At 44.4% G+C, this 71,828-nt stretch overlaps 5 protein-coding genes, 1 long non-coding RNA gene and 1 pseudogene across 7 annotated transcripts; all 7 read right to left on the reverse strand.

Moving 5' to 3' along the window:
• Window positions 1-18,306: 18,306 nt before the first annotated feature.
• Window positions 18,307-19,774, reverse strand: LOC133890546 (transcription repressor OFP8-like). Its single transcript, XM_062330963.1, has one exon. The coding sequence runs from the start codon at window positions 19,607-19,609 to the stop codon at window positions 18,947-18,949; it is 663 nt and encodes a 220-aa protein (XP_062186947.1). The 5' UTR covers window positions 19,610-19,774; the 3' UTR covers window positions 18,307-18,946.
• A 5,554-nt stretch (window positions 19,775-25,328) lies between these two features.
• LOC133885819 (NDR1/HIN1-like protein 3) lies at window positions 25,329-25,911 on the reverse strand. Its single transcript, XM_062325570.1, has 2 exons — window positions 25,900-25,911; window positions 25,329-25,667 (listed from the first exon to the last, which is right to left on the reverse strand). Exons 1-2 carry the CDS (start codon window positions 25,909-25,911, stop codon window positions 25,329-25,331), a joined length of 351 nt encoding a protein of 116 aa, XP_062181554.1.
• A 7,290-nt stretch (window positions 25,912-33,201) lies between these two features.
• On the reverse strand, window positions 33,202-33,962 carry LOC133890551 (NDR1/HIN1-like protein 10; annotated as a pseudogene).
• Window positions 33,963-35,295: 1,333 nt separating this feature from the next.
• LOC133885826 (NDR1/HIN1-like protein 10) lies at window positions 35,296-35,991 on the reverse strand. Its single transcript, XM_062325583.1, has one exon. It carries the CDS (start codon window positions 35,989-35,991, stop codon window positions 35,296-35,298), a length of 696 nt encoding a protein of 231 aa, XP_062181567.1.
• Window positions 35,992-36,737: 746 nt separating this feature from the next.
• On the reverse strand, window positions 36,738-43,039 carry LOC133925083 (serine/threonine-protein kinase Nek5-like). Of its 2 annotated transcripts, none has more exons than XM_062370925.1 (15): window positions 42,764-43,039; window positions 42,215-42,450; window positions 42,061-42,127; window positions 41,901-41,966; window positions 41,773-41,819; window positions 41,643-41,688; window positions 41,477-41,557; window positions 41,359-41,401; window positions 41,199-41,248; window positions 40,938-41,019; window positions 40,812-40,861; window positions 39,620-39,693; window positions 39,253-39,304; window positions 38,508-39,155; window positions 36,738-38,427 (listed from the first exon to the last, which is right to left on the reverse strand). In XM_062370925.1, exons 2-15 carry the CDS (start codon window positions 42,310-42,312, stop codon window positions 36,985-36,987), a joined length of 2,847 nt encoding a protein of 948 aa, XP_062226909.1. In that variant the 5' UTR covers window positions 42,313-42,450; window positions 42,764-43,039; the 3' UTR covers window positions 36,738-36,984. The 2 variants fall into 2 exon arrangements, with proteins under 2 accessions (XP_062226909.1, XP_062226900.1); XM_062370916.1 differs by lacking the exon at window positions 42,764-43,039 and adding an exon at window positions 42,576-42,753.
• A 7,294-nt stretch (window positions 43,040-50,333) lies between these two features.
• On the reverse strand, window positions 50,334-50,989 carry LOC133890558 (uncharacterized). The gene is made up of 3 exons (XR_009904072.1): window positions 50,768-50,989; window positions 50,601-50,693; window positions 50,334-50,462 (listed from the first exon to the last, which is right to left on the reverse strand). It is a non-coding gene; the product is annotated as an uncharacterized LOC133890558 (long non-coding RNA).
• Window positions 50,990-51,847: 858 nt separating this feature from the next.
• LOC133890562 (E3 ubiquitin-protein ligase PUB23-like) lies at window positions 51,848-53,374 on the reverse strand. The gene has a single exon (XM_062330992.1). The coding sequence runs from the start codon at window positions 53,320-53,322 to the stop codon at window positions 52,096-52,098; it is 1,227 nt and encodes a 408-aa protein (XP_062186976.1). The 5' UTR covers window positions 53,323-53,374; the 3' UTR covers window positions 51,848-52,095.
• Between the last annotated feature and the right edge of the window lie 18,454 nt (window positions 53,375-71,828).

Raw genomic sequence — 71,828 nt, forward strand, 5'->3', positions numbered from 1 at the left:
CCCATGTCACCATGCCACGTCAGCCAGAGCTACCCAGTCAATATTTCAAACCTTTTTCAGTATAAAAATAAATCTATTAATTCCTTTAATTGGTAATTTTGCAATTTAGCCCCTGAACTTTTTTGAAATAACAAAAAGAGCCCTGTCTTTTTACAATTAGGTCCCTACACTTTTTCATAATTACATTTTGGTCCCTCTATTTTTACAAAAAGGTCCCTGGACTTTCTGATAATTCAATTTAAGTCCTTTTCTTTTTCCAGATTTAACCCTAGACTTGTTTTAACCCTAACTTTCCCATCGTAACTCCGATTTAAGCGATTCTTGCGTCGATGGATTCGTTTTTCAGTGCTCTTTCTTTTTAGCAAGTTTTTATCTCATTGTTCTTTTGTTTTGTGCTCTGTTCTTAGTGTATCTTGTTTGTTTGTTTGCCAGTAATTGTGCGATTAGCCGATAACGTTTCGAATCAATTTGAAGAACATCAAGACTAGGAGCAAGAATACACTGAGCAGCAGCAAGGAGAAGGCAAGTGTCCTTGATCATATTGAACCTATGTTTTTAAATGTTTTGTTTTACAAAACTGCATGCAATGTCTGTCAATATGATGGGTAGTCACCTATGTTAGGGTTTTTCCTAGATTTTTCCTTATCATCCCTTGGAACCTAGATGGTTTATGGTTAGGTGTCTTTTGTGGGTAGATTGCTTAGCCATGCTTTTGGGATGTTAAGAAGTGTCATAATCTTGACTAATGAACATATGCAATAATGATGGTTAATATGATAATGATCTAGCAACATGGAACCTTAGGCCTTGAGCAAACTGGTTTTGATGGCTGTCATGGTTATGATGTTGGTTTAGTGTTTGCTCAAGTAACCTAAGTAAGGACCGGTTCGTGGAGCGACAACCCAAGAAGTAACGTACCAACCACGAGGCTGATATGGGTAAAGTGTGACATACTGATTAGAGTCTGTCCAGTGTGCGTTGGGTCAGCACAAAAGGGGGCTTCTGGGTAGGAGCTTTGCTTGCGTAAAGCCTGACAGTGAAACCTAGTGGGCAGACATGCACTGGATTAGTCTCTGGTTAGTGGAAAGTGTCATACAGTGATTCTTGGCGGCACACCACTGGCGTGTGTTAAGTGTCTTGCAAACACGGCAACATGGAATTCACTGACTCGTGGGTAAAGTTGGACAACCTCTGCAGAGTGTAAAACTGTTATAACAACCGTGCTCACGGATATGAGAGACTTGGATCCTCACATGATTAGATGGTGGTTTGATTTTGATTCTGGTACAGGGAGTACTAGATGTTGTGGTTTGGTCGTAGTACGGGGAGTACTAGACGTTTGTGGTATGCAGGGTTGAGAACTTTGTATGCTAGTTGATAGATTGTTGGGTTACATTCATTTAATATATGTCTAATGCTTTTGAATCCAAATATGTTTTCATTACTCGCTTTTACGCAAATAATACCTTGTGTCAGCCTACTCTTAATATAAGCCTGCATGTCATTATTTTCCCACACTTGCTGAGTACATTATGTGCTCACCCTTGCTTTCTCCTACCAAAAACATATGCTGCTCAGTGGAAGACTTTGATGATTTCCAAGACGACGACCTGGTGTTCTAAGGAGCGTATCTTCCAGTCGGTGCCTGTGGAGTCTTGGTCACCAATGCTTTCGTTCCGCTGCCGTCATTTAGATGATGTCGTTTAGGTTAAATTTTGAGATTTGCTTAGGTAAAGTCTTTTATTGTAAGAGGTGAACGTTTAAATAAATAAAGTATTACTTTTTTTACTTCACCTATGACGTCCTTATGTGTGTTAAACTTTCTGGGCACACATAAGCCGCACTTGGTTTTGGCCGTTAAAACCGGGTGTGACAGTAGTCACAAGCAACACAGATAGAGCAAAGTGATTGCATTAGAAAATAAAAGTAGAAAAGATGGGATAATAGTATAGCGTGAGCTTTTTGGACTATTTATGTATCCTCGGTCTGGCTCTCGAGCTGAATGAACTCGACACCATCATCATCAGCTAAACAACCTCAGAATAGTATGTAATTGTGGTGAGCTAGGAGCACGGCACGACGCATAGCTACAACCGGTGCAGCAGTGAGGCCGCTACCAGGAGCTCAACGTCGTGCTTAGCTCACTAACTTCCTCGGGCCTCGGACTTAACCTCATCAGCCAACTCCGAAAGGCAACAAAGGGGCAAGCTACAAAGGCTATCGGCCACACAGTCGGGGTAATAATAACGAAGCCACAAAGGCTTTGAGCAAGCAGTGGCAACCGACAACATGACCTCTCCATTGCTTACTCAAACATCACAACGTAACCTGTAAGCAGACAACATTAGCAGTGATACAAGCAACCATCATCATAGCTAGGGCACGAGCATTATAAGCATCGAGCCACCGAGACAACATAGACTGACATCAGCATCTCAAGCCAACAAGTAGGCAACATGGATGACAAAAGAAGGATACAGCAGCACTAAATAGCCTCCACAACACAGAAAGAGATAGAGACTTAACCATCCATTCATCATCCATCATTAGTAAAGAGAATAACAATCAAAATATAGTAGATCAAATAGCCACCACAACTCAAAGAGAATTACTCAACAGGCAGCAGGACAGCATACAGCAACAGCACCCCACATGGCCAGATCAAAGAATATGGAATGTAGCAACAGCTAAGGTGGCACACACAATAACAATGACAGATCGGGCATATACACAGTGGCACTCAAATTACCAAGCCAATAATGAATGTCGACGGTACTGACTCCCGACCGGCGGCATCATGCCTTACGGCTGCTTGAACCCCCATTAGTTTCCATACAAAAGTAATGGCATAACCCAACAAGGATATCAAGCCCAGGCACAGGCGCTAAGACATAGCAACATCAGCTCTTCACCAAGTGACAGCACAGGCACAGGGTCATCACCAACAGAAAAGAGTATCACCAGCATATCATAATACGACACGACACCTCGACGGTGCATGCGCTGACTAGGTTTTGAGCACTCCAGTACGTCGCACGGGCACAAGGAGGTCACACTGGCATGGCCGAGCTAGCAGCCACACACACGCACAAAGGCGGCATCACACATGCTCATGCATAGATATGCCCACATAGAAGAAACGACGGCAAATACACATGCCAATGCATAGGTTAAACCACATGACCGCAACACACCAGCGGCAAGCCCACCCAGCCATTCAGCGGCACGACTCACCTGACTGGCGGTAGGAACTCAACAGCGTCCAACCAAAGACAAACGCACAGGCACGAACTCGGCGTCAACAACATAAGGTCGGCCAGAGATAACACCCACGGGGCAGCGCGACGAAAACACCTCATCGGCAAGCGCTAGGCCCACATGCTTCCACGACCATGGCATAAACACCAGCGAGAGCCCATCACAGATCAATAAAACTAAAGATGACCACCACATCTCGACAACAGTGACAAAAGGCTGGCTAGATCACACCTACACCCATACGGCCATAGCGCAAGCGCCAACTGGATCTCATCGCAATCAAAAGAACTTTCGACCACCAAATCAAACAAAACACCTCTCGATGGCCGCGACAACAAGGCCAGCCGGAGCTCATCATAGATCAAAAGAACCTCCGATCACCAAATCAAACAAAGCACCTCTGAACGGTCACGGCAACAAGGCCAGCCGGAGCTCATCATAGATCAAAAGAACCATCGGCCACCAAATCAAACAAAGCACCTCTCGACGGTCGCAACAACCAGGCCGACCGGAGCTCATCACAGATCAAAAGAACTGTGTCGGTGTATCGGGAACCGGGGGTCCCTGAGTCCCGAGACCAGGCCAGCCGTCCACCACGTGCCACCATCCCGCGAGATCCCTCCTGTAGGATGAGGAAAATCTAAGTTCAGGGAGAAGGTGCTCGGGGCCACAGCCTCTAGTCCCCGAGCACCCCAGTACCCCGATGACCCGCAGAGTTCAAGTACCAGGAAAAAAGTGCTCGGGGAGGTGGCCGCTCGCCCCCGAGTACCCTAGTCCCCCGATGGGCCGAAGAGCCAAGTGCTCGGGAGAGAGTGCTCGGGGCTGCACGTGGCAGCCCCTGAGCACTCGGTTCCCCGAAGGTTCTACAGAAGTACTCGAGAGAGAGTGCTCGGGGCTGCACGTGGCAGCCCCCGAGTACTCAGTTCCCCGAAGGTTCTACAGAAGTGCTCGGGAGAGAGTGCTCGGGGCTGCACGTGGCAGCCCCCGAGCACTCGGTTCCCCAAAGGTTCGCGCGAGAACACCCGATGCCCTGACGACCCAGAAGGGCCCGCTGACGAGGTGTCAACCAGTCAGAGGTCCAAGGCCGCATTTAATGGGCATGCGCGGCCTGACACCCTGACATCCTGATATCCCCAACTGCTCCCGCCGCAGTGTCAGTCCCTGCCATGCTTTGGTAGAGGGGCGTGGGGGTATTAATTGCACGGGTCCCGTCCCGTATCATCCGGGGTATCTCGGGATAACGTTGCCAGGATCAAAGCGTTCCGCCTGCCACCCTGCCCTGGCAGAGGAACAAGACAGGGTGGGTGCACCGGGTGCCTCTGTGGCTGCCCGGTAGGCCCTCTCAATGGCGCCAGGGCGTCCACAGTGACGGGTGGTCGGACGCGCGCCGCGTTTTTCCACCACCCCTGTCACTTCGCCCAGAGAAAATGATGATGCCTTTCTCAGTCGCGGTGTCTTGGAACATGCGCCCCTTCTTTCCCATTTGGGGTATGTCGTGGCCGGCGAGTGCATAAAAGGATGAGCATACAGAAAGAAAGAAATAGAGAACACAGACCAAGGCAACCCGAACACACGAGAAAACATCCGAAGACAGATCGAGACGATCGAAGACATCATCCGAAGAACACCACAAGCAAGCTTGAGCAGAGCTAGAACAAGGGAGCCTCAAGCTCTCAGTTAGACAATATATTCTTGTAACCAGACATATCCCTGAGGGATCCCCTTTGGGGAAGGATATTGCATCCACACAGGAGTAGGGTATTACGCCCCCGTGCGACCCGAACCTGTCTAAACTCCGGTGCATTTATTTCTCTTTGCACTAGGTCGACCATCCCCCACCACCGGCCGCTGCATTTATTTCCAGTTCCATTTATTCCTCCGATGAACTCATTCAGGATCATCCCCCCGGCCGAATCTCTAAAAAGGGGTCTCTCGAGATCCCTGCGACAGGAGTTCATCGTCCGACAAACTGCAGGCCACCAAATCAAACAAAGCACCTCCCGACGATCGTGGCAACAAGGCCAGGCGGAACTCATCACAGAGCAAAAGAACCGCCAGCCACCAAATCAAACAAAGCACCTCTCGACCGTCGTGGCAACAAGGCCGACCAAAGCAACGCCTGTACACCTCACGGCCATGACACGAAGGCTGGCCGGAGCACACTTGTAGCAGAGAGGAAGAGGATGAAGAGGTGATCACAATGGGAACCCACCACAACGGGCATCAACAACGACAGCCATTGGCGACGGCGAGAGTACATGTGCGGCGAGGATGGCTTTCTCTCTCTTCTCTTCTCTCTAGATCTCCTCTCTCTTTGCTAGCCTCTATCCCCCTCTCTCTCTGGCTTTCTCTCACATGCACCCCTTCTCGGCCCTTTATAGCGGCGACTAGGGCTTCCTCATGGAGGAATTGGATCGAGGCATTTGGATTTGGGGAGGGGATAGAGATGGGGGAGGAGATAAGCACGGTCGAGCGGCCCGACGGATAGGGATGTGAGCGGGCAGCTCGGCATGGGCTAGGAGCAACGCGGGGAGAGTAGGTGGAGTGGCTCAGGCATGTGTGGGTGGCTCGGTCCAGAGCGGCACGACGCGGGGAGCAGGTGGCAGCGCGGGAGCGTGGGAGAGGCGACACGCTCGGGGAGGAGAAGAAGCACATGACCGGCCATGTAGATAAGAGAGAATGGAAGAGAAAAGAAAGGGGCAACAGGGCCAACTCGGGCCAAAAAGAGGAGAAAAGAAAAGGCCAAGAGGCCAGCTTGGGCTTGGGCCGACGCAAAGAGAAAGAAAAAGAAAAGCACGGGCCAGTTTAGGCTGAAAAGTGAAGAGAGAGGAGAAGGAATAGAAGCCCAGACTCTCTGTCACACCCGGTTTTAAGACCAAAACCAGATGCAAACTATATATATGCCAGGATTAGTTATTCATACATATAGCGACTTCATTAGTGTAACAGATACAGTGCTTTTTATTACAACGCTAAATTATTACAAAATGACCACACACGGGTCTAAAGAACAGAACACCACAGCGGAAAAAGGAACAGCGTAGCTCCAAGCCAACAGGCAGCCGACCGAGAGTTCCACAAGCCTAGAACTCGGCATCATCCTCGAGGAAGTCGTCCTCAGGAAATTCTTCAAAGGTTTCACCTTCTGAAACAGCAAGCGCGAGTATTTCCAATCCTCAACAAGTGGGGGAAAACATTTAATTTGATATGGTGGCTTGAAACAAGGCTTCCTATTCTCTAGGGTTTCATTTGCATAAAAACCGATTTTTAGCCCTGAACTATGGAAAACAAATTTTTATTTTAACCGAGAAAAGATGTACCAAAGATTTTCTTTAACCTCTGGGAATTCAACCCAATTCCCAAAGATCTTCTTTAAACTCCGGGAATTCAACCCAATTCCCAAACCAAGAGAAACACCCACCTGACTAATCATGTGAGGGTCCATGCTGCTCATAACCGTGAAACGGCGGCATTAATTGGGCAGGCGGGAGAACGAAGGTGGGAGAAGGGGAGCCGATCAGGCAGCGGCTCGGCTCGCGGCTCGGTGGGTCCCACACGACAACGAGAGCGAGGACGACGGGCCGGCTGGAGTGGTCGCCTCGGCGGGCGCTCGGCGGACTTGGGCTGGCGCTCGGCGGACTTGGGCTGGCGCGGGGAGAGAGGTCGGCCCACGCGGGAGGGGAAAGGAGGGAGGGGAGGGAGGGGAGGAAGGTGAAATGGGCCGAAAGAAAGAAATCGGTCCAAGCGCAATTTCTTAATTTCCAAAACTTTTTCCATTAGAATTTTCAACATAATTTCAAATGAGGTTTTAAAGTAGCTAAATCTAGCGAAATTTTGCAAACTTTTTCCACCCAATAAAACCTTATTGCATCTACAATGGCATGAATGCATTCAAACAATTATCCTAGGCCAAATTAATTTTAGAAATTAATTTCCTATTGAGCTAAGTTGCAACACTAGATTAAATTTCTAGAAAAAATTTAAATTATTGCAAAAATTTGAATTTTGGGTGTTACACTCTCTCTCTCTTCTTATTTTATATGTATTTCTATATATACGCTGTGCAAATATATGACAAAATGACATCGTACAGTGGGGTTTGTGGAGGCTAGTGTGTCCTCTGACTCGGTTGAGGAAGGGCAAAAATGGAAAAATAGACGACATACGTCGGCGTATTTACGAAATTAGAAAACATGTCGGCGTATTTGCAAATCTAGCACCTGTATTCGGCACCTCAAAATCCGAAAACCCATTTTCAATACCTCAAACACCGAAAAAGCATCGCCCCCACCAATTTTAGCACCTGAGGTGCCAAATACGGCACTGTGCACCATATTCGGCACCTTAGGTTCCGAAAATAGGTATGTGTCGAATAGGAGTGTATCTTTTAGGCTCATATTGCTATTAGAGGTATAGAGAGACCAACTTATAAAGAATTATCTTATCTACTCACTTAGCATATGTAGATGAGAGGATTAGGAAAACACGCGCGCTCGCTCGTCTCGCCGTGGTAGGGGGCGAAAGGGATTAGGCGCACGACACCTACGTGAATGGTCCTTCAAAATCGAATCCAGTAGATTGCATGGGTGTAGCCTCCTTTTGTAGTTTTATTCCTTTGCTACGTTGATAAACACACACAAATACATACATACGTGTGTATATATATATATCGTTTCGTTTAAGAATACGATTGCTCAACTGCACATTTTTTTCTATATATATCTATCAGCCGCCGCCACAAAGCATATATGCAACTAGGGTTTTGCCTATTTTCTCTTTATTTGCGCCGACACTTGTAGTCTACATCTTCCCACTGAGTCGACGTGCACTGTGAACGGGAGAGTGGGTTTCTGAAACCCGTCGCTCTTGTGATCCTGTACCGAGAGAGGACGAATGAATGAATAAGGTTTTTAGAAAGTGCTTAACGCGACTGCTCACGATATGCTTCATCTACATCATCATGACCTCCTTTCTCTGCATCCTCTTCATCATCTTCGTTGTATCGCTATTATGGAGGCATTTGCATCTCACATCGAACTTAAGAGACCTTATCGAGATTTGTCGGAGCTTATTGGAATGCTTCTCATAAAGCTAGTCGAAGCTAATTATTTGTATATGTCGCAGGGTTAACTCCTGTCGCAGGGATCCTGAGGGACCCCTTTTTAGAGATTTGCCCGGGGGGATGATTCTAAATATGTTTGTCGGAGAAATAAATAGATATGAATGCGATGGCTGGTGGGGTGGAATGATCTAGTGCGGAATGAAGTAAATGCACTGGGGGTTTAGACAGGTTCAGGCCGCACGGAGGCGTAACACCCTACTCTTGTGTGGATGCTATAAATGTCCTGAGAATGTCTTTCAGGAATGTGCTAGTTACAAGAATGTTTATCTATCCTAGAGCATGGGGCTCCTTGTTCTTCGGTCTGTGTGTATCTGTTGGCTTTGGGTGCTCTTGGACTTCTCGATCTTCTCTACTTCCTTAACTTCTTTAACCATGCAGAGCTTGCCGGGCTTTTTCTCAGCTTGTGAGAACTTCAACTTGTCTTTGTCCGTGCTGTCGGCCGCTTTAAATACCCGCCGACAGTAGTGTGCCCCGAATGAGAGGGCACGAGTTCCAAGGCACCACAAATGGAAAGGGAGTCATCATAGCCTCTGTGCGAAGTGACGGGAGTTGAAAACGCGCCCCGTGCCCGGTCATCAGTCATCATGATAGCGTTGGCAACGGGCGCCGTGGAGAGGGCCCACCGGGCAGCCACAGAACGGCCCGGCGTGCCCGCCCTGTCTTGTTCGCCTGCCACAGCAGCGCAGCAGATGGAAAGTCTCGGGCCTTGCGACGTTATCTCGAGGCACACCGGATGGCACGGGATGGGACCCGTGCATTTAATGTCCCCACGCTCTTCTGCCAGAATATGACAGGAACTGACACCGAGCGTGGCGGGAGCAGTTGGAGGTGACAGGCCACGCGCGCTCTTAAATGCGGCCTCTGGCCTTTCACCGGCTGACACCTCATCGCTGGACCCCTGTGGGGACCACTGACGGAGGGGCTTCCTGGGTCGTCGGGGAACCGAGTGCTCGGGGGTCACTGTTCACCTCCCCGAGCACTCTCTCCCGAGAACGACCTTCCTTGGTCCTTGGGGAACCGAGTGCTCGGGGGCCGCGGCTCGCAACCCCGAGCACTCTCTCCCGAAACTTCCTTCAGTGGGTCCTCGGGGTACTCGGGTGCCAGGGGGCTACTGCTCGCAACCCTGGGCACACCCCTCCCGGTACTTGGTTCTCCTGGTCGTCGGGGGACTTGGGTGCTCGTGGGTCACTGTTTACCTCCCCGGGCACTTTCTTCCCGTCACTTAGTCTTCGCAGATCATCGGGGAACCCGGGTACTCGGGGACCACTGACTGTGGCCCCGAGCGCCCTCTCCCGGGACTTAGTCTTTTTTACCTTAAGGAGGTGACCCCGCGGGATGGCGCCACGTGGCGGATTGCTGGCCTGGCCTCGGGATTCGGGGACCCCTGGTTCCTGATTCACCGACAGTATATATTTATATTCATATTATAATTAAAAATTAAATTAAATTAAATTTGAAAGTGCGATTTTTCTAACTCAATTTATGTTTTACGAAACTCGGTCGCTCCGACTTCTTCGTCACACACAAAACCCTGAATAAACCCCAATTTCCTATACATTCGGCCCACCCCGTTGAAGATCGAGATAACCGGGCCTGGTAGTGATGCTAGTGGTGGTGTACGGGGACGACGCTAGAGGGATTGACGCAGAGAACACCATTGCGCTGCAGGTAGGTAAAGTGATCTAACATTTAGAAAAGTAGATAAATAGATGTAACGGTTAGATATGTCAATGCAATTCGTACCAGGTGAAGTCCTGCCGTCACATGCCATCCGTGAAGTGAGCAGACCAGCGAATGAGCGAGACTTTGTCCGATACATTTCAACCTCATTAAGTGCTTCCACAGTAGTACTAACATCAGTCATCCTCTTGAATGCCTCTTTGAGATCTTCTAACAAGGTTGGACCCATGCCATACGTGTAGTGCGTCCGGTGATTCAATGCAGCCGTTGCAAGTTGATGATCAAATCATTAGTACCATAAGCATTAATACAATAAGAACGCAATTGGAAAGAGTGTATCACCGACATTCAAGTAGGTCTCATTCATTAGATCATACATTCTACGATCGACAACTGCCATGCACTTTTCAAAGATATCCCTATCACTGTGATACAACGAATTATACTCCTGCTTGACAATGTTGTATCTCAGGAGTACCTCACTCGATGTTGGCACCTTGTCTTGATCAACAAATCGGAGGAAGGCATACAATGGCTGAACAGAATCGACAACCATTTTAGGGTTGTCCCACCATGTTAAACTGGATAGGAAACCATGTGTGTATCTTCCAATGTCAGAAACCATGTAGCAAGATTGCTGCAGGTCACTAGATGCCATCCATTGCATGAACCTATCCTTTCGGCATAGAAAGCTTTCCAGAAATAGATAGTTTGTACCAAATCTTGTGGCATTCTACCTCACCAACTCTTGACCAATCGCAGTCTTCATCATTTCATGGAGCTATGAATGATTGTACAACCATCGCGATATAGACCTTGCACTTTGAATGACAATGTTGTGACCTCTAAATTCACCAATTGATTTCAACATTAAATTTATCGTATGCGCCACACAGGCTACCACGCGATAGCAGGATACTCCCTTCTGAGAACCTGACATGCCTTCTTATAGTTGGACCCGTTATCAGTCACGATCTGCACAATTTTGTGGCCCCACATCATTGACCACTGATCTTATCTCCTGCATAAACTAATCAACCAAATAAATATGCAACAATTGCAATACTAAGTTAATAACACAGCACAACAATGTGCCTTGCTCAAATACTTGGTATCTTGGCTGTAGCTAGTCACAACTACGGACTTGTGAAAAAAACATACTACCATTGCAATATAAAAGGAAATTAATAATACTCATGTGCGTCGGTCCAGTCCAAGAATCACACATGATGGTCACACCATACTCTGGTCATTCTAGCTTCCACTTGTCAAATATCTTCTTCAATACACTCTCGTTCTCATCCAGGTACTTACCATCTATATCCTGACCAGTTGTAGATGGGACACCCTCTCTTGTTAGACAATAGATGGTCATAAGTTAAAAAGAAAGAAATATCACAACAATAAATTTCATTACAAACTTTGTCACTCACCCAATTTATGTGGTTCTTTCACTGTAGCCACAAAGAATGCTTTATCCACCCTTCTACCGGGAATACCTGAAAGTGTGCAAAAATTTGGATCATGACAAACCAATAGCTGCCTTTGCTTTCTTTCCCTTCGCACTCTATGACCCGGTGTCAATCCTCTGCTGCACAAGGGCTTTTGCTACAGCAACATTGTAATCTCTAACACTTGGTGGTGGCTCCCTGGTTGAACATTCCCTCCTAAGCATCTTCTTCAACACATTACCTCCTCTAACACTTTCACTACCACCTTCATACTCGTAGGACTCACCTGCCCTCCTCCTGAACTCTTCCTCCTCCATAGACTGAGCCATGGCACGCTGCACCTGTTTCTCTTCCGTCTCCTCATTATCGCTTGTCAAATCTACCTGAACTCTTGCTGACTCTTGCCTTCGAAGCCTCTCCTGAGACATTCCCTTCCTCTTATCTCTTGCCATATCCAGCTCACGCCTGAAGCAATCACATACATCTGGAGGTACCCTATCACAATGTATAGCATTCGATCCGCGCTCTACCAAATGTTCTTTCAACCTTATGACATCACCACCTTTCTTTTCCTTACCGCAGTAATTGCACCTAAACCTCAGGACCAAATTGTCCCTGTGCTACCACACCACATCTCTATCCGCCATCGATTATTGCGCACCAACATATATCATCCTATTAGCACTTCACAAATTCCAACATCGAGTAAACATTGAGCCAAACTAAGTACTAGACGCTAACCAACACTATCGAACACTAACCAACCCTAACAACCTAAAAATGAACCCTAACCTACACTAACCACTTTGAACTAACCCTAACCGAGCATAACACATACCAACTGAGCACACATCATTTAAAACCGATCGCATCTGGCCAATAACCGAGTGAATCGCATAATAAATCGACCGCATCGACGCCAAACCGCACTGTCTAACTCCTACTAGCGGTAACCGACCTATTTAAGCAAGAAATCGATTGGATTTAGCGACTTACTGCCAGCACAACCTCGGTTACCATTGTGATGCGCTCGGTCGTCAGGCGCGCAAACTTCCCCATGATGCGCTCGATTACTACTCCAATGCGCTTGATTACCGCCTTCTCCCGACCAATTTCTGACCTTTCTCCTCTGGATTGCCTCGGCTACACGATAGATCTAGCGAAGCTCGCGGCGGAGGTGATGTTTTTGTTGTGACCGAAGTGATGAACACGAGTTTTTTTGTTGTGGCTGAAGGGGATAAGTCAGGAAGTCTTATCCCATTGAGTTGGGTTGAAACGAGCCATTTGCACTGTACATTCGGCCCGTTTCAGACTTTTTTTCGGCCTTTTTCCAATGTTACAATACTTGAGCATATATTTCTTGATGTAAATATCATTTTTTGAAATTTGTTTTCACATAAAGTCTTAGAATTGCCTCTAATTTTTTATAGAATTTTTATGATATATTTTTTATTTTTTCAAATCCGATTTAAATTTTTAAATTTAAATTCAATAACCGTTCCTATTTTAAAATCGGTTCAGAGCAATAAGATCAGTTACCGCAAATTTCATATTGTAACCGTCAAATTTTAAGACCCTGATCGCGAGCCGCAAGGCGATGACCAACGACGTACCAGTGTTGGTGTTTTGGACGTGTGTGGTGTAAAGCTCGGCGGCACGCGCAGCGCAGCTTCAACGGCTCGCAAGTCACAGTGTAGGGCGGATCGGGATCAGTGACCCAATAATAAACGTATTCGACGACACGGGCTACTACTCCATAATCACCCGGCGCGCGCGCTTGGGCGGCCGGCGTGCGGCTCGCCGTTTGCATTGGCCCTTTCGCGGTTTGTATGGAATTGCGCACGCGATTTGGAGCGTACGGGCGCCGGCCAAAGGCGCCGGCCTGTGGACTCCCTTTTAAGACCGTGTCAGCATTAATGGACGTGTTGCCTTGCCTCGCCGCGCGGGCTCGCAAGCCGCGCCTCCGGGCTGGGGGCGCATGCGGCTAGTGGCACTGACTGGGGGCTGGGCCGCCGATCGCAGGTAACTAGCGCCCAAAGCACTGACCGTGTCAGGGTCACGAACTCCCGAGCCAGCGCCCACCTGCCGAAAGCCAGGCGCGCTTAGCTAGCTAATGCGGACAACTTGGCATTCATTTGCGGCAGCCTCTGTGTGCTGCTGCGCTGCGCGCCGTCTGCACCTTTCGGGGTAGAGACGATCTTGGCAATTGTTGGCCGCGTTTCACTTTTGACTCTCCGGATGTGCAGATTTTACCGTGCGGGGCCGACTGACAATCCACGGGAGACGACGACGTTGACTGTTCCGAAGTTGAGGAGGAGACGGGCATGCATGGAAAATTCTCGTGGGTAGTTCGTCCTGGCGGGGTCGGCTTCACCGCTGTACCATTGTAGTGACGTCGTTCGTACTGTTAGGAGGCAACGAGGAGTAAATCGGGGTGCAAGCGCTACTACTGCGACGCCTTTCAAGTTTCACTATTTATAATTGATGTTTCCCTTGCTTGAATTCGAAGCATGCACGAGAGCGTTTGGCGGCACGATCCGTGAGTGCAGGGCCACGTCCATGAATATGATTACATCTTCATGATGGAGGACGGCAACTAAAGGGTGAATAGAAGTCCCATTAAATTTTTAAATAATATTTTTTATTTTCTCATTAAACATAATTTAAAACAAAGAGTGAAAGCAAACACTCAAGATAAATACGATATAAAAAAAATCCTTTAAGAAAGTATGGCTATTATGAATAGAATTGAACACTAGATTTCATTAAAAACCAATCCATACATTATCGCATATAAAAACTTTCAATATGAGAAAGAAGCACTGAAATCTAAGGAGATAGTCATCGGGTAAAGAAATTCTTCAATTTGATGATTCGGAGGCAAGAGAATTCAAGACCAATTCTAAATGTAAATTTTATACCTCTAGCAACAAGATAAATCACTTCAACATAATGAAAATTTCAGCTCTCAAACCAAAACAAAAATCGCAATAAAAATTAAAAAAACTCACAACAAAATAAGAAAGCCAATAGAAAAAAACTAAAATAAGATGAACACAAGCATAAGATGCAACATAAGCTCCGTTACTTACAAAGGACAACTTTATTTTTGGCATATTACAAAATATTTTATATACAAAAAGCTCTCACATGATACATAGACTAAGCACTCATCTCTCTCCTAAAATCCTACCATATAACTCTCAAATTGTTGGCTTAAAGGGCTCAACCAGTCGTCCCCTCTATTTATAGCCTAGGTTTTTTGACTTTTAAGTTTTCTAGATTGTTTCTAAAATGCTCCTCTCTTTCAATACATTCCTACCTACCATCGAGGATATTTTTATTCATTATTTTCCTCATTGAATGTACGTGATGTCGCCTAGAGTGAGGGTGAATTGTCGTTTCCTAAAAATTAAAAATTTGTAGCTGATTATATAATCCGGATACTCCGGGTCAAACCGGAGACTCCGGGGTCTGGAGGTTCCAGGCTCAACCTGGATAGTCTGGCTGGAACAGGAAAAGCAAAATTATAAAAAACCTAAGCAAGGCTAGTTGAATCTAGGGTTACCACTTGTTCCTAAGGATATATGGAAGCTTTTCAACATATCACATGCAGCTAGAAACACACAATCACGTAGAACAACAAAGTAAGCAAAAGAATACACGAATTTGTTTTTCGAAGTTCGGATCCAACGATGTTACATCTCCATTGAGGTGATCACAAAGAGCCAGATCTCTTTCAACCCTTATTCTCACTGAGCCATCACGAAGATCGAGCTCGAGGCTTACTCGACTTTCCTCTTTCTTTCCAGAGGCGATGATGATCTTCACAAATTTTTCGGGACACCCCACAAGCTTAGATGCTCTCCAGGTGATGCCTAACTATCTAGGATCTCGGAGCTTCAAGAGTAATGAACATGAATCAACGGCTTGATGATGAACTTAAGTGCTCAAATGATGAATTTATGCTCAATAGCACTCGATCTCACTTTTCCAACCTAATTCTCAAATCCACGAGCAACAAGTACCCACGGGTAACGGGTTTGGCGCCGGCCCTTCGTCCACGAGTGTTCGCGGGTATACCGCGGGCAGGTAAAAAACTGATAGGTACGAGTATATGTGAGTACTATCAGTATCTGTCGTACCCGATTAACATCTCTAATCTTACGTATAAACTAAGACATATCTTTAACTCGGTCGCTCAATATCAATTGCAAATGCATGTGCATCCGTGCATGCTTGTCAGTGCAACTTCAAGTTTCAGTGTGGCACCAAAAATCGGAGCCCGGCCCATGTTATTGACTCCACTGAACCATCGATGGCTCCGCTACCATGCAATTCACGCTCGGTTGCTCTGAATCTTAACGGGGACGCAACAGAAACAGCACCCAGTTGCACATTTACTGTCTACTGCACCTTCTCCCTCGCCGTACATGTATACGTTTAAGACAGGACCAGTAAAAAATTATGCCAATTAATTCGCGTAAACGAGTAACGACTTAAGGCAATCAAGCTCACACAGTGCTGGCACTGTGGCCAGATCAAGCCGTTGCCGTTGAATGGCATGAACGATGTTGAATCGCATGAGCGATGCGCTCTCTACCCATCTCATCCGTCGCAACCGAGCTGGTACAATTGCTGCGTCAGTTCGTCACGCCAGGGCACATCAAGCCGACGAACCCCACAGTGAAAAAGGCAGCACGTCGCAGCTTTTGCACGCCAGGCCACAGCCACAGGCAGCCCACGCCATCACGTACGCTAAGGGCACCACTGGAGTGTGAAAACACCGGCCTTACGCATGAGGTGGCTTCGTTGAGGGCGATCTCAAACAATACGGCGGTCGGTCTCAAGGCAAAAAAGCTTAGTCGTTTTGCCGCGAGAGTCGACGCCGGGGTAAGGTAGAAGCGTCGCGCCGCATCACCGCCGGAACCGGTCACAGGTAGCTCAAGGCTGGAGCCCAGGAAGAAGCCCGTATCGCCAGGACAGATAACCGAAGGCTCGTCGTGGCCGGATCCGGCGGTGGTGGGCCTCGGGAGCGTCGGATATGGCGGTGGTGTTCTCGTCAAGATCCACCACGCCGCTGCTCGGAGAGATTTGAGCGGTGGGAGTGAGTTCGGGTGGAGGGGAGGAGATGGTGTATCACTGCAGTTTATATTAAGGATCGATACTAAAAAGTCATTCGAAAAGAACCAGCAGTGAAACTTGATTATCGCTATCGGTTCTAGCCACGAACCGACAATAAGCTTATGGCTGTAGCCGACAGTAAAACCTTGACTATCACTGTCGGTTAGTGGCTAGAGCCGGCAGTGATAGTCGTCAAGCATCACTGTTGGTTGGTGGCTAGAGCCAGCTAGAGTCGGCAGTGACAGTTGATGATAGTTTATTTTAAAAAATTCACAATTTTTTCATACGAAATCGAATGGAAACAAACTTTATATCAAAATTGTAGCCCTCGACGAGATCTACAACTTTGCAGTTAAAAACCTTTTCATTTGATATCATTTAGATATCCAAATAATCATTTGAAAGTTTCAGACAGAAGATGTCAAAAAGATTGCATATGTTAATGATATCACTATTACTTCTATGCTGGGGATGGTAAGAACGCATCGCGCGAGCTGAGAAATTCTGGATTCAAGTGCCACGAATCGCACACACGCGAAAAATCACGTGACTTGCGACGGCGCGGGCGTGGGGTTCCTCAGGTGCAATTTTTTTTTCAATTTTTCCTACCAAAAATATCGATTTGACGTCTGATTATCACTGCCGGCTGAAGCCTTCAACCGGTAGTGCTCGTTGCCCACTACGGACTCTAAAATCGGTAGGAAAACCCTTTTATGAGTCGGCAGTGAAGGAGTTATTTGTAGTAATGCATCTTAGAGAAGAACAAACGAAAAAGGTGGTGTGCGACATCACCGGATGCATAAAAGGGGAGAAGAAAGTTTTTTTAATTTACAAATGGGTTCTATCTTAGATAGTGTTTGGTTTACATGGTGGTAATGTAAATATAAATGTAATCAGATTGCACATGACTAATAGTGTAATGGACGATTGCATCTTTTATTTGGTTCCCCAATATATTGCTACACGATACTAGGAAAGAAACACATGCATCGTCAATATCGATCAAGAAGAAGTGACCACATCGGAGAGAAATCTACCAGGTTGCAGGAGGAATCAACACTAGTTGATTGGATCTCGCCATCACCCACGAAAGGTTGTGCGCTAGTCGTCGGATAATCGCTCACGCGGGGAAGGAGGCGGTGCACCGGTCATCGGGCAAGGCCGTCGTGTAGTCGGTCACGTGGGGGCAAGGAGTCTGCGCGCCGGTCACTAGGGAGCTCCCTCGTGCGGCCAGTGCGGAGGTGGCGCACCGGTGGCCAGAGTCGGTCGCATGGGGGCAGAGGCACGGTCATGTCGCGCCCTTCAACCAGTGGTGTTCTTTTGCGTTTCCGGTAAGGAGCGAAATTAGACTTGTATAGCGCCGGTATCCGTATAATCCTATTACTTGTTTGTGTAATGCTATCAATTACCCTTCATAAGATCATTTCCTTCATTTAGTTTCTTTTCTGATTCTTCTCTACATTCTTATTATTTTTATTTTCTCTCATCATCAATAATTTATTTTTGAAAAAATTCGTGAAGAAAAAAAAGAGAAAATCTCATCTAAAAAATATCCTTAAAAATACTTTCGTGGTAAAAATCGTAAAAGAAAACTGTTAAACCGCTGAAGAGAAGGATTCTCATTCGTGAAAAGACTCTTAAAAATGATGTAATTACGTTACAAAACCCTATCTTAGTCCAAGTACATAATAACAACTCGTCCCTGGCCACATCACCGTTTCTTACGGCCCAGGTCTTATTCACAGTGATGCCCTGACACACAGCTTTGCTCCACATGAAACGAAACGGAAAGCTGGAGCACCATGCAAAGCTTCACGGCAAGGGCAGCACGTACATGCAGGCCGAGGGGCAGGATCACAGGACAGCGAGCAAACGAATCGCAACAAAAGCAGTAAAGCTCCAGTGTCAGTACAGCACAGTAGTATCACACTCGACCAACACAAGTGTATCATTGCACCACGACCGCCACACGCACACATCATTAACACGTACGTACGCACGTACTACATTACATTATCTGACATGACATGACATGAATTGCACATCACAACAAATAGCAGCGGTTAATCATGCATAGTCTTTTTTGCTCAGCTTAAGCTAAAGACCTCCGCATGCATGCAAGATGCAGCTCGCCGGCCGGGACCTCCGTTAATAGCCTCCCGGTCAGGGATGATGAGCTGCGTACTCCGTTAATGGCAGAATGATTGAGTACTGGTAGTAAGACAAAGATTGGCTAGTGGTTAACAGGTATGCAAGCGTACGTGGATGGCGTGGCGCTGTGTTGGAGATTGGAGGGTGGATGACGCATGAGCTAGAACTGGCAAGGGGAGGGCGGGGAGAAGAGGCCGTTGCGGGTCCAGAGGTCGGCGAAGGCGTGGAGTATGAGCGGGTGGTGGCGCGGCGAGTTGAGGGAGAGGAATTGGTGGAGGAGGTCGTTGAGGTCGTCCCACGCGTAGATCTCCTTCTCCACCACCATCTGCACCATCGACTCGCGGAAGTCCTCGTACGGCTCCGCCGAGTCCACCGCCACCGGTACGCTCTCCCGCGCCACCCGCCCGTACTGCTCCTCCTCGTCGTGGCGCGCGGTGGCCGGTCTCCGGCGCCGGCGCTGCCTCCGCCGCCGCCTCGTCTCCTGCGGCTCCCGCTCCTGCAGCGGCACCGCCACCGCCACCGCTATCGGCTCCTCGTACAGGGAGTTGGTGGTGATGAAAGACGCGGGACCCCACGAGGAGGAGTCGGTGGAGGTGGCCGTGGTGCCGCTGCGCCCGCCCGCGGCGGTGGCCGTGAACGCCGTGGTGGTGGACGTGGAAGAGGCGTTGGGGGACTTGGGCTTGCCCCCGCCGCGGAACAAGGAGGACGACGACGAGGTGAAGATGGAGAACAACTTCGGCCGGCGGCAGTTGCAGCCGATGTCCACCACCGGCGGGTGCCGCAGCGTGAAGCTGCTGCCTCTCCTGGATGCCCTGCTCGACATGCTGGATGCAACAAGAGTGTACGTGACAGCGCGCGCGCACACAGAGAAGCTAGTTAGCCGAGGCTACAAGCTCGGGGTAGCGAGTTGTTGCTGCGTCCTTGGAGTTTGGAGCGGGAGGAAGGGGTGGAGCTATATATTAATGGAGCAACATGTGTGACATCGTGGAGGAACAATTGAACGGCGAGTAACACTATTTTCGAGAGACTTCTTAAATCTCGCTAGCGGTACCTTTACAGGAAGCCCCTCTATATTTTCTCTACATATTTCAACCAATTATTTAACTCACTTTTTAAATTTTACACACATATATTTTACTACTATTTTCAATACACCGTCATCCTATCCGCGCCTTGTCTTTCGCCGCCGTCGCCACCTCCCCTCCTCAACTCACGTCCCACTAGTGGTGAGTGTGATCTTATCTATGAGGAGGACCAAGAGGTTTATAATTTGGTGTGCTCGTTTAGATTTCTCAATTTGCCAAGCGATACGAATAGGATAACGAACTGACGAAAATGATGAGAGGGAGAGAGAGCCGACTAGAATCTATTTTTAGACACGAATCGCTACATCTAGTGATGCCGAGCAAGACAGCAGCTGGGCTTGAGATGCTCTAAAGAGAGCATCGTGAACAGTGAGGTAAGGGACTGGGGGAGGAACATGTGAAGGGGATAATTAGAGGTGTGAGGCCAATCAGAGTGGATGCTGGTAAAATAAGCTGAGACAGTGTAAAAGGAGGAAAGAGACTGGAGAGAGAGGTACACCGTACACATACATGTATTTGATCATCGTGTATGTATGTTTGTATGTGATCATGTGTGCAACATGTCTAGATTGGATCCTGGAGGATCGTGTCAGAGGAGGTCGCAGATGTCTGCATGCATATATGGCTGGTGTGACCGGACAGAGAGGTTAAATTCTGGGCAGGAGCGTATGGGAAATAGGATAGCTGGGGAGTAAACAATTTCTGGTGAAGGGGGAATAGGACGAAAATATGCTGTTGGAGTTGACTAACTGTTCATGTGAGCTGGCCCTGCTTCCATATTTTGCGTTGAACAGACTTGCTACTGGTTACTACCTCCATTTCCGTTTACTAATCACCGATTATTTTTACTGTAGCAATTTTGATATTACGTTTTTCTCCCAAAAAGTTACAAATATTTAAATGTATATAATACTAAAAATACATTTCATGACGAATCTAATAATACAAAAGTTTTAAATATCTATAAAATTTCTAAAAAAACATAAGATCAAAATTACTATAAAAAAAACTAGTGACAATAAACAAAAACAGAGGTAGTATTACTCCTAGTTGTACTGTATGCTGCTAGGTGTAGTACTCAAGTTCTTTTTTAAAAAAAATGGTCTATAGTGATGATAGTTCTTAGTAATGTGGATCGTATCTACACTAATTTAGTGTTATATGTACTATGCATTTCGTTGTTGTAATCAGGCTTTCACTAGTACTAGTACTAGATTGTCACAGATATGGTACGATCAGTAAATACTGGAGCAAGAACGTGAAAGCAAAACTAGACTTTATACTAAGTATAGATCGGTAATTAGCAGCAGAAGAGAAACTCACGGAGCGCCATTGCTGTGTTCTCAACGTAGCCTTGCGTGGAGTCATAGGTCCTTGTCGTCGGCCAGCGGAAGAACGCCGCTATCAAGTAGCACGGGCGAAGTCCGTGGCGTCTTCTTGGTCTTTCGCTCCTCTCTCGATACGTATGTGTGGATAGTGTCACGAATAACTGACGTACCAATGAAGAGAGGGACCGGACCCTTATATACAATCCGAATCCATCAAGTCACCAGAACATTTTAATTAATGGGATAACTTGATCATCAAGAAGGAGCATCACCAACTTAAAATAGAATTGGCTTATCTCTCACAAACAAAATCTTGGTATGGTGCACCACAAATAATATACGCTTACATTCTCTCACTTGGTGCATCCAAAATAACATAGCTTCATGTTTGTTGAATATTGTATGTATATAAAATTAAAGGCTTTACTTACATCTCGATCCTTCACTTGACTGAATTACCCAACTGCAAGAATTATGGCAGAATCCCTCCAATGCTTAGAGGTATCGTTCTATAATCACACTACAATTGTCTTAATTTAGCCCAACACTTTATGTTGATATATAAACAATAGGAATGAGTACGGGATTACAAAAATTCTTATTCAAGATAGGCAAAAAAAAGCTTATGCTGGTCCTTTTAACTCTTACAACCAAAAGAATTTAATACAAATCTTTATTAAAAGAGACAAAGTTCTACTACAAATCAAAAGAACCAGATAAAGTCATATCACCAACATGCATATTTCCTTCCAAAGATGAAGACCCATGCGTTTCATCTGCAGGCTGAAGCAAAACAATCACAGGCCGGTGCTGCAGTCATGGACTTCCTCGTCCTCATGCAGGCACTGTACCACTACTTCAGTACTTACTCTTTTTGTAGTTCTGTAGCTTTCTACCTCTCTTTCGCTCGCTCTCACTTTCCCCTGCTTGCGAGGGTATCTTCAGAGAAAGCTGAAACAGTGCTCATCTGCCTTCGAAGTTCGAACTACACGCTTTAGCTTCTGTGGAGTGCGCGCTGCATGCCTGGCTCGCTACTCTTCTAGGCTTGCCGGAAAAACGTATGCGCGCGCCATGCTGCGGCTGCTAGCGGTGAGACCACCTTTGTTTGCTCCTTTCCGTGGCTCCCTGGCCTGAAGAATCTGCAGGGGAGGGATCTCGGATACGGCTCGTAAATTTCACCAGCACAGCATGGATGCAATCCATCTTGGGCTGTTCACTCGTGCACTTTCACTGTGCAGCTCTAGTTCCTTTTCATGTGAGGTTTGGTCAGTGCAAAATTAAATACACTAAACACACGCGTACCAATAAGCTAATCATGATCACATGGGCTGAGATGCGGCCGCTGCTGCTGCTGAAGAATCACTAATCATTCCCAGATAAGAAGAATTTGCCAGCTACAAAAACCAGTTATTTTTAATCCATGTGCTAGTACTACTAAGTACTAGTAGTATCAAAATCAAGTCATGACAATGCGCATGTGCTAGTACTACTAAGTACTAGTAGTATCAAAATCAAGTCATGACAATGCGCATGTGCTAGTACTACTAAGTACTAGTAGTATCAAAATCAAGTCGATCGATAGAGGCTAGGCCACTGGGCGCTCTTAGGCCCTATTTGTTTCGGATTATAAAATCTGGATTGTGATCAAAATCTAAAAGCTGAAATAAACAGCTGAATTATAAAAGTTGGATTCTGATCACAATCTAAAAGTTGAAACAAACAGCTGATTGAAAAAGCTGGATTGTTACAATCCAACACACAGATTGTAACAATCTAGCAATCTGCTTTCCACCAGATTCTAACAATCCATAATTTAGCTTTTTACAATCCAGATTTTACAATCCAGCTTTTTACAATCCACAATTTATAAACTGCTTTTCACAATCTACAGCTGAAACAAACAGGGCCTTAATCTCGAGCAAGTGGATTATTTAAGGAGGGTTCGGTTGCGGAGCTCGATGCGTTGCTCTTCAAGACTCGGCGGTCCGGCCGGGGAGCACGGCGGGTTTCGCCCATGCATGCGAATCCCTGCACTGCCCTCCTCAGGTTTTAAGACCGGTCTAATCGATCCCAATGGCACAGAGAGTTCAATTACTCCGTTGCTGCCATCGAGGATTTAAAAAGCAATCTTGACAGCACTATAGTTAATCCATGGAGTATGGGAGTGATCTTTCGAAGCTGAATCGTGCAGCTAGCTGTAGTTTTGAAGTGACTAGTGTGCGTGCCTGTAGTCTTTAGAGGGAGCTCTCAGTCTCAGCTCGGCCGTGCACTCCAATCTGGTCGCATTCAAGCTGTGTCTATCTGTACTTGTGTGGACTGGCTCACTTCAAGAGGTTTTATTCATAGAAATCTGCAAGCCTAGGTAGCCAATCCGTAGGCAAGTCAAATGGTAAACCATAATTAAGGCTGTAGTAATTACCGTCCTCCTCTCTTAACGCGCTGCTCACTTAGTAAACGATCTTTCACGCACCGACGTCATATTAGGATGGAGCACTTCTTTTGAAGGCCAGCACTGGAACTCAAATAAGGTGCAGGAAAAGATCAAACTGTTGAGATAACCCTAGATCCTAGACTTGACTTGTACTCCACCCAACCGAATGTTTAGTATGTTGAGATTGTATCCCTGTAATCACGCTACGGAGATCATGTACCATGTATTATTGCCAGTCGGCATCTATATATATGCATACCGGCCACCCATGGAGGTGAGTCATTCAAATCCAATATACTTGTATCTCTATACAAACAACCTCTTGTACTTCTATAGATGGAAGCAAGAATTCGTCGCCACAAACTAATCATCCTTTCCCTCTAAATCCCGTTTGGAGCGTTCAATTTCTAAAAGCTTTTGTACTGATTCGTGTAAAATTATTGCACTCCAAATGCAGTCTAAAATGGCATCCCCTTTCATTTTGCCTTTGTGCCGTCCGTACGAGTATCCGTGTCTGATCTGCCGTATGATTATCTTAAGTTTCATTGGGCAGTTCAATTTTCCATATATGATGGGCCTTGATCATCAAAAGTAATGAAATGTGGCCCTTGCCTTCCAAAATTTAGGAGTACCGGGCCATGACGCTTAACTTGGGCTTCTAGGCTTAAGCAAGGTGACACTGTTCCTTTCGCTCCCTCACAATCTGCTTGATCTCAATCGTAGAGCTAGAAGTAGGGGTGACAACAGGTCAAGTCATAGTCAGGTGGAGCAAAAACACACATGACTTAAAACCCAAATCATCAAACCCGATCTGGTTCGAAAATTAATACCGAGTGCAAAACCATCTTGGCCCCTGCAGGGATCCAAGATCCGATGGAGGACGCGAAACCCGACCTGACAACATTCAACATTTCAGCTTGCTTGCTGAATTGTTGATCCCTTCAATAAAACAAACAAGCAGATGCTAATATCAAAACAATGGAACAATGGAACAAACAAGCATTAGAACTAGTAATAGTGATAGTAGTACATCACAAAATAACATCAATATATCATATGCAGTCCATTAAAAGAACAAACAAGGAAACAAGTCACCAACCAACAATCACATACACATCATCTAACATTCTGGCATATGCTATTCTGCTGCTAGCATAAAGTAATACAAGCAACTTCCAAACAATGAAAAAAGTAACAAACAAGCACATGCAGTCCATTGAATTGAGCAACAAGCAGCAACTAGCTAGCATTTGCAGGATGCAGTGATTATCAAATAGGAATCCATTTTCTAACTGGCTTTCGTGCTTCGATGAGTCGTCCTTAAATCCTTTCGATGTTGTTCATTCAGGATCTAGATTCCAGCAGCAAGCATCAATGATCAATCAACAATGTTGAATTAGGTTTCTCCTAAAAACAGAGAGCACAAATGCAGAAATTAGTACTTAAGTGTTAAGTATGAACCACAATTTACAAGAATGATTAGATAATATTACCCCATCCTCAAGACAAATTGTCAATGAGTTAACAAAGGTGGACTCCAAGCCTATTAACACAATTCTAACAAATCAAGAGTCAGTGCACAAGACCATATAAAATATATTAGTAGGATTGGAATTGTATGTAAACTACTTACTTAACATGTCGGCTCGAGATCAAGCTTGTATATAGATAAGTGCTTCTACTATAGTTGGTGCAAGTCTACTCAAGATCAAGCTTGTATACAGATAAGTGCTTCTCACCGCCGTAGAGTGCCACGGCCTCCAGCCGCTGGTACAACACGGCTTGCTTCCGGTTTGTCTTCTGGATGATCACGCCAATGGCGAGATCATACCGCAGCGTCGTGCCGTTGTCGACGAGGTCCAAGCAGGTGAGCTTGGCGGAGTCGACGTAGAGCTTGAGGCTGTTGGGCTGGTAGACGAACCAGAGGACCAGCGTCGCGATGCCGAGGGCGATAAGCACAAGAGTGAGCACACGGAAGGCCCGGTAGAAGAGCGAGTACGGGTCGTGGTGCGTAGGGTGGATAGACGGGAAATAATGCTATGAAACCTAGCTATTCTTATGTATTTAACAAATAAACCTAATTTATAATGTGACATGCATCATAGGTTACTATAAAACATATTTATGTGTCTAAGAAAATCATAAAAAGAAATAAAATATCATGTGTCATAATATAAATTGAGTTCAACTCTTAAATACATGAGATCAAAATTTATATGATTATTTTCCGACCGTACTAGAATTTGTCGAGGTGGTCGACCTTGTGTACGTGGCTAACCATGGCCACCTCCAGATTGTGATTGATTGATGGACAAGTGTTCGTGATCGGTGAGGTGTATATGTATAGCTATTTTGAGGAAATTGATAAATTTGTGGTGATTTGTGTGGATCTTGATTAGTAATTTGGGATGCTATAGTGTTTGGGCAAGTGGCGCGGGTGTTTTTGGACTGACAAAGTTAAGTATTGATCTGTTCACTACGTAAGAAACTAGCAAAGGAGATACTACATTAGTGACGGCTGCTCAACACACGTCACTAATGTCCTATTAGTGACGGGTCCAATAAGGACGCGTCACTAATGTCACTTCTGATCGGAATCAGATATAGACCCGTCACTAATGATAATAGTGACGGGTCAAGTTGTGACCCGTCACTAATGATTAGGTCATAAGTGACGAGTCAATTTTTGACCCTTCACTAATGATAAGGTTATCAGTGACGGGTCATCCTACGCCAGTCATTAGTGACAGATCATAACTTGAGCCGTCACTAATGATTCACTCATTAGTAACGGGTCAACTTGTAACCCGTCACTAATGACCAACTCCAGTCACTAATGACAGTATTCACAAATATTTTTATTTTTATTTTATTTCTCTTATTTTTTCTCACCTCAGCAGCACTAGAATAGGAACAATTGTATATTTTTGCTCAAGTTTCATGTAAGGTGTGGCGGCTATGGATACAAGCACGTGTTCTGAAAACGGTGTAGAAACTTTCGAGGGCGAGAACTCAATCTTCCAAGTCATTTTTGGCCTCGAAAAATTCTTCAAACCTGACAAAGTTGAATTAGGTACGGATGTAACTTTTTCGTAGATGCTCATAGAGTCAAAGAACGTCGAAATCGGAGTCTGCATGCAAAAGTTATACCTGTTTTACCGAATGCACTCCGGGTTACCTATCAAATTATAACCCTCGATGAAATTTGGCAAAATTATGGTTATGATGTGTCACTAATGACCTTTGACAAAGAAGGTTAAAAGGATAAAATATCCGATTTCTATCACAACTACGTGATAACAGATGTGGTAAGGTGGCTACACGCACGAGTAGGAGATAATGGGTTCGATTTCTATAGAACGCAAACTTAAAAATAATGTGAAAAATGCGTGGCTTATGAGGCATATGGGATGAGCCTGCGTTGGGATGGCTCTGGTGAAAAAATATTTTTTTAACATTTTTTAATCAAAAAATACGAAAAATGTTCATCGGTCATTAGTGACGGATCAAGATTACAACCCGTCACTAATGTTCACTTAATAGTTTAATTATAATTGAATTAATTTTTGGAACTGAGTATTTCGTTGCTAACATTTACTTCACAAAAATTTATGAGATTAGAACAAATATCAGTAATGTTTGAACTGTGACAATCCATTAGTAGAAGGCATGTTAGCTAATATGGTAGCCAAATTTGATAAGTATTGATTTTACATAAAAAGGACTAATAGGCATCACAAGTGTTCTTGATCCTCGATTCAAAACTTTAATGTTGCTTTTGTATTTTGAGTGGTTACTCGACATGACCAGTAAAATTTGTGAGTATACAGTTGCTGCAATCAAAGATTTGCTAAGTGATTTGATGCCTGAGTATCATGTGGAAGAACTTCAAAGTTTTACATTGGTGAGAAATGGCTGGAGCATGTTATCTTATTTGGAGGAGGATAGCAAATGACATTTTTGCAACTCCTATTATCACAATTACTTTAGAATCAGCTTTCATCACCGGTAAGAGAGTTCTTAGGGAGCACCGCAACATGCACACTTATCAGATGTTGAAGGCTCTAATGTTCTCACGTGATTGGATTACAAATATATATGTGTTATGCAATTCATAGTTTCTTTATTATGGATGCAAAATTATTTTCCATTTTATTTTGTAATTGATGAGAAAGAAAAACAACATGCTAGCTGTAGAATGCTGTTTTAACACTCAAAACATATAAAAAAAACGGAGAGAAAAGCAAATGGGCCCGATCGTTTGCAATTTCAGCTCCTATGCATCTCCCTTCTCCACTCCAGCTTGAGTAGGCCAGGCCAGGCCTCCTTGCTTTTCTCCCAGCCGAGCAGACCCAAAGCTGGGACCTGGCTTCCTTCCTCTTTTCTCCCTGGCCCAAGGCCGAGCAGGCCGGCCCTCTCTTTCTTTTTCCCACGTTGGCCCGGCCAGCTGCATCTTCTTCTTCCCAGGGCAAAAATCTAAAATTAAACAACATACACAAACGTATTTACCAAAATAGATAATATATTATCGTATTTATAATTTTAGTATTCGTATTCGGCACATTATTTACCGAAAATAAAATTTCGGTACACCGTACGCCGAAAAACCGCGGGTCCGGTCATATTCGGCACACGGTGTGCCGAATATGGGCTTTGCATGCCATCGGAGACCGCACGGCAGTCAAAGACCATATTCTGCACACGGTGTGCTGAATATGGTACTGTAGTATATATTCGGCACATCGTGTGCAAAATACGGGCTACAGTACCGTATTCGGCACACGGTGTGTCGAATATGGGTTTTTCGGCGTATAGTGTACCGAAAATCCATTTTCGGTAAATGATACACCGAATACGGATGCTAAATTTATAAATACAATAACATGTTATCTATTTCGGCAAATACGCTCACGTATGTTGTCTAATTTTGGTTTTTTCCCTCTTCCCAGAGTCGAGCACAGAAGCAGCTGCCTCCTCTATCTCCTTGAACCGAACCAAGCAACACAAAAATCCCCCCAAATCCGGATCAAGCACGATGGGAAGATGATCTAGAAGCTATCAAATGGGATCGGTATCGAGTTCCAAACCGAATCCCCTTCTTACCCCAACCAACCTCGAATCAAATCCCAATGGATTTGGAGCTTTATCTCATCGTTGCCGCTGCCTATAAAGAGGACTTTGATATCTACAGAAAGGGGGGCGGGGCGCAGAGGTGAGTTGGGGTGAAGCCCTAGCCGCCTTCCTTGATGATGTAGCTGCCCACAATCTGATGCCGACCGAGCCCCACTGCCGCCACGCCATCCATGTCGCTCGCCGCACCGCACGGTCCTGCTGGCCGCTGCCCCAGGCCAGCCTTGGTGCCATCTACCGCCTTGCTTCAACGCCCAGGCCGGAGGCTATGCGGCGCCAAGGCCCGGCCGCACGCGGCCAAATACCACGTCGCCCTGTTGCCACCATGGTTTACAAAATCGTTCGCAGCTCGAAAACTGCTTGCTAGCAATAACCAAAAAATTGCGTTAACCGCTCAAAATTTGGCGAGAATTCGCTCAAAATTTGCTCGGTAAAATTTGAAATTCGGCGAGAATTTAGACTGAATGTAACCACTCGGTTTTCTCGATTTATCGAGAGGTTTTTTCAAATTTCCTCATTATCGGTAACCACTCGATTTTGTCAGTAACCGCTCAGTTTTCTCAATTATCGAGCAATTTTCTCGATTTTTAGTGAAGTTTAACAAAAAAAAAACCCAAAAATTGGCTTAATCTTGTAAAATCAATAACTAATTTATCTGAGCTTCAAATCAAGTGAAACAATTTTTTTTGTTTCCCTGTAACATGATCTACATGATAAAAGTATATATACTCGTAAAAAAGTTAAAAAAATTTCTGTGATAAAATGTATTTGTTAAACCAAGTTAAATGCATAGTTTACTCTTTGCTAATTCAAAAATCATGAAACTAATTTTTTTAGTATTCTTACATGATCTTATGTCTTTTAAAAATACATGAAATCATGAATTAGTTATTGTAACATGCAGGATTGTGTAAATGTGTTGCGACTAGATTTAATTCATAACTGACCCATCACACCTCCAAAATTAGTGAAACCATTTTTATTAGTTTATTTATAATATTAGTTATTGTAGACATGAAAATTTTAATTACAATGTTGTTTCTTAACATATTCACTTTATGCTTGTAAACTTTGTAAAAATCATGGAGAAATTAATAAAACTCTAAATGAAGTGAAATCAATTTTAAATATTCTCTTAAGATATATCCTACACAAGAAAAATATGTGTTTGCATGTTAAACGTTTCCTTAACATGAGTTAATAACTGAGCCGCACGCTTCAACTTTTTTTATTTTTTCAAACTTCCTCCCTATAGAATATGATGCAAACGACATTATTTTTTAAACAAATTTTCACAATATTCTTTAGAATTGTCTCTAGTTTTTTTTAGAATGTTTTTTATATTTTTGAATTTTTTGAATTAAAATTCGGTTATCGTTTGGTTTCTGAGACCGGACTGGAGTGATACGCTCGGTAACCGCGAATTTCGACCAGTTGCCGTCGATAAATTGAACCCTGGTTGCCACCAGAGGTGGTGGGCTTGCACCATGGTCAAGCTGCAACCCCCATCATCGCCATCAGCAAGGTAAAATATCACGTCATCAAACCTAGCCTGGTCGTGCTGTCGTAGCCGTCGCTCCGGCTTCATGCTGTTGTAGCGTGTGCTCCGATCGTATACGTGTTGCCGCTACTATTGATTAGCTGAGTGACAATTGCAAGCCTCTGTTGTTTGATCCAGTGACTAGTTGATTCAATTGTCAAGTTATGCTTATGGTCATCTCCCTGCTGCACGTGTGGCTTGGCGTGGGGGGATTCATCTGCATGCTGTTGGGGTTCTGTTGATGCTAATCCTCTTGTCGTTTGGGCTTGCTATTCAGTTCTGGTATTCGGTGCCATGAGGATACAACTGCTAATACCATTGCTCCTTTGTTATAAGGCGAGCGTTACCGATCATGTGTTGCGGGAAAGAGACGTTCAGAGGACTACATTGGCAATAGCCCCTATTATTCGATCTTGTGCTGCTTGCGGTCTATTACTGTTGGCTCTGATGTGTTTATGCGGGAGGGGAGTGTTGGCTCTGATATTGAATGGTGCCCCTCTACTGTTGCCTTCCAAAGTTGTGGCTGGCTATTGCCCGCCCTCTGCTGCCACTGCAATCTCCCTCTCTCCTTTGTGGCATAATGTCTATGTAGCTGTCCGATCATGCTGATCGTAGGAAATATAGTGACATTACGGCAGGAGCCTTTGTGACTCACAGTGACCACACTCGTCTTTGTAGCTTTTACTTTTGTGGAATGTCGCCTGTTGCCTTCAGAGACGGTCGATGAGAACAAATCCGAGGCCCGAAGAGGGAGTTAGCGAGTCAAGCACGGTGTAGGGCTCCTGGTTATGGCCTCGCTGTCGCTTTCGATAGAAGCTACATGTCGTGTCGTGCTCCTAACCCACCTCTTTCTACATATACTATTCTGAGGCACATATAAGACCAATAATGATCCAGGATACATAAACAATCCAAAAGAACATGCTAGATTGTTATCCTATTCCATTACTTCTTTTATTTATATCGTTATCACTTTGTTCTGTTTTGTTACGTGTGACTACAGCCTTGCAGACTCGAAGATGGCCTCGATATGACCTCGATATGACGACCGCCAACACAACTTAATTGAGGTAGCCCGAAGACATGTGTAATTAACCAGAGAGCTTTGTAAAACCCTGAGAACCAAGACGAAGCAATCGTCAGATCATTGAGATAGTTAGACAGCGTGTGCGTTGTGGAGTAACATGTATAATAAAAAAATTGTACTTTATGAATTTAACATGAATAAATAAAATTTACATATTTCTGATTATTTCATTCTATCGTCTTTCATATACTCTGTATACTGACATGCCTACAATATTACATTCAAAGTTACATAATACAACTTGACGACACGAGTTTTCCTTGCGAAACACTAGCTTCTAGTCTGGTCTCCGAGACATTCAAAATTACATTCATGTGATTATTCATATTCAACAACATTCATTTCTTTTTTGTGCTCTTTGTCTTATTAGATAGTTACTTGTTTGTGGCAGGAACGTGCACTTTGAGCCTGCTCGGGATGTGGGATTATGGATTTTAAGTGGTGTACAACAATACAAGCGTAATGTTTTTTTGTGCAAGTCAACAAATGCAAGTGCAAGGAACTATTTATGCATCTCTTTTTGGTTCTAATAACTAAGTATGTGATGAATTTGTAGTGTGGTATTGGCAACTGTGGTACTGCCTATTACTGTCCTGTTGTGTTTGACTCTATGTTTGAGACTTTAATGTCCGTTAAACTTGATAGAATGATGGCCAATACAATGTGGTATTAGATTATGTGGTATGCTACCTGTATGCACTATTAATCTATTAGGCTTATTTACTATTTATATGGTGAACTAGTGATCGGTGAACTAGATGCACCATTGTCAAATTTAAATATATATATATATATATATATATATATATATATATATAATTTTATGCTATTATTTTTCTGTTGAAGTGCTAAAGCATGTTTGCATTTAAGAATGGTTTATGTTTGCTATTGCATCTGTCATCTGATGTCACGTGCGGGTAACCTGTCAGGTACTCGTTACCCACACAAAGATAGGTACATAGAAATATACCCATGTGCAGATATTGAAATTGTAGTGAGTGTTTTTTCAACACGGGTGTGGGTACAGAGTGGCACTGCCTGACAAGTGTAGCGTTATTGCCGTCCCTAGGAACAAGCTGGAGAGGTATCTTCAATATGTTCAATTCTCCAAATCTACCAAACCTGTAGTCACATTATCGTTCCTTGTGTATAAATACCACCTCCAAACCCCAAACTCAACAGACCCCTAGCATGGATGCTTCTATTCCACACGCCGCGCCCTGGAGCCAAAGTAGTAACTTCTCAGACAACCCTCTAACTTTTTATTTTTGGAATTTTTTTCCTTCCGCTTCTTTCTATTTTTAGAAAAGTTTTCCGAATAAGTTTTCTAAACAAATTTTCCGAAAAAATTAACGAGAAAAAGTTTTGAGGACAAGTTTTAAAATAAAATAAACGAGAAAAGTTTGCTCAGACAAGTTTTGAAAAAAAAGTTTTCGAATTATTTTTCCAAAAAGAGAAAGTTTGGATCTATCAGAGGAGACACGAGCAACGGAGCGCGCGCGTCGCTAATCAGGATTTGCGCCCTGCCATCCAGATGCGCACCCCATCCCCCCTATCTCCAACATGTTCAATTCTCCAAATCGACCAAACAGAGTGTGAATCTAGAATAGGGAGAACTACACAGGCAGGCAAGCTTCATCAATTTGTGAAGAAAATATATATCACCACAACATAAAATCAACGAACGCAAGATAGAGATTTGTTCACTCATCTATGCATAAAAAAACAAAAGAATGTACACGCTGATCAAAATTAAGCATGCATGCACACCTATACATGATCTAAAATGACATGTACAAACTACCACCCAAACATATACAATAGTCAACAGACAATCGGCAAGGATCAGAAGTCCGCGTTGCACCTCGTCCCTAGCGCTGTCATCGCCGTGGAGTTCGCGTTGCCAGCGGCGGGCACCGGCAGCCGCAGCGTGCAGGTGATCTTGTTCTTGTAATCGTGCAACTTGAAGACCCTAACCTTGAAGCTGAGGTCCAAGTACACCTTCACCTTAACATAGTAGAACTCCTCCCTCGTCTCCCTCCGGTACGTGCGCTGCACGTCGTCATCGGTCATCACCGTCGAGCCGCTGAACGCGGCCGTGATCCTGCCGTCGCTCTTGCTGTCCAGGTAGAACGGCTGCAGGGGGTCGAACCCGAACCGGTCGCCGTCGTAGAACGCCTGCGCCTCGGCGTAGTCGTAGTGGATCCCGAAGCGGTTGGGGTTCCGCAGGCGGATGTCGACGGTGAGGTTGTACTGGAGGAGTTCCCCGCCTTTGCCAGCGCCGAGGTCGAAGCGGGAGAGCGCGGCGGAGTCGGCGTACGCCTTGGGGGTGTCCGGACGGAAGATGAGCCAGAGCACGAGGGAGACCGTGCCGAGCGCGATGACGACCAGGGCGACAACCTTGAAGAGGAAGAAGAACAGGCAGCGCGGCCCACTCCGGCGTGGGCCGCGGGCGGGCCGTAGTACGCCGCCAGCTGTGGGGGGATCGGCGGGCCGTAGTACGCGGCGTTCAGCTGCGGCTGCGGCTGCTGCTTATCGTAGGCCGCCATTTTGCTCGCAAATACAAGTGTGTGATCAATTTGCTCAGAGATATGATGGTGATCGATTAGTAGCTAGCTAGTGATATTTATATGCAACGAGAGACACGGACGCGCGTTCGTTTTTCAGAGTTCTAGATGCGTTGGCGTTGGTTAATTTTCCGGTGGTATGAGTCGTTCCTTTTGTTTACAGTTTTGCGCGGCAAAGCTGGTAGCTGTTTGCTTGCGTTTGCTGTGTTGAAAAATCGAGAGAGAGAGAGAGAGAGAGAGAGAGAGAGGACATCTTGGTGGATAGGTCGTCATAGATATCGAAGTTCTAGTGTTCTACTAGTCGCGGTTTTGGCGGAAATTTCGCTGATATAGAGTCGGGACATGAATTCACAGATTTCTTTACGAAAAAAACCTACCACGCAGGTACCCGCGACTTAGATAAGCAGCCAGCAGACACCTCTCCATCGTGCCTGGAGAAACCATACGCGGTTAGTTGACAACGCGATTGGGTCCGAGTGGCGCATCCGGCACTTCTCGCAAGGTTCTCTCTGTTCGCACCTTCTTCCAATTCTGATTTGTGCCTCATTCTCCTTTCCTTGTTCCCAACTGCTTGCCCAGCTTTACATCATATTTTTTTTTAAAAAAAATTCATAACTATTTTAATAGTATTTTGATTTTGAGAGCATTGCAATGCTATATTTTTATTTATTTATTAACTTATTACCTGTTGTAAATGCGATAAGCACTCGTCCCTTTCAACGGTGACAACAGCCTATTTTTTTAATTGTTTCAAAATTCAAAGGAACACTTATTTTTGCAACCTTTTGATTCAAAATATATAAAAAATCACAGATGTGCCCGATCCCACTAACCGCAGCCCATCCTTTTCTATTTGGGCCCCTATAACGCTAAGGAGTCTCAGCTACCTTAGCCCAAGCCTGCGGTCATAGAAAATCTCAGCCGGCCTAAAACCTGAAATTCTAAGATTTTGTCTTTTGGACCGCCCTCGTCACCAGATTGGAGATCTCCCGAAAGGTACGTAGATACCATACTGATATATCATTTATTTATGTTAAAATTTGTATTAAAATAATAAATAAAAAAATTATAAAGTAAATGAGAAAATCCAGATGAATAAGATGAGAAAGATAAATGACTGAAATAAATTATTCGTGTGTAACATATTGCGGAGTTATATTTGTCGAGATCTCCCCTATCTTTCTGACGCGTGAGGTGAAAGCCACGGACGGCTCACAGACGCATCCTGTAGTTTCCTTCCTCTCAGATCCCAAAGCAACGTCCTCTAAAGAAAAAATTCCCAAAGATACAAACGCCAAGAGCCCACGTCGATGCTACAGCAATACAGCATACGCGAAATTATCAGAAGTCGATCACAGTGCACTCGACCCAACCCGATGCCACCATCAGCTGCAGCGCCAGATGGCACTTGACCGACAGCGTGCTCGCCGTGGTGGTCGTCAGCTCGCCGAACTTGTACCGCACGACCCCGTCGACCCACAGATCCACGGGGAACAGCTTCATGTTACTGTGATCACGGAAGGCATCGACGCCCGAGTCCCCGAAGCCCATGGGCGAGCTGCCCACGAGCACAGCCGGCACCGTGTCGGTGTGCCTCGTGCCCTGGAACGTTACCGGCAGGGCGGTCCGGCCGAAGCGCTCCGCCTGGTAGAACCCCACCGCCTGTAGCTCATCGTAGTAGATGGACACGCGCCCGTTGGGGTTCGAGATGGCCAGGCGCGCGGTGAGGTTGTAGGACAGCACCGGGGCGCTCGCCGTGGAGTTCAGGTCGAAGCGGGCGAGCGTCGCGGTGCTGACCGCGACCTGGATCGTCCGGGGGCGGTAGATGAGCCAGATGAGGAGCGCGAGTACGCCGATGACAGTGCAGACCGCGATGAAGGCTCTGACCAGGATGCGGAACGGGCTCAGGCGGGGCCGTGGGGGAGGCGGTGGTGGTGGCGGCTGTGACTGTGGCTGAATGTATGGGGCAGCGCCGCAGCTGGACACGTAGGTGAGCTCGCTGTAGCCATAAACAACTCCTTGCGGTGGATGGTTCATGGCTGGAGGGAGAGGACCCCAAGGAATCGACAGATTAAAGAGGGCGGCCTTGTTCGAGACGGATGATATGTGTCATACCATCTGAAGACGAGACTGGCGAAACCGTCGAGGGCTCTAAAGCCGATCCGTCGATGCTTACCAGGAATAATAAATTTTGGGCAACTGGAAGTGCTAACGAGTCATGACCAATACGACATTACTTGGTACTGATGTACCATGGAACATTTGGCCTTGCTAGCGGTAAAAGCAACGGCAGCCAGCAATGCAACAGCAAGAGATATGCTTAGGAAAGCTAGACAGCACTGCCGGCCGGCGGAAATAGCAAAGCTTGAAAGCTGCCCAGGAAGCCATGAAGATGCAGCTGTAACTAGGTAAAGAGGCTACAGCTGAGACATAGCACTTGCGATCAAAGAGTCAATAAAACGAAGCAAGTCCCAACAAGCCAACAGCATCAGCACCACTTGTAATAAGAAAATAATCGTACGCTTGTAGGATGATTTCTCTACAGTTTTTTTAGGAGAAGATATCTCTACAGTTTCAGTAGTAGGAAATGAAAGAGTACATCTAATGCACACAACATGCAACCCTGCCGGGACAAAAGGGGTTTGTGCCTGTCTGATGCTAAAATCAGCTTATTATATATAGGTACATAATGTTATCAAAATGCTTATATGTGGGACGCTTTAAGAGTTGTTGACAAACTAATTATATGACAGAAAATGTAAATGCATTTCGTACAATTTGGATATGGGCAAATAAATATTTGGTGAAAGTAGTCCTTCCACCAGCTTGATCATGTAAATTTAACATCATCTTTGGCGTGTCTTATTTCTTTTCACAAGTCCTGGCTATTTACACCATATGCTAAAGAATGGAGAACTATAGAAATGGAAAACATGGGACCATTTGATCACACGAGGTGAAGAAGCGGGATATGACAAACAACCTTTGCAGATTCAGAGCACAAAAAAAAATCAATAGAGAAGGTAAAGGCTACGAGTACTCATGTGGAACTGCGAGTTCGTCATTCATCATGCCTTTAAAACTTTTAGCCAACCAAATTGCCGTTTCTCGAGGGGACACCTTGGCCTTCCCAAATGGCTTCAGAACAATCGCAAGCTCCTCCAACCTACTGTGTTCCAGTAGCTCCGCAGAAAGCTCTAAGAGCCCTTCAAGAGCCTCAGATCGCTGCCTGAAGGATGTGACATCTAGTGTTTCCTTAGCTGGAGATGCTTCCTCCTTGCATCCATTGTCGATCTCCGGAGTACTAAAATTTACTTCTGGCACGGTGGTTAATTTTATCACATCTGTACTGGCTGGTTTCTGAATGGTAGAATTACCTTCTGAGACATTCGGCTTCACTGTAGAAGAATCAATAAGTCCAGAAGGTATAAGGTTTGGCTGGATGCTTCTCGCATCTCTCTCTTCTCTTACCACGTTAAGAAGTTTGCCAACGTCAGTGCTTTGCACTCCCGTTTCAGCACTCTCTTTTACTGCCTGCTCACCACTGACACGAAAGTTGTTGTGTGTAATGACATGTATAGCGTCCTCAAATGGAGGGGGGTTTACATGAGTAGCTGATGATTTCTCTGATGACTGAAGAGGAGTGGACCCTTTGTCTGGTGATATATTTTTTGTTGTTGTTGGAACAAAGGAAGCAGCATCTGGTACTGATGAAAGCAGTTCTTGCACTGTGAACTTGTCTTCATCACTTTGTGCAGTGACTGTGCCATTGCTCTGGCTCACCATACTGGAGGGCATGTCATCCTTGCAAATAAACTCTTGTTCAGTAATATCAAAAGATGGCTTTATGGCTGAGCTCAGACTAATATCACCATTACTAGTCATTTCCTTCTGAATATTGGTGGTGTTGACCTCTGAACTTGGTTTAGTTGCTACGCCATGCTTTTGTATGGTAGTGTCAGGGATCAAACATTTGCAGGATGAGACCAAGTAGGTTGGTGAATCAGGTTCAGATGGTTCAGACTGGTCGATATTTTCAGCATAACCAATTGTAGAACTGGAGCAAGCGCTGCTATCTTCCTTGGTTGCTACAGCCCTAGGTGGAGCAGATTTCACCTGTGAATTGCCCAGTTTCCTCTGAATACCTTCCAGATGACTTGGAGGAACCATTGGAACACCTGGAAGTTGCACGAGAGCATTGTTTGGACTATTGACAGGTTGGCAAGGACTTTTTGCATGCTCTGTCATGACCTTATTCTGAGCTTGTTTCTTCCCAGTGTGTTGACGACTTGGACTCATAACTCCTTGCCTCCGAGCAGGAATACTAGGACATATAATAAAACTGGGTGGTGTTTTGTTCTTAGCCTTCCCTGAAGCTGCATCATCATCTTCCACAACCTCCTTCACAGGGTCTAGCTGTAGCGGCTCATTTATTTTAGCCTTAACCTTCGCAGAATACTCAACAATTGGTAACTGCAAGATAGTACCAGAAACATAAAAAATTAGCAACGCATAGACGCTGGGTTTAGCAAGAGAAAAACATTGATCCTTACCAAATGCTTCAAGGGAGGAGATACTTGTCCTCGTTTCACAGGTTCACGGCCTACCTTTGATGATTCATGTGATGTCACTTCACTAGACTTTGAACTGGAGGAATTATCACTGTTGTGTTTTGAATCGTCAGATGATCGCTCTCTATTGCTAGGTGAATTTAGCTTTACACGGTTAGCTCTCACAGGTGAATTGCTTTCCCTGAACTTGCTCTCCTCTCTTAGAGTTGTTAGTATCTTCTTGATGATTTTTGGTTGCTTACTCTCATGTCTGGTATGCTTATTAATATGTATGGATTTAGATGAGTCTTGTCTCTCCAGTTCAGGACCAGTAGTGTCTTTATGGCTCTGAAGATCATCAGGTCTTGAACATTTTTTAACCAACATATGATCAGTAGTTTCAGCACCTTCAGTATAAATGGTGTTGTTGGAACTTGAAGCTGGTCCCGATGTGTTTCTTTTACTTGATTGTATACTGTCCATATCACTGCCAGAAATGCTACTACACTGACTCTCAGACATACTTCTCTGACTGCTCCGTGAACTGGTTACAGGTTTCTGCGGCGATCGACCGGGATGTAACATATCAGCAAAAGGACGGTATTGATTTACATAAGGTTGCAGGTATGGATTTTTCAGAATCTCGGATGTCTGTTTACAAAGTGTGACAAATACTCTCAGAATCTTGTAAATGTGACAAACAAGTATTGCAGTTGAAGGGGAGGCATCTATGTGCATAATAGCTTACAATGGGCCGATGTTCAGGACTCTTCCTCAACATGCTTTTGATAAGTGTTTTCCTACATTCAACAGCAAATCCGGTAAACTCATTATAATATGCCAATTAAAAAGGTGATCCTTTTTAGTGAAGAACAAAAGGTGCTGCATCTGCTAGCAGACATCACTTGACTCAAGAAGCTGAAAGACGAAGTATCTAATACAGTATGAAATAACTAGTTTGTGCTTTGGAAACGACAGAAATGTTTCAAAACATTAGATAAATAGCTATGACCTTGAAATTATCTTCAAATAAGAAAGCCAGATGAGAAACTTCTTTATACAACCAATTTGATTGCCAAATGTACTGTGAAGAACAACTGTTCAGATGTACTTACATATATGAAGAATAGCAAGTGGGCAAAGGGCCAATGGAGGAGCGATTTATCTTACTTATCAGTCCAGCCATATCCTGAAAGAAACATAGAACAGATTTAAGCTCACATGAACTTTTGCAATCTTGAAATTGATATCATCGTCACACAGTAAAGGCTGTGCAATAATATAAAATTGAAGCACAGTAGCAATTTGATAAGTTCAGATGCAAAGGAACTGATATTCACGTCATTATTTTGATTCAAAACTTCCATCTAAATTGTGCGCTCCAATCTGTATAGATTTAAAAGCAGAGCATTCAAACTTGGGAGATAATAGTAGACCTCTTCAAATACATTTTGAAAGTCCACGAGACCTAAAAACCTACATCATTCACAGAAATCCAGAAACGAATTTCCTGCATGGATCATGACCCAGTATGTTATGAACCTGAATAAGAAACTCATCGTTCTCCTATATAATGTTTCACATAGCAATATAGCATGTGTATGAAAGTGCACTTGCACATACATAAAGAGGGGAGGGAAGGAGGCAGAGAGAGGATGGTCAGCGAAAGTCATTATTTCTATAATGTGACTTGCGTCTTCCAAGAGTCAGAACCGCACTAAAGACTGAAGAGGTCAATATTTCCCTGCTGTCTGGTCCTTTTTGGTGCTTACTTAAATGAATACGGTAGAAGAAGTGAAAATTAAATTGTTCAACATAGATGTTAAGGTCACAACCTCCCAAAGGAAGATGCCCAATCACTGTTCCTGCTAACTGAAAAGAGTAACTGGTGTTCTAGTTTATCTTTCATTTTCCATTGCAACATGCATAGCTAATAGCTTAATTTATTCATAGTGCTCTAGTCAATCTTGTCCTTCCAGTAGGCAGCCTAGTGACTTTCTGCATCAATTAGTGCACCTAATCTTCTATTAATCGCATCTAATCTTCCATCAGTCTGTAATGACATGTGGTCGTTTTCATAGTTGATTGGTTTATACATCATAGATGGATGTGTTTAGCACATCAAAGTAAATTCAATCATTTGCTTGCCGCATAGGAAGGACAAGTTATGAAACATGGTTAGAAATAGGACCTGCACTGAAGTTGACAATGAAGGCATCTACTGGCAGACAAATATTAAATCATCTCTGGATAGAAACTATTGTTAAATAGCTGTAATGCAAGGAGCAGAAGACGATAAGAACTCACAAAAGCCTTGAAAGCAGGACGATGAGCAGCCATCTCATACATACAACATCCTGCACAAACATATATCAGCTAAAACTAGACATCTAACATTAATTCTTCTAAACATATAAAGTAAGAAATTATTACCAAGAGACCATATATCTGACTTGAATCCATAAGGAATGTCTGTAAGCAACTCTGGGCACATGTAATTTGGTGTTCCCACAACCTAAGAAGTGTCATTCTAGAACATAAGATTTTGAGAACAGGCAAGGCAACTAACATAATGTAAGTAGAACATAAAAGGATGAGTCAACATGTGGCTCTATTTTTCATGCAGGATTTCAAAACAGAAGAGGAAGGAAACATTTTGAACCAAGAAAAAAGGGAAATAAGGGAAAAGATTACTGAAGAGGCTAAATCATCTGCTTTTAAAGTCTTGGCCAGGCCAAAATCTCCTGCAAGTGAAATAGAGATATTTAAACTACAGAAATGAAGCATTGAAAAATACATAAGATGTAAAGTGTAAAGCACAGTTACTGTATTTGAATTAGCATGGGAAACTAACCAAGACGAATGTCCTGATCTTTAGTGAGAAATATGTTTGAGCACTGCAAAAAAGAGAGGTTATACATCATAAATACCTGCATAATAAACTGACCGCATTACTATACTTTGTCACTTACCTTGAGATCCCGATGCAAAACGAAATTTGAATGCAAGTAATCAACAGCTATTGCCAATTGAGTGAACCATTTCAGCAGTTTCTGAAGGTTATTTGCAACAGTTAGTGCACTTATGCATATTGTTTTCTCAATGCATGAAAAAAAGGACCATAAAAGTCATAGTTACCTCCTCTGGGAAGTATGTCCCATTTGCTTTCTTCATCAATTCAGCCCTGTTAGGAAAGAACATAGTGAGACAAAAGTGTCATTGCAACAGCAACAGAGAAGGTATCTTCCAACAAGCAGACCACACTCACATATCGCCACCTTCACAATATCCCGTCACGATGCAAACATAGCAGCCCTGTCGTCACTCACAAATTGAGCTAAACCAGGATGAAACCAAACAAAAAGCATACAAAGGTGCATGCACTAAAGAATGAACCTTCTCAACCCATGCCTCCTTGAACTCGACGATGTAAGGATGTTGCAAGCGAGCAATAAGGGCCATCTGCAATTTCCATTTCTTCTATCAATTCCTCAAAGATATTACTAATTGATAACCAGCACAAAAGAAAAACTAAGCACGCTAATCTTTGGCTGACCTCTTGATGTGCAGACTTGCGGCACCGCTCGGTCTGCCTTGCAAGGCGTATTTTCTTCAACACATACCTGCAATAGCAAACCAAGCAGCTGTCAATTAGGCACCTTAAGGGGCCAACAGACTCTACAAGTAAACTTAAGCAACTTGCATCATACTTCTTCTTCTCTATCTTGTGGTTCACGAGGATGGCAGCACCAAAGGCGCCACGGCCAATCTGCTCCATAACCTCGTACTGATCCATCCGTGACTCCATGGTTCGCAACCTCTCAACACAACTGCTAAAACTTCAGAGCACCAACTTGCACTTGCAAAACATTAATCTCAAGTAATGAAATTTCTCGGATCCCCCTACGCGCCACAGCTCCACTCAGCTCCATACCCTCGGCGATTTCTGCAAAAATCATCAAAACATGCATGAATCAAGCAGCTTTGGTGCACGCTGCACAGTTCGAATTTGAACAAAACATACTCCTGTTCCATCGAATCCGGTCATAATCCTTGACACACCCAACTTACCCGCATAGGAAAACTTAACCACGCAAATCCATTAGAAACATTCAGCCTGAAAAATCCATGGCTGAAGTAGCCACTGTACTACAGTCTACAAGAGAAGCAAACTCACCCCTCACAGGAAAGCTAGAAGTTTATCAACTGTACCGCACACAGTTCCCACCAACCGCCACCACTCGAGACAGGGACCTTACCGGCGTCACCGCTGGCCTCTCTCCACCGACATTGGCCACAGGCGGAGCGCTCCGCCCCCCCCCCCCCCTCTCTCCGGCCGAGTCTGGCGACGGTGTGGGGCCGACGTCTCCGGTCTCCCGCGCCTGAGAAGAGCTCTCGCGGCTGCGCTCGTGGTGCGGTGCCGCCTCCACTGTTGGGGATTTGGTTTGGCTTTTGATCTGGCTTCTTGTTTTTGTTCTGGTGTGCTGTTACCTGTTGGCTATTTAAATCCGTGTATAGAGGAGAGGAGGAGCTTATATCAAGGTTGTGATGATCCTAATACGAATCATAGAATTTTAGGATCATATCATATTAAATCGAAACTATGCTGATTCTATCATATATTTTAAATTTAAAATATCATAAGTTTAGATAAGAGTTCTAACGATCTCACAGAATCCTTAATATCCTACTTATAAAATAAGTAGATAAGTGTAATGATGGATATATATGATAAGTCATTGATAATACTTGAGTTAACTTGAACTTGGTTAATATATATTTATTGATGCTCGTTCTTGTTCATAACTAACTTGAGTTGAATGAAAATAGAATTGGAATGATTTTCTCTGAGTCCAGGTGATTTGTTCTCACCGTATTATCCAGTGTCTAGGAAATTGGTTTTACCGGATGATCCCGTGTGGTGCTGATGCTGACGCAGGAGGTTTTCAATTTAATGGCAAAATTCGAAATAGGCATCAGATAGTCCGATGTTGGCTACTTGTGTTCACCAGACTATTTCCAACAGAGAAGGATTCAAACTGAGTTCTAGTGAGTTATATTCACCGGACAGTCCGGTGATGAGCTATGTGAATACCAGAGAGTACACCAGACCTTTTCTTGCAGAGAATAATTTTTCAGCGCATAGGGGACTTTTGTGCATAGGATTGTTCGGTGGTGAACAGTGTGCACACCGAAGTATATCACCGGACTAATTCTTGTAGAGAGCAAATTTTTAGTACGAAGAAAGAGCTACACTCACCGGATGATCCAGTGTTCAGAAGTAGAACACATCGGAACATCCAGTGTTCATGATTTTTACATGATGTGCTTTCATTTGAGGATTTTTGTTTTGAGCTAACTTGGAGATTGTTTTAGAGTGAGAGAAACATGTTTGTTTGCTTCATAGCGTGCAGGTGATAGATGTAACTTGACGGTCAACGGCGGGATGATTAGGGCCAAGCAGGTGCTTGGTGCTGGATGATCAAGAAGGTCGGGTGGAGTCAAGAGTGATCCTAGTAGTACACGTGGAGATCAAGCAAAGTATAAGGTGATTGATAAAGATGACGTGTCGACAAAGTCAAGTGAAGGAGATGCCGGTGCAAGTGACAATATGGTCTGAGGGATCGGGATCGGGAGAGACTTGCCGGCAGTCAAGATCGCAAGACGAAGGACACACGTTGACATCAAAGCGCTTAGCTTGAGGAGAAGCAAGTGATGGCTAGTCACGCTTTAAAAAGCGTGCTAGTGTTTCACGGTTTGATCATAAAACCACAGGAGGACTGGATGGTCACGTGACATCATCACGAGGCTTGCGCCGAGGCAAAGATAAGTCGTGAAGAAGTCATGGCCGTTCGATGGACGGAGCGATGGATCAAAATGTCTCAGTGGTAGGTAGAAGTGTAATACCATTGAGGGGTATTTTGGGAACAAGTAAACTTAAGCGTGAAAGCAACTCCATATGCTTATAAATAGAGCGGCAAAGCTATAGAGTGAGGTTGAGATAGCCATTTGAGAGCCTAGTGACAGATTTTGGAAGAGATGAGAGGATAGACTTAGTCTTTATAATATGCTAGAGTTTTTATGAGAGAAACAATATGTAATCCGCATAAAATAGGACTGCTCTCTTTGAGTAATGAAGTTTATATTTTTGCATATGCTTGAATTCTCCTCCTTTTAGTCTATTTTTATTGGTTTTCTTGCAAGTTTGCCTTTTTCGATCGTGTTTTTCGTTTTCCTTTTGAGCTGTTTTTTTCTCACCTTTGTGAAGTAAATCTTTTTGTTACTAGAGGCATAAACGTTAATATGCTCATGTATTTGAGAGAGTTTTTAATCCCCTTGCCTTTAGATTATCAACTCGGAGAGTTACTTCTTTCGGTGATTGTCTTTTTGCTTTGTTCATCATCCAAATTTTAAGTTTTTGTGTATAAAGACACATAGAAAGGTCTTGAATAGAACTTATGTTTCATATTATATCCGTAGAGTCATATTGCCTTTGACCTTTTTTCTTACTTTATCTCTCTAAACTTTATGTTTTCATTGTGTGTTTTTTAGAGCGTTAAGTGAACTAGAAGTAAACCATCTATTTCGCAAGAAATCTATAAAACGTTTATTCACCCACCTCTAGTTATCTATCTTGGTCCTACACCTACATATGATCCTAATCTTAACAACATACTTTGTCAACATCTATACATAATTAAGTCTATTACTTTAATCTAACATGTTTTATTAGTTTGTATCTTCAGAATTTATATTTAATGATGTTTCATACTTGTTAAATACATTTTTAATATAAAAAATAAATTAAACTTTAAAAATAAAGATCTCATAAGATTGTGATCCTACGATCCAATTCTGATCGGAAAAAACAATCTCACATAGGATCGCGATACTAAAAACCTTGGCTTATATATGCCTTGCGCCATGGCCGCTCGTAATGACAAGGTTAGTAAGTACTCCCTATGTGATGCAAGTTTTAAATTTTTCGGGTCATTGGATTGACCCAAAACTCAACAAAATAATCTAAATATTTATTCTCCCCTAATTAAGTTAAAAAAAACTAAATAATGACCCAAAACTACTTATTGGGTACCCACTTGCATACTTAACTCCTTATGTTCAACAACGTAAGGTTTATTTTGTTTTGAAAAGGTTATTAAAAGTAAACTTTGACTATTAATTTCTTTTATAATATGCTGTCAAATGCTATAAAATCAACGTCATATTAAAAATACTTTAAAATACAAATCTATTGAGATAAAATTTGTATATGCATATAATTTGACTAATTGCCTATTAAAACTTATTAAGTTTGATTTTTGAAATAAAATATGCCTTATATTCTTTAATAGAGGGAGTACTTGACACCGAGGTGTGGGGTGATCATTTCTTACGATTAAAATTGACAGAGGGACTGTGGTGCACAATGCACTTCGAAGGAAACGTATAGTGCAAGGATGCTTATATACTAGTATATGTTTACCAAGAGAGACTACTGAAGCATTTGCATAAGAGTCTATGCCTCGAACGGAAGCAACTAATTTCACGCTAATCTCTAAACTGAATCCGTTTTTTCCACGCTGAAACTCTTGGGGTGCCGAACGCTTCGGCGACATGTTGGCACGAAAAAACAACCGCTAGCAAGCGTCCGGCCACATGTACCGCTCGCTGTACATGGCCTAATTTCTACTTGCTGAGGAAGGATCTCTTCAAGAAACAGTTGCTGCTGCAAATTCGGCATAAATTTATTCTTGTGATCCGGTGGCCAACGAACAGGCAACCAAGAATCTGAATACATTTTAGCTTGCTGCATACTAGAGGAGAGAGATGTCCCCATCACAATTGCCCGCGTGCCTGCCGGGTAGTCTCCTTCGTCTTGCTTGCTATGTTGAGGCAAGCATGTTTGGATAATTTTTTTTCTGTTTTGTAAGGGTAGATTCAGATGCTTTTGCTTCATGGGAACGGCTCCAACCCCTCGAGAATTTAAGAAGCGGCAGTAAACCAAATCTCAGCTTTTGGATATTGGAGCGGTTCAACCCCCAGCCATACATGATGTATTACAGTACAATACTTTAGTGCTAAAAGAAAAACAGTAGGGCTAATCATATTTTAGAGCAACAAAAAGGGAGCCTAATACTGGTAATAGTTGGCGATGTGATGGATCAACGACCCTTGGTGCCAATGACGAATGGTTGGGTCCTCCCTGTTCCTTGTGTCTTCACTTCTACTAAGATAATCATGACCCTTTTTGAAATAATATAACCATGACTTTTATCCGAATGTACTTATATAGTTTTGGCTTTAAAACACTTTCATAAATATTTATATAAGGCGCATGGAAATGATAAATGTATATTTGTCTTGAAAGCTTGGTAAATTTATAGTATTAATTATATCAAGAACTAAAATACATTGCATAATACTCCCTCTAGTCACAAATAAATATTTTGATGTTTTTTACAACAAATCTGTCTTCACAAGAGAGCTTTGAGCATAATTTTCTATTACAATATACTTATAAAGCCAAACAAAAGTGCATTTCAAGCCATCTTCTCATATAATTTTCATGTTGCTAATCTATATGTTTTGAAAGACATTGATAGTCAAGTATTCAAAAGTTTGACGAGAAATTTGTCCAAAATATCATGTTTTTATGACTAGAGGGAGTATATTTATAGTTAACCGTATTTTGGAGACATATCAGTGATTAATACGGCACGCAACAGTGCCTGGAGTGAGTACTACTGATGTGCAATCTAACTTTGCCCGCAATAGTAACGCTGCTGTACCTCCAGTAGTTACACGATCTGAAATTTTGGTTAGAGTAAGTCAAAATCAGATGCACGTACATAGAGCTAGTACTAGTTTGTCGGCAAAACCAGCTCGTGGCATCATCAAGCTCCAGCAAGCTCTATAAATAAGGTACTGAATGTGGCCGTTGACACAGTTAACCATTCCATTAAGAAACCTGACGACAATCCAGTACTCTTCATGTCGAGTAACAGAACTAACCGTCTTGAGTTGTCCAGCCACAAATTAAACACGCAAACCGATTACAGTGCCAAGAGAACCATATTCCTGAAGTGCCTTTTAGCTTTCTCAGATATATCTTCACTAATTTGCTACTACTAGCTGATAGAATTGAGTACTTGCACGAGCAAACACTGTCTTTTTTTTTACACCGGGCTCCCTTCCTGCAACTTCTAATGGAGGTTTTTTTTATGAGATACGACGCGGAGGATCGAACTATGGCCGGCTCGCCTCATGCCTAGAGCTCTGCCACTGGACACCATGCCCGTTCGCAAAAAGAAAATAGGATGCTCAAATCTTTCCTCTCTCTTTCAATTCCCTTTTATTTTTGGGCAAAGGAGATGCATATATCCTTTACAAGTTGCCATTTCGGCCTGACCGATGGGCGATGCTACCTACACGGTAGCCCCCCCCCCCCCCCTCCCTCAAAGAAAACCCTTCAAAGAAACGAGGTCAGAGAAGGATGGTGCAACCACAAGACACCAGGGAGGTATCGAAGGATAGAGCATAGACATATATACGCGCGCTCATGTATATGAAGTTCGCAGCATGCACCACGCTAGGTATAAAATATTTTTGCAAAGGTACCGACTTTAAACCAATGATGGACTAAAAAAATGATTGGGTATTCTAAGCTATCTGTTAGAGATCTAGATATCTCACTTGAGCTGCTACATATAATAAATTATTGAAAAATAAAAATTAACTGATGTTCTATGCAGCATGTAAATACAAGATGGATCCGCCCTACTACGAACTAACAACTAATTGAATAACTATAGTTATTGCCTATCAATAAAAGGTGTTTAGTTGACTATCGATGGCAAATAATCATCGCCATAACTAAAAGGCCCTAACTACTTAAAGAAAAAGAGCCTGAAAATTAAGCGACTAATTTTTTTGCAAAAGCGAATGGCGAACTAATTGGAAGGTCCATTGGGACCTCGCTACTCCCTAGCTAGCTCCTCCATGTAGCATCGCCATCGTGCCCCAACCTCTGATCAACCGGGGCACGGCGCTCTGATAAACTGTTCAATGCTTGTGTACCCACACGTAGAAGTATAGTAAATCCCTGGTTTCAAAACTCAAAGCACTGCAGACTCATGTAAGAAAAGCTTTCGTTCTCGCATCTCTGAAATGAAATGGTTTGGTTAATCAGAACTCAGAAAGTGGCATGCAGCTCATATCAGCTCACTAGCTACTATTTGCGTCATTTTCGCGCCGAACTATTCTCCGAAACGTTATCATCACACACATCACGTCCCTTGCATTCTTTCTAAGCTCGTGGGATGAGTTGACCACTGGTGGTTAGGGAAACCAGGCAAGGCCTTGATTCCATTTTGTTTTTGAAAAATGAGTGTTATTAATTCTTATCTTTACATTAAACTGATATAACCACATAAAAATTTACCTTTAACCTCTATATAACTATAATACACAGAGTATAATTAAAAAACATCAACCTGCTTTAAAAACCCCACACAAAACAAAAATCTACTAAGATAGAATTACATCTCCTCAGCTGAGGCTATTACCAGGCGTGGATTCTATGATGAGGGGCCGATGGTGCACAAGTACTACCTATTACCTATTAGTAGGCAGCAGCTAGGTGATGACATGGGCGCCTGGTCAAGCGTTGTTGGTCCAGCTAGCCGAGCTGGTCAGGTCAGACAAGCATCTCCGCCATGTGCCCACATGTAACAAACCCGTGGTACTGATGCAATAATATAAGGTACAATAGCGGGATACAAGTGTTTAGAATGTTCTAGAAGGTTCTGGAGGATTCTAGAGAGAGGAAGAGGGTAGTAGAGGGAAGAGGAGGAGGAAGAGGGTGGGAGGTAGATGGAGTCTTTCGACTCGCCTCGAGCCGCAGCTCGTCGCCGCCGGGTTCAGGTCCTCATTCTTCGATCCCCTCTATTTTGCTGCTTCCTTCTTGTGTGCTTTGGAACGTGAGTTGCATGGGCCCGGAGTTAGCCCAATACCTTCATCAATCCATCAAGCCTGCAGCCCAATAGCCCGTGGATCCATGTACATGACACCACATCCCCAAGAGTCGAGACGGATACGAGCAGCGTGCCAACTTGGAGCCAAACCTCACAGCGGAAATCCATTGGCGCCAGGCTACAGGGCGCGTGGGCGCCATGTGCCACGTCCGGGGGCCCGGGCCGATGCCAGGATGGACGGGCGCCATCCCCCTGAAGGCTGAAGCTAACTAGATTAGATCTGCAGCAGAAACAAAAACAACACCTCGTCTCTCGTCTGGACTATAGCGTCCTCCGATCCGTCCAAACGACGCTGCAAAGCGCGCGTTCTCCTCGAGAAAATCGACCGGCCTTCTTCCAGCTCCAGCCTCCAGGAGCTGCGGCTTGGTGAAATGGAAGGCAGGCGGGACAAGTGAGTGAGGCGCCAAGCTTGCAGCCCGGCCGCACGGCGCCCGCTGAGGTCGCTACCGCAGCGCTCATAATTGGGGGTCAGCTCACCACGAGCCGCCACCGATAACGGCGTGGACCGTGGAGCGCCATGGAACGTGCGTGCGGCTCGGTGGTCCACGGCCCTGGGATTGAGTAAGAAACGGGTAGTGATCAAGTGACGGCTTTCGGCGCGCACTTTCGCTTATCAGCTATGTGTAATCGCCGATTTATTGCCATTGGCCAGTTGGGTATACGTACTTAGCCAGAATTTCCTGTGCGAGTTGATAGCATCGGCAGCGCAAGCCTGTAAGCACGAGAGGTACGTATTGGCCTCTTAAGGAAACCGGGCTCTGCGCAGCAGCAGTAGCGTGCGGCCATGTTCTGTACCCGCCTGCACACGTGCCATTGCAGCAGGCGAGCGGATGGTTTATGCTTCCCATTTCGAGCCCAATAAATCCAACCGCCCGACCGTGTAGGATGGAAGATGAACAGCGATCACGACTCCAGCTCCATGATGCTGCGCGGAAGGTAGGTATTGAGACGTTCCAGACCGAAAGATATAAAGAAGTGGCCCAATATATGTTTTTAGGTGGCGTTTGACAACTGAGAAAAGAATCACCTGAGGATACAACAAACAAGTCTCGAGTTTCTATACCTGAGGATACAACGAGGTAAAATGCTTTCCAAGAATCACCGCGAATTCCTCCATGGACACCATTTCCATGCACTCCTTCGCCTTAACATACACCTGCCCAAATGAAGCCCTACCAAATCAGCCAATAAGCCTCGACAGCATCCGGCGGCGGGGGTGGGGGGACGTACGGTGTTCTTGATGGAATCGGTGGCGAGGATGGCGGAGTTGTCGCTGGAGGTGTAGGAGGGGAGGCAGTCGCGGGGCGGCTCCACACGTGGGAGACGCGGACACGGGACTTGCCGTGCCGACCCTGGAGCTGGAACCCCTCGGCCATGGTTACCGCCGGATCTGATTCTGGTCTAGTGTGCTGTGCGGAGTGATGCGTGAATGTGATGCGATCGGTGACTCATCGCCTCATCGGTCGCTGGTTGCGCCGGACGGATGCCTGCGGGGACGCTTATTGTAGACGGGCGTTGGGCCCGGCTGCAGCGGGCGAAAGTGACGTGTTCCATGCTCGCGTCAATCCTCCACGGGGAAATTCTATGCCATTAGGAGGTACCAAGCCTAACACCTGAGAGCTCTAACGTTTTGTAGGAGTTGTTTGGTAGGACTCTACCTTCAGATTTGCTTCATATATTCATAGATCCGTAGTGAAGCAGATACATCAGTAGATTATGGTAAAAATTTGTAATATCTCTCTAACTATGTGAGCTAATTGGTTTTCATAGGAGCGGATTCACATTTAAAGCAATGTTTTGATCACGCTACACATGTAAGTTGGTAGACCTGTAAGTCGACTAGTCCACGAAATCATGGAGTCACCCGTTTGAGAGTGCTTTGTATGACCTTTACTATTTATTAATTTAGGTTTGTTTGTTTGAGCTTCTGTTTTTGGAATTTTCTGAAAAGTTGTGATTTTGATTTGTCTAAAATACTGTTTTTAAAAATAAGTTATTTGCTTTCACAATAAACTTTTAACTTCTCAACACATAGCATTAAAAACATCTCTCAGCGAGCTTCTCAGTTTTAATTTATTTTTTTAGAAGTAAATTTTTGGTTTCTTTAGAAATTACTTTTTAAAACATCGTTTATTCTAGCTTCTGGTAGCAGTAGAAGCAGAACCCAAAAAAAAAAACAAACATGACCTTAATACTTCAATTTAAGTTTGTCAGCTAGGATTTTTCTAGGAATTTTGCGTGATCTCTTTGAAAAGAAGGATATTTCTAGGAATTTTTAGTATTTAATTTAAATCATAAGAATTTGGATCACTTGATTTGTAAGAGGATTTGGATGCCAACTCTTCTTTACAAACAGATTTTTCATGGCAAGATCTTTGCACGAATTGCAGTCCGTTGAATTGAACAAATGATCAGGATTACATCATCGGATCATCCTAAGCTAATAGCCAAAAATCTTATCTAAGATGCATTCCTCTTCCGCAGGCACAATCTGATACCATACGGATCGAGCTAATAAAATAATGAATCAACAAGAGAGTCCCTGATGAACTAACTCATCATGAAGGGTAGAGCGCCAAAAACTTTAGAGACAAGCAGGGCGAGCTCCTCCATACTCTGGAGTGCAGCTTGAGCACCTCATGCACCTTCTCCTTGGTCCTCACACTGCACTGCTCAGACCGCAGCGCCAGGCACAGCTTCGCCACGACGCCGGCCTGCGCCATCTCCTGCAGCACAGCTGGCGTCGCCGCGTGCCGCGCCACGGACCGCAGCACGCGCACCGCCCGCTCGCTCGCGGCCTCCGACACCCGCAGCACCTTCTTGCCCACCACGGCCAGTCCCGCCGCGTGCGCGACCAGCTCGGAGCGGCCCTCGGCGCACGTGCACAGCCGGTCCAGCGCAGCGAGCGCGAGCTCGCACACGCGCCTCTCGGGCTCGTCGAGCAGGAGGTCCACGAGCGCCGGCACCGCGCCGGCGCCGACGATCTTGGCGCGGGTCCGGCCGTACGGGCAGAACGCGGCGAGCGCGTGGAGCGCCGCCTTGGTCGCCCGCGTCGAGATGCGGGTGCGGACCACGCGGACCACCTCGGCGAGGAGGTCCTGGCTCAGCCCGATCACCCAGGCCGGCCAGGCCGCGTCGGTGACGGACCTCACAAGCAGAGCGGCGTTCTCCCGCGACTTCAAGTTCGACGAGCGGAGTACTGCCGTGAGTGCCTCCCCCAAGTTGGCGTGCCTGGCCACGATGCCAACCAGCTCCGGCTCCAGGATCCGGAGCGAGGCAAGGACCCCAACCGCCTCCTCACGCGCCGTCGAGCACGCATCGCCACTGCTCACGACGCGAGACAGCACTTCGAACACCCCGTCCTGGGACTCCAGCACTGCCCTGTTGTCCTCGCATTCGGCCACTAGCTCCTGCAGCCTCTTGAGCGCGCCGACCTGCGCCGCCGCGGCGTCGGACAGGAGCGCGGCCATCTCTTCGCCGGAAACGGGACCCCGCAGTGCGGTCACGTCCTCGTCGACCTCCGCCCCGGGGGAGAGGGACGCGAGCCAGGCGTGGATGAGGCGGCGGAGGGTGTGGTTGGGCGTGAGCTGGGGCTCCGGCGCGAGCGGCTGGCGCGTGACGGGGCAGGTGCGGCCGCTGCTGGCGGAAGCGGGAGCGGCGAGCCACCGCAAGATGGCGACACGGTCGTAGGAGATGCCGGTGGGCAGCGTGACGGGGTCGCGCATGATCTGCAGCGAGATGGGGCAGAGGAAGTGGGACGGCACCTCGGCGGGCGCGCTTGCCATTGTCCCCGAGTTTGACGAGCAGGTGTGAGGCCGAAGTAAGCTTTATAAGGTGGTGGTGGGGGGGGGGGGGTCGACTGGAGGTGAGCCGGTGAGCGTTTGCTTTGGGAGTTGACACTTGAAACTTCCTACGGTGAGGAGAGAGGAGGACACGGAGGGAGGGAGCGCGCGTTGCGGAAGCGCGGATGTTGTCGTAGGTTAGTTCAATGGCGCGGAGCCGGGGATTCCGTTTGGTTCGGTGGTGTTCACATGCGTAGCATCACATGCCCCGGTGCGTTTTGTTTACTCGTCCCGCGCGGTTGGGTCAGAGGCTCAGAGCTGCGCTGGACTTTTCATCAGACCCTTGGGTTATTGTATATTTAGATGTTGGTCTCTTATCTCCTTGTTGGGTTTGGCTGATTTTTTTTCATTAAGAAGGTCTACACCCATCTAGCAGTAGAGGTGCTGAGCGAACGTCTCCGAGACAGTCACCGGGGATCGAACTCGGATTGGCTGACTTTCTTGAGCTCGTTTGCATTCAAGAGTTTAGCTTTTTTCGGACCTTTTTAGTTTTTTCTTTGCAATTATAATGTGACATACATGTGCACAAACCACTATGCACACACACCACACTCGTACGCATGTGAGTAGTTTATATCACACGTTTATAGATAATACTGTTAAAAACACTCATGTGTGTGTAAATTATGAGCGCTAGTATTTGAACCTTGTGGGTGAGATCCTACCCCACGCTTTCATCACCACATCGTAGTTCTCTTTGGACTTTTCTAGTTTGAAAAAAACGTCAGTAGAGGTGGTGAATGTGTGAAGGGTGTCTACTTTGGATTTTCTCTGAGTACGACAAATTTTGACTAGTAGTGCAGTATAGCTAGTTTAATGAATGGAAATTGCTACTCATACAACTTAGTTACGGTCTGTTGTGCGGGTGCTTGATGGCTCATGTGCTGCCTCCAGTTGAAATGGAGTGGTACGACTCAATCGTATGTATAGCAGCGTGCACTGTTCATAATGAATACTTCTACGAAGAAAAAACCCTATTATGTAGTAGATTACTATAGCAGTTTTACAGAGCTTAGGATTGAAGGTTGAAGAGCTTACAAGTAGGAATGGGATGTCATACACTGCTTTTGGTTCTTTATGTTTGATATATCTTGAAAAGAAAATAACTCCGCATGTACATTTGCTAGGAAAAAAAACTAGATTATCATATGCAAACCTATTCCGTATTTTTGCTTGACTACAAGTAAATATGGTGAAATTCAGAGACGGAGTTCCTTGTGGCCAAGGGGGGCCATGGCCCCCTCAATATTTGTACAAATATTTATATACTTAGTAATATTTTAGATAATTTTAGTGATGAAGCTTCAAATTCGTCACATCTACATTGTCTAATTTATGGATCTCTTAGTTTTGCCCCCCTCTAAATTACAGCTCAAGCTCTGTCACTGGTGAAATTTGTGAAAGACGGTTGACTCCTTTCACTGTTAGTGTTACCTCGCATTACTTAAAAAATATTTCTAGAGACAAATAGTAACTTATTTTTACAAACGTTTAGTGCATCCGCCTGCGATCGAAGGCCTATAGAAATGAATGATTTTCACATGCACAAAAGTGACCGCGTTGATTTCCACAGGCGGTTCCTTAAGCGGACCGCCTGCGATAGTCGGTCCCTCAATCGATATTTTTTGAACCGAAAAAAAGTAATTTTTTTTGACCGACCAGGAACCCCACGTGGTCGCAAGTCACAAGTCACGTGTTTTTTCGCGCGAAATACGTGCGCTATGCGGTTTTTAGCACTCGAACTCGAAACCTGTCGGGTGTGCGAACCCTCCCCACCATCACAACAGAGAACGACTACTGAACATATGAGCATATGTAATTCTTTTGATATCTGCAACTCGAAACTTTAAATAATTATTTGGGTATATAAATGATATCAAATAAAAAACTTTTCAACTACAAAGTTGTAGATCTTGTCGAGAGCTACAATTTTCATATAAACTTTATCCTCATCCGATTTCGTATGAAAAAGTTATGAATTTTTGAAGATAAACTGTCGTCTATTTTCACAGACAGTTCCTTATATGAACCATTGTAGAAATGACCATATTATCGCAGACGGTCCGTTTAAGGAACCGCCTGTGGAAATGGGTGACAGCTTATCTTCAAAAATTCATAATTTTTTTATATGAAGTCGAATAAGGATAAAGTTTATATGAAAATTGTAACCCTCGACGAGATCTACAACTTTGTAGTTGAAATTTTTTTCATTTTAAGTTATTTAGATGCCCAAATAATCGTTTGAAACTTTAAATGATTATTTAGATATCTAAATGATTTCAAATAAAAAAATGTCAACTATAAAGTTGTAGATCTCATCGAAAGCTACAATTTTCGTATAGATTTTTTTCTCATCCGACTTCATATACAAAAGTTATGAAATTTTTAATGGATGATCATTTCCAGATGCAGTTATTATCACAGGTGGTTCATATAAGGAACCACCTGTAAAAATATATTTTCACAGACGATCTGTAACCGCAGGAGACCCTCGCCAATTGTTCAGACGATTTTTCAAATAAATCGTCTGTAAAAAATTACGTTAAATATCTCAAAAAATAGTTTTTATAGTAGTGTAATCAAAACTCCAAATTTGTCTAAACAAGAACAAATAATCATTGCTTTGAATGGTAGTACAGCAGTAGCTGTACAAAGAACAACCACACAGGTGCCGTCTGTATCGGTTAGTCAATGATCGCTGACCGCGTTCCAGTCTTCTTGGAGACCATCGGAGGCTCTTCCTCCAAATATACACAAGCTCCGGCGCCATTTCGCAAAGTCAACTTTCTTGGGGATGGATGGAACTTGGAAGAGTGGGAACTGGGAAGACTCAACGGTTGACCTGGAAAATATTGGGATTAACAAAACCGAGAAAGTCAGAAGGCCTAGCGATTGGCGCTGGCTCTGCTCTGCAGACGCTTTTGTTTATTCAGATCTCTGAGACACTGCCATGTTCCAGCTCTAGAGATGTGCGCACCCCGCACCCGCATGCAGTTTGGATCAGGTAGCAGCCGATGTGGCCATAATATTCAGAATAGTTTTATTGTTCATCTGATCTGAACATATGCCGGTGTGGTGGTGTGATCATAATATTTAGAATAGTTTTATTGTTCACCTGATCTGAACATATGATCTGTTTATGCCTATCATGCTTAGATAGTTTTTTATCATCACCTTTAGAATCTTTCATTAGCTTCCTCTATCTAAGGATACGTTTCATCTCCTTTTTTTTTGCATGAATACTATTTATCTTATTGATGTGGAGCTGATAGTTTTTCCTTTAGATATGCATATATAATGCTTTTAACTTTGTGATATATAAATGGATGATGTGATGATGAATGTAGTAGCAACGAAAGAGAAAACTGGCATACCACTACTAGCAAATTGGTCTTCGAAAATGGTCGGATTAATCAATGCTCAACTGCCGGAAACATAAAACCTGGATCTAGTCGGACCACGTCGGCACGTACATGGCAACAGTTTGGTGCTAGTTCATAATCTAATATTAATAGTCGTACTGGTACATGCAACTTGATTCGCTGTTCATGTCGAGATCTGGAGTTCTCTCCATGGTTTTGCCAAATCTAGGGGTAGATATAGATCATCAGAAATTGAGATAGTCCCACACTCTCTACCATTTGAGCACCAGAGAATTGAAGGTCAATTATCCCCTTAACCATGCACGTTCTCTCACATATGTCTGATGTCTACCATTCGTGTGAGAGCCATGTTCACACGTTCCACTGGTTCCGTTGGAAGTTACCCACGTAACTTACCCTTATTTTTGTATTTGACTCCAGTACACATAAATGATGATAATATTATAGTACAGTTCTCGAAGGAACTCCGAATTCGTAACCAACTATCGATAAAGAACTGTTTGAACTGCTACGCAAGAACTAAGAATGGTCATCAGTTATTTCCTCGAATTTTAGGGGTAAGCAAGAGGGATGGTGGCGACTGATTATTCGGGTTGACCTTTTTTGGGGGGACGGCGAGAACGAGATCCCATGTGGACCGATAGTAGTGCTTGTCGAACGCCGACATCGTCGTTTTATTCTTTTCCTTTTTACTTTATATTGATTCGTTTGGGAAATTGCATGGGATAGCAGATAGGCGCTTGTGTGTAGTTGTGTGAGAACGCGCGCGGCGTTGACTTTTCACAATCACCGAGAGTTTGAACATGTGAAGAAGAACATGCAACTCGTGTTGGCCTAACTAGCTAGTTTGACCTTGCAAAAAGCTGACCCGTTCAAGCAGTGTTCATTAACTTTGGAGGGAACCTGTGAAATTTCTAGTCATCATAACTTGTGATGGCCTTACGTATCATTGGGTTACCCCTTTCCAATAGTTTAAAATTCAACTATTAGTGTCTCGTCAGAACCCCACCGAATCATGTAACGCCTAGCCAACCGTGTCTTATAGTGATCTTCTTCAAAGCCAAAAAAACTTCTGCACTAGTTGTCCATGAAATCCCTCCGAGAATGAATCTTAAAGGTGACCGGTATTAGAGTTGACCGATGCATACGTATAGGAATACTGGTTCCCTATAAAGTCCAGCCCCGCACCGCCACCGCCACTGCGCGCCCAGCCATCGCACCATGGTGGTAATCAATCGTGCCACCACCGGGCCTTCTTCATGACGATAAGCCCAACTCATCTTGTAAAGTGGGCTTGAATCGGTTACACTGCTCAAATTCGATAGTTGTAACTTGATTTTTTTATATATTTTAAAATTTCAAATTTAGTAATTTTAGTGCCTAAAATTACTAAATTTGAAGAATTAAAATATATAAAAAATCGTTACCACTTTAGAGATTGCATCCCAACGGCCCACCCTAATGCCGCGTTGGTGCGACAAAGCAGCCCAATATGGCCTACTGGTCTTCCGGCTGGCCCATTTTGCGCTTTGAAGCAGCAAATTAGCTTCCATCTTGTCGGCAATGAACAGTGAGCTGAAGTGATCAAATTCTTCTAGTCAAAGGCATCCTTACATATTACGATAGGTCTATCAAGAAACGAACCAAATGGATAGAGTTATGCAATATAACATCAGTTGTAAGCATTCCATCCGAACACGTGTCTGTTTACTCTTCCTGGCTATCTAGAAAACAGAACACGATAAATACCTCCACTGGTTCACTTGGAAAAATGTTGCAGGCAAGTAAGATGAGGGAAATGTAGAGGAGCACGAGTTCAGTCAACACATAAGGTACTTTATTCTAGTTTCGGTGGGAATTATTCTAAGTGGTGTCATTTGTTGGGCATGTGCTGCAAAGATAAGGCACCGTTTACGTGTGGAAATAAAGCAACGCATGGATGGCATGAGAAAACAATTTTTTAAAAATAATATCATTTTATTGTAAAATTGTAAAAATAACACCTAAAATAAAAAAATTGTAAAATAGGTATATGCCGGTACACAGAGCACTCAATCTATTTAGCAGTGGGCCCGAGGGCCTATCGGTAAGCATGTTGGGCCGAAAAGACATGTCGACACTCCGTGTGCCGATAGACTCCCAGGTAGACACCGAGATGGACGTTGGGCTAGGTGATAGCCTGTTGGCCTGTCGGCACTTATAATGCCGACACTCCTGTTGGCAACCAGTGTGCCGATAAATAAATTTTCTTAATTTTTTAGTGATTTTTAATTTGGAAATAATCATGTATTTAATGAGACACAAGCAGAGTAAAATCCAATGTACGTAAACATGGAAGGATTAGGCATATGTCAGCATTAAACAATACCGCTTATAATATTGAAATATTAGACTGTGTGAAATACCACGGGCCATACATCGACTCTAACAACGATAGTGACATATTTGGTACATTTTTTGTTCCATCATAGACATGCATCGATGACAAATCTAACACACCTTAGGAAATTAAAACTAGCCGATTACTATTGGCACTTTACTGAGTGCAACGTGTGTACTTTCCCTTAATCCCCGCCTTCGGTCCAGCTTCACGATCCCGACGTGCCCTCTCGTGCTTCCGCTCCCTATCCACCTCACGTGCCTCTGCTTTGAGGTGGTTCTGCTCCTCTATCATCTTTTGCTCTTCCTCCTGTAGGCGTTTGTGGGTCACCTCTCTTTTCTCGTCGACTTTCATTTCATGGAATCATCTCCATGCCGCCTTGTGTTGGGTGTGCAAGAGGAACACATCTGTTGACTCTGCTTAGTATCGATCCACTGTATGAAGTTGCATAGTGGTGGTGGAGACTAGTAAAGAAGGAAAATTTTGTAAGTGGTTAACGACAGATAGTTGTGTTTTAATTTTGCAATATGCGAGTACCTAACTATGGTAGCCACTACAGATGTTGCCCTCCGGTCGGTCGTACTCGTAGTTGGAGCATACAAAAAACTTCTTGTTGTAAGTGTATGAGAAGTCATTGGACTTCCTAACCCTACACAGGTGTCCACACCAGCACATTGGAACTTCGGCCCTAGCACACAAAAGATTTGGCATTGACTTCTTTGGACGAGGATCAGAGGCTATTTTGGTAAGAGGAGAAGGCTTTGGTTTGTTTAGACAAGTTGCCTTCTGTACTGCTTTTTATTAAAAAAACCAGGGCTGGTTCATGGACTACGTTTATGGAGATTTCGCTTAAAAACCTAAGTTTGAAAAGACTATATCTGAAAAGGCTACATCAGAAAAGACTATTCTGAAAAGGCTAGTTTTGAAAAGTCATTTAATTTTGAAAAGTCTACGCTGGAAAAGACTATATCTTAAATCGTTGGATTAGGATTAAACAATATGATAAGCATTGTACGTAAGGCTTAACGGTAATATTAGTATAATTAATTCACAATAATGCATCTATAAAAGGGTTCGCATAGTTCGAACTGTAGGCATAACGAAATAATGGTTGCTAGAGGTGGGAGACGGTGAACAAGAGGGTCTAGTGGCATGGGGAGGGCACCAGTGATATGGCCGGGTTCCTTTGGTCATATTTCATGCGAGGAGCCACTCGAGGAGCATGACATATCCGGGTCCATAAAATACCATGAACCCCACAATACGGTCAACATCTCTGATTCAATAACTATACTATACTCTGTCAGTTTAAATAATTGTAATGACCATACAACATCTACGGGAAAAAACCCTCAATATTCGTATTCTACATACCCATCAAATATTATCGTTACTATACCTATTCTGTTGACACTCTACCATTGTAAATCTAATGCTGCCCAAAAAACTATTCCATTTCAATTCTACATATCCTATATCTACATAATATTTCTACTACATATATATCTCCAATTCATAACAATTCAACTTCAAACTATTCTAATCTCCTAAATTGTAAGTATTTTTAACTACATAAATTGTCTATCTATTTAAAATAAAATTCTAACTCTAAATTATCTTACTATTGAAAAATACTAGCTAAATTGTCAAACAATTGTAAATATTTTTGAACTACATAAATTATGTAAATAATGTAGATTCAAAATCAACTTCAAACTATTTTAATCTAAATTGTGTACCTAACTATACTCTTTTTTGAATTATTGAAAAAATTGACTTATGTATATTCTATACTAGATTTTCTATTCTACTGTATTCTGAATTTTCATACTTCAAATCCCATAGTGGACTTTTTCCCTACCATTCTAAATACAATGTTGAGAAAATCCACAACATTTCTACTGTACAATTCCTACATGGACGGAAAATTTGTTCATCTATTCATATCAGATTCTTAATTCTACTACCGACAAATTCATAACAATGCAACACCAAACTATTATAAATAAATAAATTTTGAAAACATTAAAGAACCTACCGCTAGTTCCTAATCCATACCTACTCTATTCTAAATTAAATATCCTTATTTTCCAAAAATTTCTACTCTGCTATAACTAATTTCCTAACTATACTATATTTTTTACCCTACTCTAACTAATTTTCTAACCATACTATATTTTCTAACCTATTCTAACTATTTTTCTAAATATACTAAATATTCTATTGTTTTTCTAACTAATTTCCTAATTTCCCTAAATTTTCTACTCTACTCTAACTAATTTCCAAACTATACTATATTTTCTAATATTTTCTGACTAATTTCCTACTGATTTTCTAACATTTCCTAATTTTCACTAACTACTACCTATTTTTTCTAAAGAAAAAGAAAAACATATTATACCTTCGTCAGTTGGCCGCCTCCGCTCACCGCACTGCCCCGGTTGTCGTCATGCCGCTGCTTGCCATGCCTTTGACTCGCCCCACTGCCCTGCCGCCGCGAGCCGTCCCGCCGGTTGTCACTGCACCCATGTGACTGCCCACCCGCCCGCCTCTGCTCGCCACGCCGCTGTCGCTTGCCGGTCATGCTCGAAGTCGAGTGTGCACTTGGTATGGGGAAGACAAATCGACGGCCATCGGGAATAAATAGAGGCCTATTGGTACACGAAATGTTGATGACCTAACGTGGCATTTGTAGGCACTCCTCGTGTTGATAACATGAGACTTGTTGGCACTCCGCGTGCCGATTTCCTACGTGGCAATGAGCCCGAGGCCTACCGATAGATACATATTTTTTGTAATTTTGTGATTTTAGGTATTATTTTTGCAGTTATTTAATAAAATAATATTATCAAAAAAATTCTGAGAAAACATGCATAAGGCCCCTAGTTGCTGATGTTGAGGTACAATCGACGAACTCAGAATTAAAAAGGAGTTGAGTTTTCAACATACAAGTCCAGTACGAGTGCTAAGCTTTTGGAAACTGATGGAAATTTTCACCAAACATAGGTAAAAGTTTAGTAATATAATTTATGTTGGATAATTTCATTGTCATATTTTGGTTTTCAACAGACTACTTGTATACTTTGTGGTATGACAACCATTTGCTTTCTCGTTATTGTAGAATGAGAATGATCGAATGACGCAGTTTGTATTCATTGGTCAAGCCTATTTGTAGGCAATACAAGAGCGCGCACAATGCTATTCTAACTAACATGCGACGTGGTTGTTACATATCCTTTGGAGTAGGAGCCGGCGATCAGCTGTATGCCGTTAGATGTGGAGTGACGTTGAAGCAGTTGACGCCGTTGGAGCTGGTGATCAGTTGGAGACTTAGTTAAGGAGACCCAATAGAGCTGGCCACTCTAACAGCCCCCCTCAGTCTAGACATGGGCACACGTGCAGACTGGTGCGGAACTCCTTGAAGATTGTAGATGGCAATACTTTGGTGAATATGTCAGGAAATTGTGAAAAAGGTGGTGCATGAAGAGCTTTGATAGCAGCGAGAAACACTTTGTCTCGCACAAAATACAGATCTATCTCAACATGCTTGGTTCTTTGATGCTGTACTGGATTGATAGATAGGTACATTGCACTGACATTATCGCAGTAGATGATTGTTGATTGTTTTGACGTTCGATGGAGCTCTTGCAGGAGTTGTTGAGCCAATAACACCTGGCTACCGTATTAGCAATGTCTCGATATTCAGCTTCCACACTTGATTGGTATATTATTGGCTGACGCTTAGACGACCATGTGACGAGATTCACTAAGGAAAATACAATAGCCGGACGTGGATCGTCCTGTGTCTGGGCATCTAGCCTAGTCTGTATCTGAATAGACGACAAGATCATGAGACGTGGACCGATTAATGTGCAAGCCAATATCGGTGTATAGAATAAGGGGTCCCCTGTCAGAGAGAGTCCGCACAAGAGAGTGCCAGTTGGCAGTAGATTTTTTCAAAAACCGTGGCCCTATTGCACGACCAGGAAGGGCTCTTGCGACTAGCCCACTAATCACGGAGGTAAGCCCTACGATCAGCCTCACTGGTCGTAATGTAGATATTTCACCTTAACCTATCAAGTCGCATTAAATGCTATCTACCCAACTGTTTTCCTTCCCCATGTACCCCCTCCGGCGAACGAAGTCTTTGCCATCATAGATGGTTAGTGTCCCGTTCTGTAGCATTTAATGCTACAGAATGACCTTACAAATAGGCATGGTGCAGCACGACAGATGGGATGCATTGCAGGCGGGCATGCGGCGTGGGGCGACATGACAGGGCAGGTTGGTCGACCAGTGTAGGGTCTGCATATGTTCCCTAGCTAGAGGTAGTTGGTTTCGTTAGGACTAGACCAGTCACGTTATTGGCACGATCTGTTTGTATGTACACCATTCCTGCTATATAAATAGGGGAGGACCGGGCTTTTAAGAGGGAGAGGAATACATCTGTGAACCATTTGATACAATCCATAAAAGAATACATAGGCCGTAGGGTTGTTATCCCGCAGGAGGCTTGAACTCGGATAACCCTAGTGTTCTTGAGTTCATACACACACGCACACTGAACACGTCGATCTTGCACCCATCGTTCGGTATACCCAGGATGTATTATTAGGGATTAACTCTCGATAGTTGGCGCACTAGGTAGGGGGTGCATTTTTGTGTTTTGGTAAGTGCTGATAACTTGATCGGGCTACCCATGGCTGGATCCACAGCAACCGTTGAGTCTTGCTCCGAGGACCCCGGTCGTCGCGAGGTGTTCGTCATGGGGTATGACCTAGATGAGTCCGATGTGCTCAAAGCATGGGATATCAAATCGGAGTCTGAAGGCTCCGAGACTCAACGTGAAGTTTGCACGGCTGAACATGCAGTAGAGGGTAGTAGAAGCCCTCGTGCTCCGGGTGTTGTCAATGAACCCCAGGCCTCGGAAAAAGATAGCAAAATAAATTATCCCTAACAAAAACTGGCCTAGCACTGAATAGGGAGATGCTTCGATACAATCCCAGCAACTACAACACCGCTTAGAGGAACTCCCACAAAGGGCATAGTCTGTGGTGGCATCATCACCTAGGACGTCACGCCATGTGGGTGCTGGGGGCCCCATCCTCGTGATACGTCGCCACTCCGTGCTTAGCTTCTTGACTATGAGGCCATGATGCCCGCACAGAATCTGCAGACCATGCGGATACTTCTTAGCTACCCGCCGGTAGTAATACCAGAGGGTTCGTCAGTAGCCCCCTTGCTGCCCGACCCTACCCTCCTGGTTGAGACAGGCCGATGCCAAACCTTTGTGGCAAACACCACGTCTGTCACGAGGGCTGATGAAGGTCGTGATCACCAAGACTCACAGTAGGTTCCGTGGCAGAATAGATTCCATACTCCCTTCATGGTAGGAAATGCTAGGAGACCCCCGTCATATTGGGATAGCCAACCCACCGACCTGTGCGACTCACTACGCCAACGCGACCTCCACGGCGTGTTCCAAGGTCAGAGGGCTGATCGAGAACAAGGAGATCACACTCGGCGTGAGCTAGAAAAGGGCAAGCAACCCTACCAATCACCTTCCCCTTGCAAGGAGGCGTCAGATTCCTCCAACCAGTCGCCCGGGTCACGAGACCGCCGTCTTTCTCCCCGAGCACGTGTCGTCTCCCATCAATGAGTGACCCCTCGTTATGGGACGGGGTGCAACGCCCCTATCCTCTCGACCCCAAGAGGTGTGTTGGCCGGACAAGTTCCAGCCATTCCTAGCCGATCAAAAAATATGATGGAACGACCAATCTCGAGGAGTTCCTATAGATCTATACCACTATGGTGCATGCTGTGGGAGGCCACAGAAAAGTCATGGCCAACTGTTTCTAGACCGGCTTGTCCAACTTAGCCCAGTCCTAGCTTATGAACCTCTCCAGCGGGTTGGTTCACTCATAGGAGGACTTCTGTGACCAGTTTGTCGCCAACTTCCCAGGGACCTATGCCTAGCCAGGTGATGAGGATGACCTATATCAGGTCAGATAGTGACAGGGCGAGTCACCGTGAGACTTCATACAACATTTCACTGAGTGTCGGAATACCATTCCAAAGATCACATGTGAGTCTGTGGTCATAGCCTTCCGGAGTGGGGGTCTGAGACCAAAAGATGGTCGAGAAGCTGGCCACCAAGGAAGTCCAAAGCACTATCGACCTCTTTGAGCTCACCGACAAGTGCGCATAGGACACCGAGGTCCAAGAACGTCAGATCGATGCAAATCCATGACCATCATCCATCAGTCTGACTCTTTCAAGGGGGCCGACCAAAAGGAGAAAAGAAGAACAAACGCAAGGCAGGACCGCTCGACGTCATGGCGGTCGAGCAGACTAGCCAACCACGCCAGCACTTTGAGAAAAAGGATGGAATGAAGGGTCGAGGCTACTGCCCCATACACCATAACGACGCCCACAACCTGACCGAATGTAAGGTCGTACGAGACATCATCGACAAGGAGCTTGGAGAGCATAGGACTAGGCGTGACAACAATAGTGAGGATGGGGCCGACCCTGATCAGTCGGTGCTAGGTTTCCAATAGGCCAATCACATGGTCCACCATATCTTCGAGGGCACTGCAATGTATCCCTCGAACAGGGAGTACAAAACGGTGGTCCGTGAGGTGTGGGTCACCACACCAGGCCAAGCCTGCGCCTGAAGTGGTCAGAGGTCCCCCTCACTTTTAGCCATGCCAACCATCCCACACAGGTCAAACACTGTCATGTACCAAATCCGTAATCACGTAATTAAGCATAATCATGCTTCTTAAGCATTTCGTAAATATGTGTAATTTTGAATTAGAACGTTAGAGCAATTCGTTTTGAGTCAATCGGATGAGAGAAAGAAATTCGAAAGAGTGAGGAAGTCTGGAGACTCCGGAGCAATGCGGAGACTCCGAAGAAATGCGAAGACTCTGTAGCAGTTGAAATGGGTTTCTCTCTAACATGTGGGGCCCACATGAGCTAGCCAACCACTCCCCACCCTTTTCCCCCACGTGCAGCAGGCCCTCCCCTCACTCCTCCAGTGCTCCTCCCACTGGCCAAGCAAAAGGGGCAGCTCCCCTCTGCCTCTCTCTCAAGCACTCTCTCATTCTCCCTCAAAATCCCACCTCAAGAGAAGGAATCGAGGTGCGCATGTGGTGTATACGCGATCACTAGCTCGTAAGCTATCCATCCCTCTGATTCATTTTTGTTTTCCCGAAGGATTCAAGCTGATTTTGACGTCTTTTGGTGTTTATGGTTGAAGCACAAGAAGCACTGGTGTTCTTCCTCTTCCTGAGCTTTCTTCCTTCAACTGACAGTCCCCAAGCTTGGCAAAGCATCTTGGGTGAGTCCCCTAGGCATCCATGGTAAGAATCCCTGTTTTGGTTGGATAGAATTCAAATTTGGAGTTAGGGTTGTGAAGTTCATGAGTTTTCGAGGTTTTGGATTAAATTAAAGGATTTGGGGAGATTTGAGTTAGGAATCGTATTGCTAGGTTGATGAGTGAATTCTAGACTCTCTAAACTATCTCAAACATGTCTGCTTTTGGATTGGAGAAGCTCGCAAATTAAATTGGCCATTTTCCCCTGTAAAGAACAGGTGTTCTGAAAAGTTCAGAGACTCCGCAAAAATTCATGGATACTCTGCAAAAATGTGGAGTCTACGCAGAAATTCGAGAGGCTCCGTAGTCACTGTTCATCAGGCGATGTGAGGTTTGCAAAATTCATAATAAATTCTCTGTAGCTCCAAAAATTAAGAAACTAATTTTGTTGGTTCCATAATAACCTACTCTACCTATTAAATATATCCCCATGTGTTAATTAATTAATTAATGTTTTGGGATAAATTAGTTAGTTTAAGGCTTTATTAATTTACCGTTAATTCTTTACAAGTCTAATTTCTAAAATTGGTGAATCTAATTTTGCTTGTCTTCTTATGACTTGTTCTAGGAAAAATGTTTATGCATTATAAAACATACTTTTCATAACTTTTCTTCATATGCATATAGTGGCATACATTGTTGTACTTCATTCATGCTCATCATTGCACACGTTCTTGTTTAGTGAACGAAGAACCGGCGCGTGACCCGACCGTGGTTGAAGGCGATGCTAACCTTCCTGAGTTCTGTGAATGTTGTGCGAGGAGTATAAGGCGGTTACCTAAGTAGCAAGGCAAGCATCTAAGTATATTGCACCATTTGAATTAATTGTGGAGTTTAAATTGATAAATTATGCTTTATGTATGTTAGCATGTTTAGTGAGTCAATATCGAGTCGATGTGGGTAGAACCTATATTGATGCATGATCTCTACCTTGACTTATTGATGAATCCGTATCCTTGTAACCTGGGCTTCATAAAATGTTGTTAATATAAAAGTGATACGAGATGCTTAGCAATGCATATGACCGGTAGAAGTCGAGTAGTGGACTGTTCCATCGCTCGTGAGCTATAGGTTTACTTATGGTTCATACTACAAATATTGATGATGGTTGGATGAGTGGTGAGGATGAGACGAGATGTGGGCGGTGTTAGGGGTATCATCTGTCTTGGAGGAGGTTCCCGGGGTAGTTCGGGGAGGGAGCCCAGATACCGTAGACCGTTTTGCATCAGTTAAGCACCAACTGTTGGTCGTCGTTGGCTTAATCACTTACTGTGCTCACAACATCTTGATCTAATGGTAAGGTAAGCCGAATACCTCTGTAGCTGTGATCATTTGAGCCTGAACATCGATAGTGTGAGCGGATAGGCTTGTAGAGGTATCTAGTTTGCTCCGGGAGTAGTTTTGGATACCTCTGCGCCGAGCGATACATGTATCAAATGGTTGAGACTTATTGTAAAAGGTTTTCACGAGTACCCCTTGTGTGCACTTTAGCGGGTGGCACAAGCCAAATGGTCCTCATGCTCACACATATGTCTAGGTGGCTTAAGCATATTAAATGTACTTAACCTTATGGTCGTTTCCTCGCTAATAGCTTAATGCATGATTCTTAGAGTCGGGTTATTTATATGTACCATATATGGATTAAGTCTTGCGAGTTCTTTCATACTCAGTTGCTCTACAGGTTTTGCAGGTGAGTAAGAGGTGGTGTTTGGCTACTTCACGTCTATCGAGGGTGGTGGCGAGCTTGAGTAGTGCATCCTGCTCAGTTGGCGTGCTTTTGTGATGTAGCCTAAGGACTTATGGCTCTATCCTACTTTTGTTGTACAACTTTTAGTCTTCTATTGCTTAAGGACTTATGGCTCTATCCTACTTTTGCTGTACAACTTTTAGTCTTCTATTGCTTAGTTTCTTTTGCTGGCTAGGAGTTGAGCATGTTTTAGTCTCCTCTTAGCTCCCTTTTGCTGTAAATTCTAATAACTTGTTGCATGCTTAAAAACTGTAATATAATGTTAATTATTTTCTCTTTCTTAAGATTTGTTGTGATGTATATGTTGGAAAGGCATGTGTTCTGATCTTGGGCACAAAACACGTGCCGAGACTACCAGGCGGGACTACCGGGGTGATATTCTGGTTAATCATCAAGGTTGTGATTATGAATAATGATCCTCCTGGTGATTAGTTAGAATATTATCTGGACGGTTCTTCACAGTATGCCATGAAAGCTTGGTTTAATGAAGTAGCCTAAAAATGCTTAGGACGTAGGTTAGCAAATGTGTCAACCCACTAAAGTATCCTTTCATGCTAATATAATATGTAAAAACTAGCTATACTATGCCCTAAGTACAATGCGTTCTTGGTTGATTCACATAAGTCGTTTGTGTTTGCATTATGTTATTCCTTATCATCATGTTATTGTTAATCATGTTGCATTGGCGCATCCCGATAGAGGCTACTATCCGGGGCTCAACCGGTGCGAGGTAGGGGCCCCAGTGCGTCCCATAAGGCGATGGTATGGGAAGTGAATACGTTGGCAACAACGTATGAAACGTCCCATAAGGCCAACGGTGCAGAACATCCGTCTGGGTCGTGTACCGGTCGATGGAGGGAGCTCCATCAACCTTCCCTTCGCTGATGCGCTGGACACCCTGCAGATTCCAAGGTGCGCGTTGAAACCCTCTCCTCACTTCTTCGGAATCACCCCTAAATCCTAAGCAAAACCATTAGGGCGAATCGAGTTGCCTGTCACCTTTCGCTCACCGAGTAACTTCAGGACCAAAAGGGTCCTATTCGATATGGCAGACTTTAGGACCATGGTGAAATACCACAGCTGCGACCCCAACTTCAACCTCGAGATCATCTGGGAGAGGATCACGACAGCAGGTCCCACAGGAGTGGAGAGGCTGGTAGAGGAGTACCAGGGGCTGGCAGATTACGTGGGGTCCATCTTTTGGGTGGTGACCATCGAGGAAGCTGTTGAAGAGAAGTAAACCTCGAACTGTAATTTGGGCATGTATTTTGTATGAATGAAGCTTTCAACTTCTCTGATGAGCTTGTGTCGCTGTTATAGTTGTAGGGTCCCTAAACTGACCGAAAAACCTGCCCGCTCTGAGCCTCCGACCACACCTGTAGACAGTGTGGTCAGTGACGTCTAAGCAACCTGCCTGCTCTAAGCCCCCTTCCATGTTTCCTCATAACTCCGCCGACCAGCGCAGTCGGGAAGCAGTGGTTGAGTGCAAGCTTGGGTTCACGGATGAGTAAGAGATCTTGCAGAGTGACCTCTGAGGTGTGTCGGTCTTACCAACACTCAATCATGTATAGTCTTAGGCTAGCCAAGTGAGGCTCAACCAGCTAACCCCTGTGAGGTTCGCAACCTATTTGCTTGGTCAGCTTGTTAGGAGGAGTTGCTCACGGTGCGGAGAGACTTGGAGAAGATGATTAGAGAGAGTGACTAGCAACGAGAATACATCAACAACCACATCAATCGGGCTTTTACACCCTTCGACTCACTATTGTGGTCTGCCGGTATTCAGGTTCATCCAACTCCAGGAGAAACTATGACTGGTCACATCGACTGGTTTTTAGCAGCCTCCGAGGAGACCGGTGATCTTGAGTGGAGGCTTCATGAAACTATCAACGACTACCTTTTCGAGGTCAGAGTCACCAGCATCTGTCTTTCCCTTGCCTGCACCTTGACCATATCCCGGACCTGGACCTTGCTTCAATAGCTGTTGCCGGCTTTGGCAAGATTCAGAGGACCACGGAGGAGCTGGAGCTATTGAAGACTCATTTTTGTGCGCATCTTGCTCCCTCCTTTGAACTTTCCGGTTTGACTCGCTGAGGGGTATATTCGGATCCTAGGGATACTGAATGAAAATGTAAGAAACAGCCCCTGGGCAATACCCTAGCAGTTATTTTGTAATGTAAGGACCTGTTTTTTATGTAAACTTTCCCTGTGTTCAAGTGACGAGTAGGTTCTGGATGCCTGTTACAACTAGGGGGACCAAGGCTTCTGTATCGCTCGCTAGTTAGGTTTGTGGTGCCTAAGACAACCCTTGGCACGATAAGCCCTTCGGTTGCGACCAACACTCGACTCAAGTTTGGACTTGTGGCTTCAAGGTTGTTACCCCCGGGCGCCCATATCCTTGAAACTGCGTGAGTGGCAACTTGAATCCCCACTCAACGGTTTGGTATTCACAAAAAAATTAACAATAAAAGTAACTAGAAATACGAGAAAATAGGGAAAAACGACTCACAATCCGTCGAGCTCTTGAATCTAAAACACTCACAATCTGTTAGGAGACCTGGGAAAACAAAGAGTCTGGTTATTGAATTGGAAAAACTTACAAGCCCTTATTCCACGCTCATCCCAGAAGATCATGCAAAATTAAAAGCATGTACTCGTGCTCATAAGTCAGTGGTCCAGGAAGGGTGAGTGACCACACTGGACCCAAGCCCGCATTTGAAATGGTCGGAGGTGCCCCTTACCTTGTCAGACCGACCACCCCACGAGTGGCAAGTGAACTGGTTGCTACCCTATTATGGTTGAACCAACCATTCAGAACATTCAACTGGGTCGCGTGCTAATCGATGGAGGGAGCTCCATCAACCTTCTCTTTGTTGATGCGCTGGACGCCCTGCATATCCCAAGGAGTGCGTTGAAACCGTCTCCCCCCTTCTTTCGGAGTACCTTATGCTATTTTGCTACGTCCCTCATAAGGACAACTTCCTAGCCGATGAGCTGACCCGTCTAGCTTCTTATCGTGAACCTGTCCCAATTGGAATCTTTGAAGAAAGACTCACATGACCATCCACTTCGGTCTTGGGCCAAGGTGAAGGGGATGCTCCGCCTAAAAATGGAGAACCAGAGGCAACACCTTTCAAGGTAACGCTTCCTTCGGTACCATCGACCTCGGGTGGCCATGATGTGGTCGCCCTGCTTAATTCGGGTACGACCTGAATGGATTAGATCTCATACCACCTTCAGAATCGAGCAAACCCTGATGATGATGCGTCAATAGAAAAGGTTTCGCAATAAGCCCACAGATACTCTCTGATAGAGGGACGTCTTTACCGCCGGGGGAGCAATGACTTAATATTAAAATCCATCACTCGGGAAGAGAGGAGTATAGTGCTCTCTGATATTCACGGAGGCATATGTGGGGTAGCCACGTTTTGTACCGAGCTCTGGTCGGAAGAACGTTCCCGCAATGATTTTATTAGCCCATTGCCCTCATGGATGCTTACGAGCTGATGAAACAGTGCAAGTCATGTCAGTACCATGACCGACATACCAACCTACCAACCC

The sequence above is a fragment of the Phragmites australis genome, chromosome 1, assembly GCF_958298935.1.
Source record: "Phragmites australis chromosome 1, lpPhrAust1.1, whole genome shotgun sequence".
NCBI lineage: Eukaryota > Viridiplantae > Streptophyta > Magnoliopsida > Poales > Poaceae > Phragmites > Phragmites australis.

What these genes read in the sequence shown, in the direction of transcription:
- LOC133890546 (XM_062330963.1), bottom strand. Translation starts at nt 19,609, where the DNA reads ATGTCGAGCAGGGCATCCAGGAGAGGCAGCAGCTTCACGCTGCGGCAC.
- LOC133885826 (XM_062325583.1), bottom strand. Translation starts at nt 35,991, where the DNA reads ATGAACCATCCACCGCAAGGAGTTGTTTATGGCTACAGCGAGCTCACC.
- LOC133925083 (XM_062370925.1), bottom strand. Translation starts at nt 42,312, where the DNA reads ATGGAGTCACGGATGGATCAGTACGAGGTTATGGAGCAGATTGGCCGT. An exon ending in GGACATACTTCCCAGAGGAG is followed by an intron (nt 41,558 to 41,642) that starts GTAACTATGACT and finishes AATAACCTTCAG; the next exon opens with AAACTGCTGAAATGGTTCAC. An exon ending in GTCCTGAACATCGGCCCATT is followed by an intron (nt 39,156 to 39,252) that starts GTAAGCTATTAT and finishes CTTTGTAAACAG; the next exon opens with ACATCCGAGATTCTGAAAAA.
- LOC133890562 (XM_062330992.1), bottom strand. Translation starts at nt 53,322, where the DNA reads ATGGCAAGCGCGCCCGCCGAGGTGCCGTCCCACTTCCTCTGCCCCATC.